This window comes from Eretmochelys imbricata, chromosome 24, assembly GCF_965152235.1.
Source record: "Eretmochelys imbricata isolate rEreImb1 chromosome 24, rEreImb1.hap1, whole genome shotgun sequence".
In the NCBI taxonomy this organism is placed as follows: domain Eukaryota; kingdom Metazoa; phylum Chordata; order Testudines; family Cheloniidae; genus Eretmochelys; species Eretmochelys imbricata.
Window position 1 is genome coordinate 11,118,443 of NC_135595.1, and position 71,305 is coordinate 11,189,747.

Sequence of the window (71,305 nt, forward strand, 5' to 3'; positions counted from 1 at the left end):
TTAAGGGGCAAAACAGAAGAGCCAGCAAGTGGCCTTGGAACAAAGCCAAGCTGGTGTTGAGCCGAGTGCCACACAGCGATGGGTGCACTGGGGTTGCAGAGATATCCCAGACAGGCTCAGGAACCCTTAGACAACCATCGCTTTGGGCACCTAACTCCCTTGGGCTCCTTTGTAATGCCCTTTCCTCATAGGTGCAGCCCTGGCCTTGTGTGATGTGGATTTTGAGTCAGTGTAGGATGCAATCACGCCGTTTTTGGTCTCCCTTGGCTCTGTGGCTGCTGGTAGCCCCCCCCAGATGGAGAGGTGAGGACATCCTGGACCAGGAAGAGTGGGCTGGATGTGCCTGCCTGGCCCAGCAGCCACTGGAGAGGTTTGGCCTTGGGCTGTAACTAGGGCTCCTAGGCACAACAGTAATACAAATAATCAATTCAGCACTGAGGTAGATGAACAGTGGAAACATCAGAGACAAATAGCCTGAGCCCCAGCTCTTCCCCTCTGCACCTCACGGCCCACCAGGGCAGCCTCGCCTGCAGGGCCACATGCCACGTCACACAGGAGTCCAGCTACAACCCCCAGCTCCAGCAAGTGGTAACACCAGCAGGGAAACTAACAGGGCGTAAACCCACCAAACACTCAAGGAGGACGGCACTGTGCCGCAGAGCTGGGCTCGGAGCAGCAGAACCAACAGGAGGATGTGCTTTCCCAGCCACTTTTAAACACAGCTTGCTTGTGGGTGAGTTCCTAGTTCAATAATAGACATGATAGCAACCGGGGAGGCCCCTGTGTTTCCAGGCATTCAAATGGCAGCATGTTACAGCCAACAGCCCCATGGCCCTCCCTGGGAGAGCCATATTGAAGTCCCTGCTTGGAATCAATCAGGCACATCCCAGCTGGGTGCTTCATCACAGGGCTATTCGAGGGGTCTCTTGTTTTCAGAAATGCCCTGGAACCATCCCACCGTGCGCCTGTTATATACAGACACGTTCCCACAAAAGCTACTGCCTCAGTGACTTGGCATTGAACTACCCCCCCCCCCCCAACACTTTTGGACAATTCGCATCCAGCTCTGCCTCTGAGCTGCCGTGTGACCAGGGCCATTTCACTTCACCCCTCTTGGCACCTCAGTGTCCTCTCCCACCTCTGGTCTTGTCCCTTTAGACCCCGAGCAATTTGAGGCAGGCGCTGGTTTCTTACTAAGTTTGTGCAAGGCCTGACAGTGGCTGGGGCCTCTACCTGCCATTCTGCCCCAAATAACTCAGACGAGGTTGGGGCTGTTTGCCAGCCCAGCCTGGGAGCTCTCAGTACACCAGCAGTCCCCCTCCGCATGTCTTAACATGGAACACTAACCCCCCTGCAGCCCCACAGGGGACATCTCCCCCCTTGCGATTGAAACCTGGCAGAACTGATGGCAATTTCTGCTCAACCACCAGCGCTGGCAGGGGCTTTGCAATGTGAGCAGCTGGGCACAGGGCCCTGCAGGAACCAGGAGCCCCCACACAAGGATCAATTCACACAGGCAGCCACTGGTTGGGGGAGCCCAGCTGGAGACCTTGTGCTGACTGGGGCAGGTTCTCAGCAGCTTGGGAAGACCAGGGCTCTGCCGGGCTCCCCAAACCCAAGATACCTGAATCCAGCAGCCACCTGAAAGGCTGGCCGTGGTCTGCTGAGCAGGCAGGGGACTCACAAATACAACAATTTGCTTAAAAACATTTTTTTTTAATAATAAAAAAGAAAATCAGTCGTGTGTGTCTTGCTCCACCTGACCCCTTAAGGCAGAGGGGCAGGGCAGGGGCCTTTCCACTCTTGTGTCCAAGCTTGGCCATGCAGTGGGGGACATGAAAAAACAAGTCACTGGTCCCCACCCCTAACACACAAAGCACATGCAGCCCCCAGCGAGCCTCAGGGCAGCTTTTTATGCGATGGAGTAACTGAGAGGGCAGCAGCATTTCAGGTGAGAAGAGGCCCTGCCCTGCCCCCTGTGACACAGGGGAATCCAAGGGGTGGAGGACCTGAGGACGCCATGGGTGCCAGGGCAGAGTGGCACGTGGAAGGCCAGGCCAGAGAAGAGACGTCTGGGTGTAGTTTCTCCCAGGATGGTCAGACAGCTCAGTCCAAACACCCCAACACAACTGCCTGCTCTGCAATGGGGTGGGGCTGCAGGAGCAGAGCAAGGGGGTGTTTGCACTGAGGGCCCCCACAGGGGTTGGGGGGTAGGCACAGCAGTGGTGTGCTCTGAGCCTCACCCATGCCCGCTCATGCCATGTCCTCCCCCCGGTGGCTGAGCAGATGAAGCTGCAGCCTGGGGAGATCGCTGAAGGTGGCATGGCACTGGTGGCAGGAGGGATGGTGCCTGCGGAGCCGCATGTGCTGTTTCAGTGACCTCTGGTACACAAAGCGCTTGGCACAGACCCCACAGATGTAGGGGCCCAGGGGGGGCCGGCCTCGCCTCCGCTTCTTGGGGGGCTGGCCTTGGCCTTGCTTCATGGGGGGTCGGCCTCGCCTCTTCCCCTGGGGGACAGGCTCCAGCTCCTCGTCCTCTTCGTCCCCGCTCTCCCCTGCCCAGTCCTCCCCAGAGCTTCCCCCGGGGTCGCTGCCCTCCCCTGCTCCCTGCTCCGTGTATGTCACCTGGGGCTGGGACTGCCGGAAGTTGTAGGGTTTGTGCCACGCTCCCTGCTCAGCCCAGAGCTCCTTGGAGGGGCCTGGCAGCTGTGGAGGGGCTGAAGGGGGTGGTGGGCCTGAGGGAGGGGGGGTCTGCAGGGGGGCTGATGGTGGGGGGGGCTGCAGGGGCTGGGATGGGGCTGCCACTGGCAGGGGCTGTGCCTCGTTCCCCTTCTCTGCTGCCGTCCTGCTGCTGGTGAGCTCACCGTGCTGTCCTCCTGCTGGCCCCTGAGCTTTGGCTGCAAAGCAAAGAGGAGACAGGTCAGGGAGGTGGCAGGTGGATGACCCTTCCTGGTCCAAATAACAGCCCCTCTGAATGGGCCGTGAGGGCCCAGCCCCCAAGGAGGAAGCATGCTCTGGCAGGGGAGAGGAGTTAGAGGATTCAGCCCCCGAACCCGATGGAAAGGGGGTCCCCGATGGAGGTGAGGGCCAAATTCTGATGTCCCAATCTGTGCACCCCCATGACTTCAGCAGGGAGTTCTGGGGCTGACCCCCAAACCTTTCGCCCTTAAAAGGCCCCCCTCACTGCCCTCCCCCCAACTCTAGGCAAGGAGAGCTACGGTAGAGCCTCCCTTGCTCAGAAAGGCATATGTGCTTGGGGCAATCCTCCATATTTCCAGTGCTTTCCCTGGGCCCCAAGTGACATGAATCCAGCCCCCCGAGGCAGGGAGGCAATCGGCTCGTTTTGTGGTTGGCACATCCCCCCTTTCCATGCTCAGCACAGGGCATGGCCCAGCCCTAGCCAGGAAGGCAGGGCAGCCATCTTGCTGGCACAAGCCACACCGAGCTTTTGTAACAAATGGGGCCACACGAGAATTGCTCTGGGGCCCGACCTCCCTGCAGTAGCTGACAGCGGAGGCTGGGAAGCAGGAGCCGACCTGCCCGACAGTGAAGCCTTGTGCCCTGGTGTCGGTATACGGTACCTGGGGCTGGGCGCAGCACTCGCATCCTTCCGGGCACGGGTCCTTGCAGAGTATGTGCGTGGGTACTCCCGGCTCTCGTGCCTGTGTCCCTGGGGGGCACGACCATCTGGGGTGGGATCTGAAGGATGATCTTGGTGCCCGGAGGCAAGGTTGCCGGGTTCAGTAGGATCAGACCGTTACTTATCACTCCTGTGACTGGGTCTGAGGGAGGAATGGTCAAGGGGACTGAGACAGGGGCCAGGGCCATCGGTGTAGTTGAGCTGTGGGGACTGAGACAGAGGCCAGGGCCTGAGACTGAGGTTGAGCTGTGGGGCCTCACTGCTACTTGGGCTGGGGGCCTGGCTGGGATGGAGCTTGGGGGCCTGGCGGCTATTGGGGCTGGGGGCCTGGCTGGGGCAGAGCCTTGGGGCCCAGTCGCTAGTGGGGCTGGGGGCCCAGCTTGGGGACAGCCTGGGGGCCCAGTTGCTAGTGGGGCCAGGGCTGTGGGCCTGGTTAGGGCGGAGCCTGGGGGCCCGGCCGCTAGTGGGGCTGAGGGCCTGGCCGGGGCAGAGCCTGGGGGGCCAGCTGGGGCAGGGCTTGGGGACCTGGCTGCTAGTGGGGCTGGGGGCCTGGCCAGGGTGGATCCTGCTGTCGAGACAGAGTCAGGGACTCTGACCATGAGTGACGCGGTCCCTGGACTCCTGGTGTTGTTTTGTGCCGGCCGGGAGGCCTGGGGCTGGGGCTGGGCCTGGGCCTGGGGCTGGGCCTGGGCCTGGGCCTGGACCCGGCAGAAGTGCCCTCCCGTGTACTGCACCCCACAGCGCGCGCAGGTCTGCGGCCCCCTGTGCAAGCTCTTGTGGAAGAGCAGCTTGAACTCGAGGGTGAAGACAGCGCCGCACTCGTCGCACACCAAGGCCTTGTGGCGACGCTGGTGCAGGCGCAGCAGCATGGGGCCGGCGAAGCTCTTGTCGCAGTCCTCGCAGCGCAGCAAGGGCTTGGGGGCCAGGGTCTGGGGCTGCCCCACGTGGCTGCGGATGTGCGCCAGCAGCTCTGCCTGCGACACAAAGCTGCGCTTGCAGTCCATGCAGGGGAAGGGCCGGATGCCCTCGTGGCGCCGCAGGTGCTCCTGCAGATCGGGGGCCGAGGCGAAGACCTTGGGGCACTTGGAGCAGCTGAAGGGGCGTTCCCGGCCCCCGCTGTGCACGCGCTGGTGCTTGGCCAGGTTGGAGGAGTCGGTGAAGGACTTGCCACAGGCGTGGCATGAGTACAGCGCCTCCCGCGTGTGGATCCGCAGGTGCTTCCGCATGTTGCTGCTGTTGGCGAACTTCTGGCCGCAGGTGGGGCATGGGTAGACACGCGGAGCCGTCCCTCCCTGGGGACCCCGCTTCCTCTGCCGCTGCGGAGGGGGCTCAGCATCTTCCTCCTCCCCCTCTGCTGAGCTCTCCTCCGTGGAGCCACCAGGGGAGTCTCCCTCCTCCTCCTCTGCTGAACGCTCCTCTGCAAGGCCCCTGGGTCTCAGGGAATAGCCCCCCTGGCTGTCCGGGACATCCTCCGAGGACTGGGCAGGGGAGGAGGGCGAGGAAGGTGGCACTGCTGGGCTGCCGGCCTGGCCCTTTACATCATCTGCAGAGAGAGGCACATGGTGAAATGTCCATCCTGGTGAGGCTGCATCTGGTGGAGCAGCTTACCTGGCGTCTCAGCCTCCCCCACCTCTTATGCTCTCAGCCCAGTTCAGCCATTCACCCAATTGCTCTTCAGCCCTACACCACTAACCCACGGCTGCCCTCCAGACCCTGCTCTCAGCGCCTCGGAGGGGAGCTTAGAACGCAGCCAAGCCCAGAGCTGGTCACTGGTGGATGAGTTAAACACAGGCCTCAACCCTGACAAATGCCGACAAGGGCGTCCTTGCGGGGACAGAACGAGGGCACTGTTCCCATGCCCCTGCGTTACCACCACCCCACTCCTGCCAGCTGGCCCAGCACAGCGCTCAGGCGCCCAGTGGGGATGGAGGACAACACCTGAAGCCCCAGAGCCAGACACTGCTGCTCCCCCAGACAGCTCGGAGCGTGGCTTTGCCTGAGATTGCACATGGGTCACAGAGGAACTGCTACTGAGGCCCTGTCCGAATCTCCATCCTGCTCCAGCTGGGAGGTTCTCAGATGGTGACACCTGGAGCAGAGCCACCCGCCCAGGGAAGATACGGGTGATCTCAGGACAAGGGTCTACACATGAGATGGGGTCTCAGCCACAGACCTAAACAATCAGACTGACCACTTGGTGCTTGAATCCCACCAGAGACAGCCAGACAGGAAAGGACCCACGAACTCTCCCCCGACTTTGGGAACCGAACCGATCTCCCAGTGCAGTTGACTCCCCGCAGAACACGTTTCTTCACTGGCCCCTCTCCCTCATTCTCCCACACGCTTCCTCACTCTGTTCACACTTACCGCCCCCTTGTATGCCTCCTCCTGTTGGGGGTGGGTGGTGGGCAGGGAGCCTGCTCAGCCTGGATCCCTGAACCGGGCGCTGGGTACAGCCTGCCACGCCCCTGCCCTCCCCACTTCCCCAGCATACAGCCTCGCCCTGTGCTGCCTCCTGACACATCCAGCTGTGGGCTCAGCATCAGGAAGCGCAGCCCCCAGGTGGATCCACCCCCAGCTCCCAAGTCCCTCCCCTCAGGGGTCCCTTCCCCTTCCCCACAGCTGTGGGTCTCACGCTCCTCTCCAAGGGGAGCTGGATTGGAGAGAACCAGCACTGCACATGTGCAGCCTCACTCAGCAGGGGCCGCCCCGGGGCTGGCCAGGTGGGGGAGTCCTCGCCACCAACCCCCACTGGTCACAGGGGTGGCAGGAGCCTAACCCCAGTTCTGCAGTAAGGCCCTTCCTGGCTCTGCCCAGAGAACAGCCTGGGATGCCCTGGCACTGGGCACGCAGCTCAGGACCCCGTTCTGTGCCAGTGCTCAGCCACAGTCCAGGCTCCACGCATGAGCACTCGTCTACGTGGGAAAGCGATACCGGTATAAGCCAGGTGTAAAGTGCAATGTAAAGTGACAGCTGCATCGGCGCCCCATACGGATCCCCCCTCCTGGGGGATGCTGCATCGGCACCCCATACGGATCCCCCCTCCTGGGGGATGCTGCATCGGCGCCCCATACGGATCCCCCCTCCTGGGGGATGCTGCATGAGCGCACCATATGCCCCCTCCCCACCCCCGGTGAATGCTGAACCAGCGTGCCATATGCCCCCCACCATTAACACTCATGCTGGGATAAGGGGGAGCGTTCAGCTTGTGTCGCTTTGGAAGGAGTTTAGCTAAAGCCCTCCAAAGTTACTTTTATCCTGGAGCCAGAGGGGCCACAAGGGGGTTTGCACCAGTCTAACTGCACTCATTTAAGCACAGCGGGGAAGCTTTTCCACACGGACATGCCCTGAGGGACCCCTGGGCTCCTTCAAGTGTGTGCTCCAGGGAGCTCCGGCCACCTGGCAGGTGAGATAAATCCTGCTCAATCCCATGGCGGTCTGGGGCCTCCCTGTCAGGGCTGGGAAGGGAACAAACAGAGACCCAGGCAAGTAACAGACTAGCTCCCTGATACTCTACAGCCTTGGGAGCAGATTCCTTCAGTACAGGCCTCACTTTGAGCCTAGGAGGAGTCCTGATGACCTCTGGGACTGACCATGTGCTTCGTTGCCTTGCTGAACTGGGGTCTTGCTGGCTGGCTGTCTAGGCTTTTCCCCTAGTGCTTCCCATACGGTCACAGCCTGGAAGCAGGAATATCTGTACCAGCTATGAAAACACAACCAGACACCTGAGCTTGTGGCATCAGCATTCGCTAATTCTGAGCGAGCAGCTGCATGAGAACTCACTGCATGGGCACCATAGCATCTGTTAGCGGTAAAGAGCTCTCCCCTTTGAGATCTGCCCTTGGCTATGGGAAAAAGACAGTTACCTTTTCCGTAACTGGTGTTCTTCGAGATGTGTTGCTCATGTCTATTCCACAATAGGTGTGCGTACTTGCCATGTGCACTGGTGCTGGAAGTTTTTCCCCAAGCAGTACTCGAAGGGGGGAGCACCCTCCCCCCCCGTGACCCCGGAGCAGTGCCTGCCTGGTGGGGTATAAGGGGGGGCTGCGCTTCCCCCACCCTCAGTTCCTTCTTGCCAGACAACTCTGACAGAGGGGAAGGAGGATGGGATGTGGAATAGACATGAGCAACACATCCTGAAGAACATCATAGAATCACAGAATATCAGGGTTGCAAGGGACCTCAGGAGGTCATCTATTCCAACCCCCTGCTTGAAGCAGGACCAATTCCCAATTTTTGCCCCAGATCCCTAAATGGCCCCCTCAAGGATTGAACTCACAACCCTGGGTTTAGCAGGCCAATGCTCAAACCACTGAGCTCTCCCTCCCCGCAAGAAAAGGTAACTGTTTTTTCTTCAAGTGATTGCTCATGTGTATTCCACAATAGGTGATTCCAAGCTATATCTGTTGGAGGTGGATAGGAGTTCACAAGTTCTTGGGATGGAGTACCGCCCTGCCGAACCCAGCATCATCCTTGGCCTGGGAGACGATTGCATAGTGTGAGGTGAATGTGTGAACCGAAGACCATGTGCCGGCCCTACAGATATCCTGGATGGGGACATGGGCCATGAAGGCAGCTGATAAGGCCTGCGTCCAAGTCAAGTCTGCCCTCACAACAGGCGGCGGGGGAACCCCTGCCAGCTCATAACAGGAACGGATGCACAAAGTGATCCACTTAGAAAGCCGCTGTGTGGAAATCGGCTGACTCTTCGCCTGCTCAGCCAAGGTAATGAACAGTTGTGAAGACTTTCTGAATAGCTTGGTCTGCTCGAGGTAGAAAGCCAGAGCTCATCTCACGTCCAGCATGTGGAGATGGCGTTCCTCACTAGTCACGTGAGGCTTGGGGCATAGGACTGGCAGAAAAATGTCCTGACCCATGTGGTTGGCAGAGACCACCTTCGGGAGGAACGCGGGGAGCTGGACCTTGACCTTATGAAAAACCGTATACGGTGTTTTGGGCCCTGAGCTCCGAGACCCGCCTGGCCGACGAGATAGCTACCAGGAAGGCCACCTTCCATGAGAGCCGAGACCAGGAACACGTGGCTAGTGGTTCAAACAGGGCCCCCGTGAGACGAGCCAGCACCAGGTTTAGGTCCCACTGTGGAACCAGGGGCTTGGAATATGGGTAGAGACGGTCCAAACCCTTAAGGAACCGGCTGGTCATACCATGGGAAAACACCATGTGCCCTTGCACCGGGGGATGAAAGGCCGATATGGCCGCCAAGTGTACCCTGACTGACGAGGGTGCCAGTCCCTGGGCCCTCAGGTGGAGGAGGTAATCAAGGATAAGCTGGACTGGGGCAGCTGTCAGGGAAACACCCTGGCCTGCCACCCACCTCAAAAACCGAGACCACTTCGCCACATAGGAGCGGCGAGTGGAGGGCCGTCTACTTTCGAGGAGGACGCGCTGAACCCGTTCCGAGCATGTCCTTTCCTCGCCACTGAGCAGCCACACCATGAGGTGAAGCGTTGCTAGGTTGGGATGTAGGTGGCGGCCCTGGTCCTGAAAGAGCAGATCCGGGTGGAGTGGCAACTGCCATGGCGGAGCTACCGCCAGCCCTGAGAGGGTCCCATACCAATGCTGCCGGGGCAACGAGGAGGACCCTGGCTTTGTCCGTCTTTATTTGCTCCAGGACCTTGCTGATCAGAGGGAACAGGGCGAAGGCGTAGAGGAGCTGGCCTCACCAGGACAGGGTAATGGCATCGGAGATAGTGCCCCTCCCTAGGCCCCCCCGGAGCAGAGCCAGGGGCATTGTCCATTCTGCTGGGTCACAAATAGGTCCACCTGGGGAGTACCCCACCTTCGGAAGAGCTGGTGAGCCAATTCCGGGTGTAGAGACCACTTGTGCAGAGAGGAAAAATCCCTGCTCAAGTGATCCACCCTCACATTCCTTGCCTGTTGATATAGAACATCGAGACCATGTTGTCCGTGAGGACCCTAACTACCTTGCCCTCCAGGTGTGAGCGGAAGGCCATACATGCCAGTCACACCGCCCTGACTTCCTTGAAGTTTATATGAAGGGGTAGGTCTTGTAGAGACCACAGGCCTTGGGTCTGAAAGTTCCTCACATGGACCCCCCAACCCAGGTCCAACGCGTCGGACACCAGCTCCAAAGATGGGGCCCTGACTCTGAATGGGACCCCTTGGAGCATGTTGGTTGGGACTGCCCACTACCACAGGGAGGTGATCACAGAGTTCAGCATGATGAGGACTTTGTCCATTCTGTCTGTGGCCTGGGAGAACCGCGAGGCCAGCCAGAGCTGGAGGGGCCTCATTCTGAGTCTGGCGTGACAGACCACATATGCGCATGCAGACATGTGACCCAGCAGTTGCAGGCAAGCCCTGGCTGTTGTCACTGGGAACCTTGTGACTGAGTCGATGAGCCCTTTCAGGGTCTTGAAACTGTCTGGTGGGAGAGAGGCCCTGGCTGATGTCGTGTCCAGTAGCGCCCCGATAAACTCTATGCATTGGACCGGGACTAACGTGGACTTGGTGCTGTTTATCAACAGGCCCAGGGCAGTACATGTGGACAGGAGGAGCACCACATGATCCCTCACCAGCGACCGGGAGATGCCTTTGACTAGCCAGTCGTCCAGATATGGGAATATTTGGACCCCCTGGTGTCTGAGGTTGGCTGCTCCCACTGCCATACACTTTGTAAAGACCCTAGGGGCAGCGGACAGACCAAACGGTAAGACCATGAATTGGTAGCGACTCCATCCCACCATGAAACGGAGGAAGCGTCTGTGCCCCTCAGATATGTGGATGTGGAAGCACGCGTCCTGTAGATCGAGGGCAGCGTACCAGTCCCCATGATCCAGGGAGGGGACGATGGAGGCCAGGGAAACCATGCGGAACTAGAGTTTCACCATGTAGTGGTTCAGGCCTCGCAGGTCCATGATGGGCCTGAGCCCCCCTTTGGCCTTCGAGATAAGGAAATACCGGGAGTAATACCCCTTGCCCAGGAACTCCTTGGGCACCGCCTCTATAGCTCCTAGGTCCAGGAGCCGCCCCACCTCCTGCAGAGCCTCACGCCATCTCCTCAGCCTGGAGGTGGAGCCTCGCTGCCACCATTTTTAGGAGGTCTTGGTGAGCCCAGTAGTCCTCCTGAGGGACGGAGGGAGGCGGGGCCGCAATCAGCTCCTCTGCACAGGGCGAAGCCAATGCAGTGCTTTGGGTGTCGTCTGGCACCAGAGGATCCACCACCTGGTCGGACTCTGGGCACGGTACCGAGGACACAGATCCCACCGACCTTTTTCTGGCTGTCTAAAAATGGACGCTGACAGTGCTTCCGAGGCCCCGGCCAGTGAGTGAGCCCCTATCGGGGGCTGTGTCGGAGGCCACAGTGCCCACTGGCCAGCCACGATGCTTGGTGCCGTTGCGCTTGCTGAGGCACTGGCGGGCCTGGCTAGCTAGCTTGGCGTGTAGATAGGCGGCTGCGAGGTGAGGCCGGGCTGGCGAATGATCCGCTGCTGCCTCTGGACCAGGAGAATCGGCGGTGCCGGGACCTACGTTGGCCACAGGACCGTGATCTCGACGCGGAGGAGCAGCACCGACGGTAGCAGCTGCTCTGTGAACGGCCTTGATGGGTGGACCCGCGTTAGTGAGATGCTGGCGATTGACGCCCAGGGCTACAGTGCCTTGGCGGGAACTTGGAACGGGAGTCCGAGCAGGAACGACATTGACGATCGTGCCGCAACCGACCGTGGTATCTCCTGTGAGACGAGGACCATTGGCAACATCCCCCACGGTCCTGTCGATATTCGCTCTGTAAAAACGAGCAGTGCCGGGAGTCCCAGTCAGACGGCACCCATCCGGACAGTCTGGCCAGCGTTGAGGGCGATCCACGTGGACTGAGCCCTGAACGGTCGCTGGGCAGTGATGGGTGTTGGGAACGTTCCCTCGACCGAGACTGGTACCGGGCCGGTGGCGACTACAGTGATCCCAGCGACGGCTTGCCCCTGGAGCGTGCGGCCAACATCAGTGGAACTCCATGCACCAGCATGGACATGACGTCCCTGGCTGCCTGGAGGGCTTTGGGTGTAGATGGCATCTGGACATCTGGAGAGGCCTGCTCCGAAGGGGCTGGGCTACTCCGCTCAGCGTGAGTCGGAGGCCTAAAGCCCGATGGGGCCTACCCTCTATCGCAGACTTCCCTCGGTGCCGTTGCGAAGAGGGAGTCTTTCCGGTCCTCTTGGCGTGCCCCGTGGACAGGGAGAGGTGCTGTCTGCATGATGGTACCGGACGCTGCGGTGCCGGGTACCGATTGAGTGGTGTGCGGGGGTCGGGGCCAGCGCTGACTCCATCAGGATGGCCCGGAGCCTAACGTCCCTTTCGTTTTTGGTCCGGGGCTTGAAAGACTTGCAGATTTTGCACCTTTCTCCCAAGCAGCGCAGACAATCTGCATGCGGGTCACTCCTCAGCATAGAGCGCCTACAAGAGCCGCATGACTTAAAGCCTGGGGCACGCCCCGGCCCGGGCTCAATGACTAACTAAACTAACTGAATTAGCTAGCTAACTACCTACAGGTACTACTGAACAAACGAAGAGTTCTGGGGATGAGCTGCAGCAAATCACAGAATCATAGAATATCAGGGTTAGAAGGGACCTCAGGAGGTCATCTAGTCCACCCCCCTGCTCAAAGCAGGACCAATCCACAACTAAATCATCCCAGCCAGGGCTTTGTCAAACATGACCGTAAAAACTTCTAAGGAAGGAGATTCCACCACCTCCCTAAGTAAAGCATTCCAGTGTTTCACCACCCTCCTAGTGACAAAGTTTTTCCTAATATCCAACCTAAACCTCCCCCACTGCAGCTTGAGACCATTACTGCTTGTTCTGTCATCTGCTACCACTGAGAACAGTCTAGAGCCATCCTCTTTGGAACCCCCTTTCAGGTAGTTGAAAGCAGCTATCAAATCCCACCTCATTCTTCTTTTCCGTAGACTAAACAATCCCGGTTCCCTCAGCCTCTCCTCATAAGTCATGTGTTCCAGTCCCCTAATAATTTTTGTTGCCCTCCACTGGGCGTTTTCAATTTTTCCACATTCTTCTTGTAGTGTGGGGCCCAAAACTGGACACAGTACTCCAGATGAGGCCTCACCAATGTCGAATAGAGGGGAACGATCACGTCCCTCAATCTGCTGGCAATGCCCCTACTTATACATCCCAAAATGCCATTGGCCTTCTTGGCAACAAGGGCACGCTGTTGACTCATATCCAGCTTCTCGTCCACTATAACCCCTAGGTCCTTTTCTGCAGAACTGCTGCTGAGCCATTCGGTCCGGAGTTTGTAGCGGTGCATGGGATTCTTCCTTGTTGTCCTTGTTGAAGCTCATCAGATTTCTTTTGGCTCAATCCTCTAATTTGTCTAGGGCCCTCTGTATCCTATCCCTACCCTCCAGAGTACCTACCTCTCCTCCCAGTTTAGTGTCATCTGCAAACTTGCTGAGAGTGCAATCCACACCATCCTCCAGATCGTTAATGAAGATATTGAACAAAACCGGCTCCAGGACAACCCTTGGGGCACTCCACTTGATACCAGCTGCCAACTAGACATGGAGCCATTGATCACTACCTGTTGAGCCCGACAATCTAGCCAGCTTTCTATCCACCTTATAGTCCATTCATCCAATCCATACTTCTTTAACTTGCTGGCAAGAATACTGTGGGAGACAGTGTCAAAAGCTTTGCTAAAGTCAAGGAACAACACGTCCACTGCTTTCCCCTCATCCACAGAGCCAGTTATCTCGTCATAGAAGGCAATTAGTTTAGTCAGGCATGACTTGCCCTTGGTGAATCCATGCTGACTGTTCCTGATCACTTTCCTCTCCTCTAAGTGCTTCAGAATTGATTCCTTGAGGACCTGCTCCATGATTTTTCCAGGGTCTGAGGTGAGGCTGACTGGCCTCTAGTTCCCAGGATCCTCCTCCTTCCCTGGAGCTCAGCAGTTCCAACACCCCTTCACTGGCGGCAAGAAGGAACTGAGGATGGGGAGAGTGCAGCCCCCCTTATACCGCTCTGGGCAGGCGCCGTGGGCGGGGGGGCGCTCTCCCCTAAGGGTATTGCTAGGGGAAAATCTTCCGGCACCGGTGCACATGGCGAGCATGTACACCTATTGTGGAATACACATGAGCAATCACTCGAAGAAGAACTGGAGGTCACAGTCACTGGGGTAATGCAGGAGAGAAGAATGGCACTATGGACAGGTTTGTCCAGTGCCTGCGTAAAGGGGCTGGGGCCACAATACCAAGCTCATCATCATCATCATCATCTGGGCTGAGGCCTATGGATACAACACACAATTACTACTCTCCAGTGACTAGGCCAGACCCTCCCTGTCCCTGTCCCCTGGGCCATCATTCACAGCAGCACAAAGCAGGAGAAACACGACCAGCTCCGAAAGGCAGCATTATACGCTCACGGACATAATGGACCCAGAGGGCCCCTGGGTTTGTTAAACATGTCTCACATATTCGTGATGGGACCTCTCCTGAGCCGACTAGCCCATGCATGGCACAGGGACCCCAGGAGCACAGGGCTGTGACAGCTGCTCACACCAGACTAAAAAAGCCAAACTTGAAAGCAGAGTAGCCCAGCAGTTCTCAGATGCCCGGCTATCCGCTGAGCAGGATTGCAGCAACCAGACACTTTCCAGCCAGACGCAGCTCACAAGGGAGCAATCTTGTAACAATGGATGCCATTAACAAAGCTATTTCCTTCAACACAGGCCTCATACAGGCCAAGCAACATGCAAGGTAGCACACAGCCCAGCACGGCAAATCACCCAGGAGAGAAACGCCACTGAATGGTCTGTGTAAATGCAGTGAGAACCACACAGGAAGCCAAAAGATGATGGTACAGTGTGTGCCAGAGAAGTTTGCCATTTGAATGCACTGGAGTGCAGAGGCTGTCAACACTCTCATCAATTCATCCCCAGCATGCGGGAAGTTAATGGGTATCATTTTCTAGTACCATGTTCAATCGCACCATTTTCAGGTCCCTATGCAAGTTCCAGCTGAGTGGGGACGTGCATTCGCCCAGGCTCACTCTAGATCAGACTGATCGGGTGGAGGTTTCCTGCCTAGTTCCTAGCTTCCAGGCAGAATTGGCAGGAGTGCTCAGCACTTGTCTAACTTAGCTCCCGCTGAAAGCTGGGGGCTCTGGGAAATCCCAGGCTGGGAGCACAATGCACGCTGGGCAGTCACCACAGCTGCACATCCAACTGCATGCCAAGAGCCAGGCAGAGGCATAAACGGAAGTTTACAGGCACGACCGTGGCAACTGCCTGCCTGATTCTGGCATCTGCATGTGTAGCGCAGACGCACGGTTCTGGCGTATGTTGCTGGAAATCAAGCCCTCTTGCTACATTCTGCTCAGTGGCTCTGCTCCCGAGGAGCTGATGCTGGGGCCAGCACAGCCTTGCTGCTATAGGGGTCTTTTCCTTTAACACTTAATGGCTGTTTTTTAAAAGCCTACGACAACAACGTCCCAAAACCCAGCCCAGCTCCACAGCTGCCTCCGTGGCCGATGCCGTTTCCTGTTCAAAGAAACCTAATTCAAGGGGCTCGGAGGCTTCCCCAGCAGTCAGCAGGGCTCCGAAATAATGGGCTCATCCGACACCGAGAATCGGCAGCGCCAACTAGCCCCAAAGGTTCCAAAAATCACAAGAGCGAGAAACAACAAAGCCACGAGGACTCTGGAGAGACGCTTAGTTCTCCACCGGCCCCGGGCAGAGCACGCGCGCACCACAGCACAGCCTACTGCTGCTGCTCTAACAACCTAAAAAGCCCTGGGCTTTATGGGTCCGGATGCTACAGGGATTTGGATTCCTGGTCCCCAGTTCCCGCTGGCTCAGTGGCCTGGTGTCCAGCCACGTACAAGAGAAAGCACCCCAACAACTCGCTCCTTGGCTGACAGGCTCCCAGAGCGGCCAAATGACCCTCTCTGTCCTAGTGCCAGAAGCTGGGGGAGCTGCAGAGGAGACAGCTCTTGTACCCTCAACAGCCAGTTTAGTGGGTGGGCCACAGGAAGCCGGTATTAGATGGACAGGGAGCTGATTTGCACCTGGGGAGGGGCATGCAGGAGCATGAGGGCGAAGGCTGGAGCAGGATCTCCGCAAAGGGGAGTGGAGGCTGCAGCCCAGAGGGGCCTGTGGAGGCCATGGCGGAGTGGGGAGAGGGAAAGGAGTGTTTGGGGTCCAGGTTGAGACAATCTGGCACGTACACCCAAGCGACACCTGCGAGACTGAAAGCATCCACCCTCCAGAGCCGTCTGCATGTTAAACGCCACAGGGCGCATGCTGCTGCCCGCGTTATCCCGATGGACGGCGGGGCAGAGCTGCCTCTGCAGCTGGAGCTCCCAAGTCCCCTCCCATTGGGCAGCGAGCTCCACACTTACCCAGCAGCGAATGAATGCTGCATCTGGCACGTGACACAAGGCTGGGCTTGGCCCTTGGCGGTCGCTCAGAAGCTAGCGAGCTGAGTGGTTAGCGAAATGTCAGGGTCTCCTGCGAGCAGGGCTGGGCAAGGGTTCCCTGAGACACAGGGCAGAGCTCCTCTGTATGAACCCCAAAGGCTGCTGTGCCCAACTCCCCTAACTTCAGGATCCCAGGCTCAAGGGGCTGCAGCAACTGCAGAGCACAGAGAGTGCCAGGCAGAGCATCACAGCCCCCAGATCACTCGGCTTCCCGCCTGCACCTCCCCTGCTGAGCCCCCTCCTCTCTCCCAGGCCCTTCAAGATCTGTGCACAACAGGCCACTGCTCTCCCCCCCCCCCCCCCCCCCAGGAAGGTGTTGCCTCAGGCCCCAACAGGGATCCCCATATGCACGTGCCAGCTGCAGAGCCCCAAAAGGGAGCTGGGTATGCCATGTACCTCCCTGAGTCTTCGCCCAGCCATCTCCCTCTACGAGGGACCCCCAGGTGCCCAGCTGCACTCAGGGCCCTTCTCACAGAGCTGGGCAGCACCGTGATGGCAGCAGATCAGACCAGGTCATCCCTCCTCCTGCCTTGCTTGTGCTGGCATGGCAGGAGCCCAATGGCCCCTTCTGAGCTGTGCCAGGTGGGCTGAGCAGGACTCAGGTCACCCCAGTGACATCCTCTCCCCCATCACCTGCTTCCAGAGCCTTGCTCTCCACCCTGTCTGCGTCGTAGGCAGGGTCCTCCCAGATGAACTCGTCGTCCAGGTCCATGGGGTCACCCTGGCACCATTTACCTGCGCAGAAAGCACACTGGGTGGGAATCTGGGGGTGTCTCATCAGGGCAGGAGCTCAGAGTGACACCTGGCCCTGCCAAAGCCACCGGGCAGGGAGATGCAGGGGAAAGGGCAAGCCACGCCCAGGTGGGTCTCTGGGATTAGGGGCACATCTCTGGAGCTTTCAGTGCCTGGCTCCTCTCCCCAACCCTGGCCTGGGACCCACCTTCACTCTGCTGGGCTCTGTGCGAGTAGGCAAGGATAGGAAGTGGCATGTTGGCCTCAGAGCTACTATACAGTCCTGAGCCAGACCAAAGTTGGGGAAGCACTGGGCTGGGAGAGGGACTGGGGCTGGGCAAGGGGAGAGGTAGGAGCCTTGGGGGTGTCTGAACAAAGCAGACGTTCCCTGTTATGCTAGGAGGTCCAGGGCTGGGGGAACTGGCTACTGGAGAGGGACTGGGCCAAGCAGCATCTAAACCCAGACTGGACAGAGCCCTGGGGACGGTCTGTAGGGAACCATCCTGCTGCTGCCGCAGGTGATCTGACAGGGATCACCCCCGCTCTAAGTTCCCTGGGCTGTGGAGCCGGACAGCCCACAGGGGTATGGGCACCATGCGCCGAGGGCACCTACTCTTCAGCAGCACGGAAGAGGCCGTGTCCTCCAACTCCTCATCCTCGGGCCTGAGCTCCCACTGCTGGATCAGCTCGTTGATCTCCGCATCCAGCTGCTGGGCCTGCTCGTCGAGGCTGCTGGTGCCGCCCTGGAGCTCCAGAGCCGCCCGGAGAGATGGTTCCTGGGCCACGCTGGAGGCCTGGCGCGGAGCTGCGGGAAGGAGGGGGTTAGAAGGAGATGGTCAGTGTGTTGCTTTGCTCAGCCCTATATGGGTCTGCCTTTTACCTCCCCATCACTGGCTCTGGGTAGGGACACCGCTCCCCTCTGGCTGCTGGATTTTGGCACTCCCCCTGTAATAAAGGGAGAGGCAGGGAGCTTCTGAGGTAAAATCTCCCCACGCATGGCCTGGGCCCCAGCTTGACTCCACGGCAAGGGTGCGAACAGTGCGCAAGGCCTTGTTCAGCCACCTGCACTGGGCAGGGCAGATCCCAGCCGGTGCCCAATGTTGGGAGCTTCATGCTCGGCGTGCGCATTGGGGTCTCTCGGGGGGTGGCCATTGCCCTGTACCCCGTAGCATGAGGTCACGTCTGACGATGCAGAGGAAAAGCGAAGCCTGAGCTGCCACAAGGCCGGGCAAAGCAGCAGACAGAGCCCCGGGAAATTCCCTTCTTTAAAGAAAGAAAACTGGTCCATTTAACAGGGCAGGCTGGGGTTTGCAGAGCCCCACAGAACTCATCACATCCCCCATGCCCGCCAGCACCGCAAGTAGTGACACGGGGCAGTTTGGGAAGCCTCCATTCTTGAGTTTTGCAGGGGAAGGGGGTTCTCACGGCCCCCCTCTGCCCCACGCTAGCAGGAAAGCAGGCCCCCTTCCCCTCACAATTTGTTATAGTGGAGACATTTTCTCTCTGGCATTCAACTACAACAAAACCCCTCCACTTCTCCTTCACACTGAAATCCCTCAGGGCTGACAGGCCCCCCCCCCAGGGGTACTCCAGGTCAGGCACAGCCAGAGCATCACCCAAAGAACACATGAGGCAGCAAAGGCAGCGTGGTCTGGTGGATCAGGGACCCCAGGTCTAATCCCGGGGAGAGCTCAGCCCTCTGTCCCATCTGGGGGGGGAGAGAACCTCAGGGCCAGTGTCCCTATGGGGAGCAGAGCCCCAAGCATAGCCTGTGGATTCTAAGGCCAGAGAGGTACATTGTAACCACCTAGTGCAGGGGTTCTCACAATGAAGTGTCTGGTGGCCGCTCTGACAATTTTTCCTAAAATATTTAATTTTAGGAAAAACAAATAAATATGCGCATACTCACGTCCAAATTATTATTTATTTATTTATATAGGAGTTTACTTTTATTGTTGAGTCTGCAAAAAAAATGAAGTAATGTGCAGTTGTCTCTGTTCTTTACTAGATGCAAACAGACCAGGAACACAAATAAGGTGCTTTGCATGTTTTGATTTTTTTGGTTGATTTTGTTTTTGTAAAAACAACGAGGAGTCCTTGTGGCACCTTAGAGACTAACAGATTTATTTGGGCATAAGCTTTCGTGGGCTAAAACCCACTTCATCAGATGCATGGAGCAGAAAATACAGGAGCAGGTATACGTACATGAAAAGATGGGAGTTGCCTTACCAAGTGTGAGGTCAGTCTAATGAGACAATTCAATTAAACAGCAGGATACCAAGGGAGGAAAAATAACTTTTGAAGTTGTAATGAGAGCGGACTATTTCAAACAGTTGACAAGAAGGTGTGAGTAACAGCAGGGGGAAATTAGGTGTAGGTTTTGTAATGACCCAACCACTCCCCGTCTTTATTCAGGCCTAATGTGATGGTGTCCAGTTTGCAAATTAATTCCAGTTCTGCAGTTTCACACTGGAGTCTCTTTTTGAAGTTTTTTTGTTGAAGAATTGCCACTTTTAAGTCTGTTATTGAGTGACCAGGGAGATTGTAGACGTGCTAGCTAGTAAATCTGCTACTCTGAAAAGTTATATTTGTATATTTGTTAATATCACTTTTCACAGTGGACTTACCCAGCCCTGGCAAGCTGAGGGACAAATTAAGTCCTACACAGGGAGGTGGGAAGGTGTCGGGGATGACCAGGGGCAATGGGGGGTGAGCCCAGGGCTAGAGCCTGAAGCCCTGCGGCTGGAGGCTGAAGTCTGCCGCCATACGCCAGAGCCTACTGCCTATCACCACAGGGCCGAAACCCAACCTCCACCACCCCTGGGAAGGTGGGAACTCACACTGGCCGCCTGCTCCTACAATGTTTGTGGCTCCAGAAGGGGGCAAGGACCAACCCCTGCAGGTGGCCCTGAGGAGGGGCAACTGCTTTGCCCCTCCCCCCATCACCACCCAGCAGGCTGTGGCCACAAGAAAAGCCCCTGGTGGCTGCATGTGGTCATGGTGGCTGCATTTGAGAAACACTGACCTAGTCTGATGTCCTGTGTCACAGGCCGGAGAATCTCACCAGGCAATTCCTGTGGCAGGCCCAGCAGCTGTGTTTGAGCCAGAGCACGTGTTTTAAGAGCCCCCCCAATCTCAATGTAAAGACTCCAAGTGCTGGGGAACGCACCACACTCCCAGATAAACTGTTCCAGTGGTCAACAGTCTGCACCTTATTTCTAGTCTGAATTTAGCTAGCTTCAGCTTCTAGCCGCTGCATCTTATTCTGCCTTTAAGAGCCCCTCAGGCAGAGAAGTACCCACGTTGGTTCTTGAAAACCACGATTAAGTCACCTCTGAACTTTCTCTTTGATAAACTAAATGGATCAAGTTTCGTTTGTCTCTCAGACAGGTTTTCCAATCCTTGAATTGTTCCTGTAGTGCTTTCCTCAACGCTTTCTAATTTGTTAGCATTCTTGTGGCTGCGTGGACACCAGAACGAAACCCAGCAACCAGTAATGGCCCCACTAACATATAACCTATACAGAGGCGATAGCATCTCTCTACTCCCACCTGCTAGCTCCCTTACACACCTGAGGATTGCGTTCACCCTGAGCTAGAGCATCGCCCTGCGAGCTCACATTCAGTTGGATTCCTTCTGCCATGACCCCTCAGTCCTTTCCAGTGTCCCACATTCCAGGACACAGTTCCCCATTTTATACATGACCCACACTCTGCAGGGCCTTGCATGGGGCAGTGTTAAAACACGAGCACCCTGTCCCCTTGCCAACTGGCCCAGATTGCTCTGTGGAAAGGATGTGTCATTATCCACAATGAATCAGTGGACAGGTGACAGACACAAATTTTCCCAGCTAAGATTTTATGCTTTCTTCCAGATTGTTGTTCAAGCTCCTGAACAGCACTGTCCCCATACCAAGCCCTGAAGGACCCTATTAGAAGAGATCTCACTGGAGGATGATTCCCCATTAATTTTGAGAGCGATCCTTAACCAGTTTTTAATCCATTTAATATGTGCGACATTGTTCACACTGTTCAAAAATCAACGGGGCCCTGATCTCAGCTGAGGCCTCTCGGCATACCGGAATACACAGAGCAGACTTTCCAGCTCCTGGAGCATTTCCCTCCCATTACCACACTAACAGCAGCTTTTGCTCCCCCCAACTTCAATGAGATCAGGATCGGGTCCTTAAATCCCTAACTGCAAGACCGTTTAATCCCCTTTGATCTGACAGTGCATTACTTTTCACAGCCGAAAGGTTCTGGGTTGATAAGGTTTAAGAAACGTAACTAGCTGCCCTTTGTTACTGTGCTAAAATTGGGTGCGGGGCTTGCACTGAGCAGGTAAGAACAGCCTGCATGGCAACTCCAACCCTAAGGCTCCGGGGATGCAGAAGGATGCACGTGCTGATACGAATGCAAGATCGGGGCCTAAGGATGACAAGACCTTCCCCTGGACCAGCAGCTTTGTTACAGCCTAGGGAAAAATTCCACTTTCAGCTCCACCAGTGTCCATGGAGCTGAACCTGTGTATGGGAGAGTGGAATGTGATGTTACTGTAGGCCCATTATTTTCAGAAGGGCTCAGCACACGGAGCACCGAACCCTTTTGAAACTCTGGACATAAGCATGGTGCAATGGGAGCTGCCGAGCCCTTCAGCAAACCCAGTCCCACGTGTTATTTAGAGGAGGAACCAAGCTGAGCTCTCTCCTGATGACTGCAGCTGATCCACATGGAGGCCCAGGGACACTGACGGGACTGAGTGAAGCTGCCCGATCACACTGGGCTGCCTTGGCATCTAAAACAGTCCATTTAAACTATGAACAAAGCCCCAGTGTTCCTGCTCCATGGAAGGATGGCTCCACATGCCTCAAACTTCCAGTGTGTAGGTGGGCACTGTCCTGCCCCCTGTTGGCAACACCCGTGGCTCCTCCTGCTAATCAATCAGAGTCCATTGCCAGGGCTGTAACAAACCGCAGGGTCCAGGGCTGGGGCACAACTGTTAGGAACAGTGAGTTTTAAAAAGGGGACATTGCTTTATTTTTAAGCATCCCTCCCTTGCTGCGACACTGCTGGGGGGCACTAAGGGCTCCATCCCGAACCCCTTGCTGAAGCCCTCAAGAGTGCAGGGGTGCTTGTGGGGAGTTGCTGTGTATGCGTGGGGTGGGGGGAGAGGGTCCTTGGCTGGCAGCGAACACCAGGCCCAGCTGCTGTTGCATCATATTAGTTTTAAACATTGTGAGTGTTACATACAAGCTTTCTGTGTGCCCCCCTTAACTCAGAGCCCTGTGAGATCAAGCCCTTCCGATCCAGCCCAGGCGCTCCACGTCAAAGTGCTAGAAGTGAGTTCTGCCCTGCTGCAATGGCGAAGGAAGCTGCAAGGGGTCTGCTGCAACCAGCAGGGGGTGGACACACCTGCCTGCAGGTAAGGAATTAAAAAGCCAGGATACACCCCACACCCACCCACTGAGGTTTTCGCAAGCAGGGCCTTGTCTTTCAAACCAGCAAAGTCCTCTCCAGCTGCAGCAGCTCACTGCAGCCCCATACTCACTGGGCTGGGGTCCATGCAGCGACGGACACACCATGCCAGTTCCTTGCACGTAGTCTGAGAGGGGAGAACACTCACCTAGGGCTGGGGTAGGAGCGTCACTCTACCTCCCATCTGATAACGGGGCACCCTTGCTGCTGCCCTGACTTCTGCGCTGCTGCCTGCAGAGCTGGACCTTCAGTGAGCAGCCACTGCTCTCCGGCCGCCCGGCTCGGAAGGCAGCAGCGCAGAAGTAAGGGCAGCAATACCAAGCCCCCTCCTGCAACTCCCTTTTGGGTCAGGACCCACCATGTGAGAAACGCTGGTCTCCCCCGTGACATCTGATCTTCTGTGTAATTTTACCCTCTACTATACCAATTTCGGGGGGGGGGGGAGAGGGGGGGAGCCAGATTTCACAGTCCATGTGTTTTTCATGGCTGTGAATTTGGCAGGGCCCTACCCATGTGCAAACCAAGGCCTGAGAGATGGGAGCGGGAGACACCCCTTTATGCCAGAAAAGAGCAGAGCCTTCCAATTACCCCCGCCCCCAGAAAGAGCAGTGGGAGGAGGGGCAGCAGCTCAGCCAATTGCTGGATGGGACCTGGCCCCACACATCAGGGCAGGCTGGATTCCAGCACTGGGGCTCAACCCCATCTTTGCTCATGTCCCCCCAGAGGGCAATAGGGTCAGAAGCCTGGTCCCCTCTGACAGCCCATTTCTGGACTATTCCCCCCATGGCTCCATACACACAGGGGTGGGGGTCTCCCTTACCTCCCCCCCAGACACCGCAGCCCCCCTGGACGGCAGCGTGAAGGGCGGATGGGGCTGGATTGAGTAGGCACCGCTCAGCTCCCCTGCCCTACCTCCCCAGGGCTGTTGCTGCCATGTAACGGGCGTGGCCAGGGAACCGCTTGCTGCTCCATCTGCTGGGGAGCCCAGCACAGCAACGCCCCAGCTGAGCCTGGGGGCAGCAGAGTCCTGTTGCATGTGTGAGACAAGACACGCTGGGGGCAGGGCAAGAGGGAGGGGTGCCCTGGCCCCCAGTATGGTGGAGAAGGAGCAAGGGCTTCAGCACTCACCAGCGTCTTTCATCTCAGGCCTTTGTCCAGATGGGGAAGTGGCAGGTGTTAACTCACACGTGTCACCTACAATGTGACAGGCCGTGAGCGCAAAAAATTTCCTCTTTGCAATTTTTGTGCGCACGGTGTTTCACCTTGTGCACGGGGTTTAGGATCTGAGGGCACGCACACACGTGCACAGCTTCGAGGGAACAGTGGTCACCTAGCACCTTCCATGTCTTGATCTGGAAGAGGCCACTGATTCAGCCTCAGCCCCAGGGAGGCAGGGAAAGATCACCACCCCCTTCCCCGACCTTTGGACAAACTTGATAAACTAAGGCACAGAGAGGGGCAGTGACTCACCCAAGGCCACACAGAGAGCCAGCAGCAGAGCTACAAATAAAACCCAGGAGTCCTGGCTCTCACACCCCACTCTGACCACAGCCCTGTCTCCATTTCAGGAGGGTCAGATCCTATTTTCCAAGCAATCCTTCCCCACTCTGCCCCTCTTACTTCAGGCTATTTCCACAGAGTTCAAAGGTGTGTCCTCTCTCTAAGAGGAGGTGTGTCCTCCAGCTTCCCAGCTCCCTGCGGGGGAGCTCATGGGTCTTTTTAACGCAGTGGTGGGTGGCAAGAATGCCCCTCCCCCTGCTCGGTCCCAGTGAGATGTCTCTCTAAAGCACCTTCCCTTGGGATGTACCCCAAAAAGTATCTTCTCCCCATGAAGGACATGCACCATCTCAAATACCCCCTCACCCAAACACTAGGCTCTCCAACCTGATTCCCCGGCTGCCAGGCCAGCTCCTGCCTCCCAGGCCTTTCAAACCCTCGCACTCCCCTCAGGAGGATTGTAATCCCATCCAGGAGTGCTCCTTGGCTTTCCAGCTGCCTGGGACAGAGAGGAAGGAAGCAGTTTGGACAGGAGCCACCAGAGACTTATCTCAGGAAGAGAAGCATGACCACTCCTGAACCTGCCATGGGCCACCACCTCCCTCCCACTGGGAACTGCATTTCCCTTATCAGCTGCCATCACTTCCTCCTAGTGACAATGAGGGTGGGGGTGTCTGCTCAGCTTCACCTGCCTCACTGGCAGCTTTCTCCCCACTCCTTCCCCCCCAAACCCAGAGCCCTTGGGGAAGGGCTGAAATTCAATATCCCTTTGGGTGGAGTGCCATTGTCCCTATGCTGGCTCACTCCCTGATAACCTGCAGGGATCCCATTGGCTCCAGCTAAGCAGGGTCAAGCCAGTTCAGGATTTAGAGGGGAAACTGAGGAACATCTCGTGCTGCATGTGGTCAAGCCCTAGCTAAGTCCATACCTAAAGCACGGTGTGGAGGTGAGACCTCTGCACGGCCTCTAATCAAGCTGAAACACTGGACTGACCGTGCAGCACACGCTGCAAGGGGACACGGTCACAGCACGGTTATAGCAAGGCTACAGCCTAGGCCTTCACCGGCGCTCTTGCGCCAATCCGCCAGCATGACGACTGGAGCAGGCGCTGTGCCGCCGTCAAGACATCAGAGCTCAATCCCGGGCACTTGTGCTCATTGAAGATCCCGGGGTACTTTTCATGAGAGTCAGGGCACTGCCAGGGGTCAGTGGAGGTGGGGTGTGAAGGCAACAGGGCTGCACTGTGCTAGGACTCCCATGGGTGCTAGAACAAGGGCGGGCGAGTCACAGAAGTACTCAGGGGAAGCCTAGCTCTAAGGCCAGACTCTCCCCTGGCCCCAGGAGGAAGCCGAGTGCATGGAGCCGACAGCCTGGGGAGGAAGCAGTTCTGCTCGCAGAGGAGGAGAGAAAGAGAGACGCAGCTGGACCTCAGCTAGGCCCAGGAAACCTGTTCCAAGGCACGCTCACCTGCTAGTGCTTTGGCTGCACTTGTTCTTTGTGGGGCTGCCTGGCAAGCTGCTGCAGCTCGACACTAAAGGGTGTTTAATTGCAGCACAGACATGCCCAGTGGCTGTCTACTGGGGCTATTAAACTACTACAGCCCAGCCGGCAGCGCTGTACGAGATTCACCAGCTCAGAGGCTCATGGGCCAAACACACAGGTGCTTTGTTTGGATTTAAACTTTTCTCCCCTTCCCACGCTCGAGCCAGCCCAAAGCAGATGAGGACTTGGAGTCTATTCCCAGATGTGCCATGGACCTGCTGCAAGCCCTGGGGCACAACCCCTCCCCCTCGGCCTCCATCTCGACCCTGCATCTCATCTTCAACCGTGAGCTAATCAGGGCAAGCGCTGTTTTCTTGTTTTAAGTACACACAGCATCTAGCAGAATGGGGCCTTGATCTCAGGTGGGGTCTCTGAGCTCTACAAATAAATAATAAACATCCCGCCATTGGGCTACTGCATGAGAACCTGAAGGCAGACACAGAGCAAAGACGAAAGGGAAACTGACCAGTTTGGTTTAATTGTTGACACTGAGAAAAATGCAACAAAGAATTTGCACAGCAGGATCACTGATGGGTTAGTCCTGTAATAAACTCCCTCCCTTTGAGCGCCTTGGGGTTCACTGGTACACAAGGAAGTGTTGTTTTAGGGGAACCCATCCCCATCCATGGGGGATCCCATGGAGGAGGGGAAGTGTGTATTGATCCCTTCTAACAGTAGTGATTCTCCTACCTGCGGGAGCAAGTGGGGGGCGGGCGGCTGTCCTGCTTCCCCAAGCCGACGAGACGCTCACCTCAGCGATCGGTTTGGTGACAGGCTCTCGCTGAGCACTCACAGGCAGCGGTACAACAGTAGGGAGTCCTGTGGGAAATTGAAACAGCAGCAGCTCTAAATCACATGCCTGCTTGTGAGGCATAACAGAGAATTTCACAGCGGCCGTGCCACCAGCATGGACTGAAAATTGATCAGAGTCACTTCGAAACAGACACAGCACACCATCCCATTGCAGACTCCGGGCCTGAGCCCCCCTGCTCTCAGGGAAGGGATAGCGGGTCACCACAAACCAGCGGGTAGGACCCTCCTCATGTCACCACATCAGCAAAGATCAAACATCCAGACGTGAAACTCTCCAAATTACACTGCGCTCTGCAAATTACATGGAAAAGGTCACCTCTCCTTAGTGTGCCGCGGCTACCACATTCTTTTTAAGTTGAGCTGTTTGCACACTAAGGAGCATCTCGGAGCACTGTGGCAGCATGCTGTAAATCAGTTTGCTCCCCATGGGATTAGCAATGAATTAATGAGGGCAAGGACAGTCTCCGGCCTGTGTTTGTGCAAGTGCCTAGTGCAATGGAGTGCTGGTTCCCAGGAGTGGCTCATTTCAGGTTGTTCTGTGCCAGGCCAGTTCAGACCCACCACGTCAAGCCCTATGTTCAGTCAAATAGGTTGGCAGAAAAGTTTGTAAAAATAGCCATAAATAGTAAAGACACTGATTTAAAAATAAATATCCCCTCCCCCAGGGACATGTCTACACTGGCCTGTGTCAGCTGACTCAGGCTTGCAGGGCTGTGAACCTACAGTGTAGACATTTGGGCTCAGGCTGGAGTCTGAGCTCTGGGACCCTGTGGGTCGGGAGGGTCCCAGAGTCCAGACTGCAGCTTGAGTATTAATCTCTACACCGCAATTTTACAGCCCCATAGCCTGAGCCCCACAAGCCTGACCCCCACAAGCCCGAGTCATCTGACACGGGCCAGCTGTCGGTGTTTAATTGCAGCGTAGACACACCCATTGGCTTCTCTACTGACACTGTTAAAACTGCTACAGCACTGCTTACAGCACTGTACAAGCCTCACAGGCCAAAGGACAAAAGCCTTCGTGCCAACACCTAGCAAATGACTTGGGCCAAAGACAGATCACCCTGAAGTAGTTGTTAAGTAAAGAGATACAAGCTGGAATCTGGAACCGGAGAAACAAGAGTGTCCAGCAATCTCAACTGCAAGTGGGAGAGGAGGTTAGATTTCAGACAGGTACCTGATACAGCATCAAGACCACACAAGGCCTGAGGTCAGCCCTACAGGAGGGACACAGAAGGCATCTAAGCACAACCAAAGAGGGCACCGGCTCTGTTTCTGTGGGCCATCCCAATTGTCCCAGTAGCACGACCTGCCCATCCAGTCACTGACAATGGCAATGCACCAGAAGCGGTCTGGGCTCCAGAGGCAGAGCTGTTTGGGGAATACTACATTAGCAGAAAGGCACGGTAGTCCAGACACAGCAGCAGCATCACCAGCCCTAAGCACTGAAAAATCATCAGTTGGGTTTAAAACCCACAAGATATTAAAAAAAACACGTATACATTTTGGGTTCTTTTTATTTGCCTTCTGGTTTCTGAGCCTAAAAGTTACACTGAGGTCACATTTTCAAACTTTCCCCTGCAATCATAATGGCTAGAAACTTGCTTTTTATAGACAAACCAAAGCAGAGATTCTTACATATTCATGTGACTCCAGGAGCTGGGGCTTAAAGACAGACCCTAAATAGTGTGACTCATGATAAAGTCACACAAGTTAGCAATGCTGCAGTCCCTACTGACAGATGTTCAATAATAGCAAAAATAATCCTCTCAGGACGGTACAAGAGCCAAGGACCAATGGATCCAGCTATGGAACGGCCTTCCCGAGCCATTAGCTGAGTCTAGACTCAGAGCAACTTTAGGGACACAGAGAACCTGGCCCTTGGACAAAGCCCGTTACTGGAGTGACATTCATAACCCTCCTGCCCCGCCCCCCCGAGAATAAAAACCAACAAATCCCACCATAAGACCAGCTTTTTACCTCAAAAGGGAGCAGAACCAAAGACTCCAAGGAATCCAGTTGCTAATGGATATTACATGGGAGGTGCCCACACGCTACATGGTGAGTGGCAATACAAGCCCTGACATTCCCTGATCCTGACCTGCCTGCCTACCTTCTCGATCCCCTTTGGGAGAGTTAATAGCTGACTGGACCCCTCTGTGTTTGGCTGAGGTTATGTTTTATTTGCATTTGATTTTCAAAGAAAAGGAAGATGCAAGAGGAAGCCCTAGAGTCAGTGACCCCTGACCCCTCTCATGTGACAATCTTTGTAACCCTGATCTAGATCCCTTCATGAGCCTCTTGACTGCTGGTGTTGGCGAGGCTTGGATTCAGGGTACTTCCATCCTGTTAGAATGGCACATCCTCTTTTATACAACAGCTTGTGCAATACTTCCTTAGACAATAGTTCAGGGCTATTTTTTCAAAAAGTCTATTAGTCTCCCTCCCGAAGTAAGGAGGGCTTTCTGTTTAAGGGGATAAGAAGATGGGGCTGTTGCACCCTTGGTTTTGCATTATTTATATATTTTATACTTTTCTGAGTCAGTTGTTACAGAATTAAAACCCAGACAAGTTATGTGATAAACAGGTACTCAGCGTTTAAAACGTGGCTAACGTTTTTCCCTATGATTTGAGTGCATGAGCCGCAGACTTGCGCTGCCTCTATGGTCCAACACAGATCACAGACAAAGATCTGGTCAAGCTGGTCTTCACTAGACAGCCACAAACAAGGTGAAAGAAAACCGCCATGGTTTCTTGCTGGCCATAATGTAAATGCTGAGATTCAGTGCAGAATTAATGAGGGCCAAGGCAATGAACCAGCCAGCCTTGTATAAAATGGCACACTTTTACTTTGCAGGCTACATCTGTGAGCACCAGAACAAACAACGGAGGCCAACAGGTGATGAATCCACCAGTTACAATCAGAAATATCCTACACCATGCCATAGATCTCTGAGTTATTAGTATGTAAATATCCACGCAAAGCATAACAATTGTTGCCAAAATGGTTATAAAGACACTTATGGAATAAAGAGGCAAACCCTGTTGAACAGTCTGGTAAGTTGTTGATACATTTTCCGTTGAGGGTTTCTAACAGTACCAGGGAAACTGAGATAAGCCGACATGGTCTGATAAGAAAACCTTGTACTTCTTATTTGCCTCATAAGGCCTCCTTTTAACCACAATCAAATGTCTCTCAATGACTAGGTCTAAAACAAACATATAGCCTTTCCTAATAAACCAGACTGTGTAAGACAGTCTTGGAGTTTTCCTTCCAGACATAAGAATGTTACTCAGTCCTGGTCTACACTAGGACTTTAGGTCGAATTTAGCAGCGTTAAATCGATGTAAACCTGCACCCATCCACACGATGAAGCCCTTTTTTTTTGACTTAAAGGGCTCTTAAAATTGATTTCCTTACTTCACCCTTGACAAGTGGATTAGTGCTTAAATCGGCCTTGCCGGGTCGAATTTGGGGTACTGTGGACACAATTCAACAGTATTGGCCTCCGGGAGCTATCCCGGAGTGCTCCATTGTGACTGCTCTGGACAGCACTCTCAACTCAGATGCACTGGTCAGGTAGACAGGAAAAGAACTGCGAACTTTTGAATCTCATTTCCTGTTTGGCCAGCGTGGCAAGCTGCAGGTGACCAGGCAGAGCTCATCAGCAGAGGTGACCATGATGGAGTCCCAGAATCGCAAAAGAGCTCCAGCATGGACTGAATGGGAGGTACAGGATATGATCGCTGTATGGGGAGAGGAATCCGTGCTATCAGAACTCCGTTCTAGTTTTTGAAATGCCAAAACCTTTGTCAAAAATCTCCCAGGGCATGATGGACAGAGGCCATAACAGGGACCCGAAGCAGTGCTGCATGAAACTTAAGGAGCTGAGGCAAGCCTACCAGAAAACCAGAGAGGCGAATGGCCGCTCCGGGTCAGAGCCCCAAACATGCTGCTTCTATGACGAGCTGCATGCCGTTTTAGGTGGTTCAGCCACCACTACCCCAGCCATGTTGTTTGACTCCTTCAATGGAGATGGAGGCAACACAGAAGCAGGTTTTGGGGACAAAGAAGATGATGATGAGGTTGTAGATCGCTCACAGCAAGCAAGCGGAGAAACCGGTTTTCCTGACAGCCAGGAACTGTTTCTCACCCTGGACCTGGAGCCAGTACCCCCTGAACCCACCCAAGGCTGCCTCCTGGACCCGGCAGGTGGAGAAGGGACCTCTGGTGAGTGTACCTTTTAAAATAATATATATGGTTTAAAAGCAAGCATGTGAAAGGAATTATTTGCCCTGGCATTCGCGGCTCTCCTGGATGTACTCCCAAAGCCTTTGCAAAAGATTTCTGGGGAGGGCAGCCTTATTGTGTCCTCCATGGTAGGACGCTTTACCACTCCAGGCCAGTAACATGCTCAGGAATCATTGTACAACAAAGCATTGCAGTGTATGTTTGCTGGCGTTCAAACAACATCTGTTCTTTATCTCTCTATGTTATCCTTAGGAGAGTGAGATATCATTCATGGTCACCTGGTTGAAATAGGGTGCTTTTCTTCAGGGGACACTCAGAGGTGCCCGTTCCTACTGGGCTGTTTGCCTGTGGCTGAACAGAAATGTTCCCCGCTGTTAGCCATGGGGAGGGGGTAGCCATGGGGAGGGGGGAGGCAAAATGCAACCTTGTAACGAAAGCACATGTGCTATGTATGTAATGTTAGCAGCAAGGTTTACTCTGAAAGAGCGTAGCCACTGTTTTATAAAATGTGTCTTTTTAAATACCGCTGTCCCTTTTTTTCCCCTCCACCAGCTGCATGTGTTTCAATGATCACAGGATCTTCTCCTTCCCAGAGGCTAGTGAAGATTAGAAAGAAAAAAAAAAACGCACTCACGATGAAATGTTCTCTGAGCTCATGCTGTCCTCCCACACTGACAGAGCACAGACGAATGCATGGAGGCAAATAATGTCAGAGTGCAGGAAAGCACAAAATGACCGGGAGGAGAGGTGGTGGGCTGAAGACAGGGCTGAAGCTCAAATGTGGTGGCAGCGTGATGAGAGGAGGCAGGATTCAATGCTGAGGCTGCTGGAGGATCAAATCAGTATGTTCCAGTGTATGGTTGAGCTGCAGCAAAGGCAGCTGGAGCACAGACTGCCACTACAGCCCCTGTGTAACCAACCGCCCTCCTCCACAAGTTCCGTAGCCTCCACACCCAGACGCCCAAGAACGCGGTGGGGGGGGCCACCGGCCAACCAGCCACTCCACCCCAGAGGATTGCCCAAGCAACAGAAGGGTTTCATCAAGGAGAAACAAACAAAACTTTCACACCGTAGCCTGGCCAGTCATGAAACTGGTTTTCAAAGCTTCTCTGATGCACACCGTGCCCTCCTGTGCTCTTCAAACCGCCCTGGTGTCTGGCTGCGCATAACCAGCAGCCAGGCGATTTGCCTCAACCTCCCACCCCACCATAAACGTCTCCCCCTTATTCTCACAGACATTGTGGAGCGCACAGCAAGCAGTAATAACAGTGGGAATATTGGTTTCGCTGAGGTCTAAGCGAGTCAGTAAACTGCGCCAGCGCGCCTTTAACATCCAAAAGCACATTCTACCACCATTCTGCACTTGCTCAGCCTGTAGTTGAACAGCTCCTGACTACTGTCCAGGCTGCCTGTGTACGGCTTCATGAGCCATGGCATTAAGGGGTAGGCTGGGTCCCCAAGGATAACTATAGGCATTTCGACAGGTTTCAGAGTAACAGCCGTGTTAGTCTGTATTCGCAAAAAGAAAAGGAGTACTTGTGGCACCTTAGAGACTAACCAATTTATTTGAGCATGAGCTTTCGTGAGCTACAGCTCACTTCATCGGATGCATACCGTGGAACATCCTCAACAGTTATTTTCTGGTCTGGGAATAAAGTCCCTTCCTGCAGCTTTTGAAACAGACCAGAGTTCCTGAAGATGCGAGTATCATGTACTTTTCCCGGCCATCCCACGTTGATGTCCGTGAAATGTCCCTTGTGATCCACCAGAGCTTGCAGCACTATTGAAAAGTACCCCTTGCGGTTTATGTACTCGCCGGTTTGGTGCTCCGGTGCCAAGATAGGGAGATGGGTTCCGTCTATGGTCCCACCACAGTTAGGGAATCCCATTGCAGCAAAGTCATCCACTATGACCTGCACATTTCCCAGGGTCACTACCCTTGATATCAGCAGATCTTTGATTGCGTTGGCTACTTGCATCACAGCAGCCCCCACAGTAGATTTGCCCACTCCAAATTGATTCCCAACTGACCGGTAGCTGTCTGGCGTTGCAAGCTTCCACAGGGCTATCGCCACTCGCTTCTCAACTGTGAGGGCTGCTCTCATCTTGATATTCATGTGCTTCAGGGCAGGGGAAAGCAAGTCACAAAGTTCCATGAAAGTGCCCTTACGCATGCGAAAGTTTCGCAGCCACTGGGAATCCGTCCCAGACCTGCAACACTATGCGGTCCCACCAGTCTGTGCTTGTTTCCCGAGGCCAGAATCTGCGTTCCACAGCATGAACCTGCCCCATTAGCACCATGATGCATGCATCGGCAGGGTCCATGCTTTGAGAGAAATCTGTGTCCATGTCCTGATCACTCACGTGACCGCGCTGACGTCGCCTCCTCGCCCGGTATCGCTCTGCCAGGTTCTGGTGCTGCATATACTGCTGGATAATGCGTGTGGTGTTTAATGTGCTTCTAATTGCCAAAGTGAGCTGAGCGGCCTCCATGCTTGCCTTGGTATGGCGTCCGCACAGAAAAAAGGCGCGGAACGATTGTCTGCCATTGCTCTGACGGAGGGAGGAGCGACTGATGACATGGCTTACAGGGAATTAAAATCAACAAAGGGGGTGGCTTTACATCAATGAGTATTTCAGGCAGGACTTCACGGAGGATTCCAATAAGAAATGGTGCACCTAAGTAATTGTTCTTATTGGAACAAGCAGGTTGGTCTGGCCTCTGATTGATACATGGCTAGATTTACCTCGCTGCACCTTCTCTGTGAGTGACTGCAGTGTGACCTGGAGGAATGAGTCCCCTAGACGGGGAAGGGGGGGAAGCAAATGAGTACAAAACAAATCTGGTCTATTTCTTGTTTTGATCCACTCCATCTACCTTTTACATCTTTGGCTGGCAGCAGACGGTGCAGAAGGACTGCAAGCCATCCACATCTCATAGCTGCTCGGCAGAAAATGGTGCAGTAGGACTGCTAGCCATCCTCATCTCTTGCCTGCCTGGCAGAAGATGGTACAGTAGGACTGCTAGCAATCCGTATCGCCTGCCTGCTCACCATAAGATGGTTCAATAGGACTGACTGCAGGACTAAAGAGAATGACCTGGTCAAGTCACTCCAAATTTAGTCCCTGCACCCATGTCTGCCCAGGCTCTCCTGATCGACCTCACAGAGGCGACCAGGAGCACCTCGGACATGACGATGACGGCTACCAGTCCTACTGTACCTTCTGCTGCCACAAGGCAATGGGTTGATGCTGCTGTGTAGCAATGCAGTACCACATCTGCCAGCACCCAGGAGACATAGGGTGACAGTTACCTGAGCAGGCTCCATGCTTGCTGAGGTATGGCATCTGCACAGGTAACTCAAGAAAAAAGGCGCGAAACGATTGTCTGCTGCTGCTTTCATGGAGGGAGGGAGGGAACAGGGGCCTGACGATATGTACCCAGAACCACCCGTGACAATGTTTTAGCCCCATCAGGCATTGGGATCTCAACCCAGAATTCCAATGGGCGGCGGAGACTGCGGGAACTGTGGGATAGCTACCCACAGTGCAACACTCCGGAAGTCGACGCTTGCCTCGATACTGTGGAAGCACTCCGCCGAGTTAATGCACTTAGAGCATTTTCTGTGGGTGGACACACACTCGAATATATAAAAACGATTTCTAAAAAACGACTTCTATAAATTCAACCTAATTTTGTAGTGTAGACATACCCTCAGTAAACTGTGCCAAGTAACAGATCACAGAGAGTTAGACTGCCAACCAAAAAGTACGTACAGTTGTGCAATTTGTTATTTTTCCATAGGGCAACCAACACCATCAAGCTCTCCAGGACTACGAAACTACATATGAACAGACATGCAACATTTGTTCAGTCCATGCAATCAGTTGCTTTTTCTCCTAGAATATGTTTCCTTGAGGGCTGAAATTGGACTCTTCCATCTTCAATCAATAGGTCTGAAAAGCTCATTCTCTTTCATACAACAGCAACAGCTTCTTAGCCAGTAATTTACAGCCAATTGTTTAAGAGTCTATTGGCCTCCCACCCCACATAAGAGGGATTTCTGTCTGGGTCATAGCAGGATATGGAGAGGCGGTTCCTGTCAAAAGGGAAGTAGGTTGCATAGGACCCCATGTACTTGTGCGTGTGTTAGAAATATAGGCAGTAGGGCATCTGGGCCAACACAAAATAGCCCTGAACCATTCATCTCCCCCCTTTTCTATATACCTCCTCAAATCATGCCCTCTTCCTTAAAAGCTGTGCCTTTTAATTTCCCCCCAGGCCCTCTGCAGTAGGCTTTTAGTCATCCTAACACGCGTTTTCAGTAATTGCCCAGGGCTCTCATCTACTGTCTTGTATTATTTAACTGTCTAAAGCATCTAGGGTTAAGGTGTTATATAAAAAAAGAAAAATAATTCTTTAGGGCCCCTTAAATGTGATGCTAGACAAAAACAAAACAACATAGTTGTTGCTAGGGTATTATTTAAGGTGTAGGATGTGTCTCTGCTGCAAAATAATGATTTAGTTATGGAAATGAAGTAAACTTAATTTCCTGTTCTTGGCATCTCTTTAAGCTGTAACAGATACATTCAATTTAAAAAACATGTTTACATTATTTTTTAAATTTGTGATAGAAAATTGAAATAAAATATTTAAAAGCTAATTTTATTTAATTTTAATCCTGTGATTAAGAATTCTTTTGCTGCAAACACTAAATTCTTTTAGAAGACAGGAGGTGGCGGCTTGAGGGGATCGGGTTCTTCAGATAGGCCATGTCTCAATTATTAAGTAGAAGGAAAAAATGGCCCAAATAAAGGCTTTGCTTCTCCACAGTTGACAAATGCTAGCCCTGTATAAACTGTCATTATTTCATTAGACCGCTACAAAATACAGGTTTGTGAGTGAGTGTGTGTGCGCGTGAGAGCACACTACAAAGCTGCTTCACTTACATTTATCAATGTTCTGTTTTCTCGTGTTATCTTTAAAAGCACATGTGACAGCTACAAAGCATTTATCAGTGCCCACTGTTTCCACGTTAAACATTTGAAGTTTATTTGTTAAACATAATTGCATCAAGTAAAGTTTTAAAAATCTAAATTCTGTTAAAGTCAGGAAGAAATAATAAAAAGTGGTAAAAAGAGTTAGGACCTCTTTGACAAAAATTAGTTCAAACTAGCCTCTCTTTTAAGTTAGGCCGCATGTGTGTTTTGTATAACGTAATGCTGAAGGGAATCTAAAGCTCTCCTGACAGTTTACAAGTAATAAGTTTTTAGAACAATATAGGTTTGTCTGGAATTGCTTTTGAATGCTGGGCAATTCATTTAGGCAAAACTTTAAAAAGCAAGCTAATGCTATTTTTTTGAAGAATGGGATTTCTACAAAATATCCCTAAGACAAAAACTTGAGCGTGAGTGCTACAAAGCATTTTTCATGTTAAACTTACAAGTTTATTTGTTAAAACTGTACGTGGTGTGATGATGCTTAAGAGAATTTAAACTTTTTAAGAAGTTAGGAAGAAATCGCATCATCCTCTTTGGTAAAAAGCATGATCACTTCTTTCACATTAATTAGTTTAAACTAGCATTCGGAACATGCTAGGTGGAACTAGATGGGATTCCTGATCTGGCACAAGCTGTCGGAGCAGGGGAGTTTAGGGAGCCACATGGAGTTGGCATTTACAGACATGCACAGCTAATTAGCAGCACTTCCTCCCCCCCCCCGATGTTGTACAACATCACCCCAAAAAACACGGAGACCCAAACCCACTTGTCAAGTTGACAGCAAAGACCTCAGAAAGGAAAGGGTGAGAAGACAGCCAGGACTGCTGTCTGACTCTGCCATAGGCTGCATTCGTCTCCTTAAGAAAACATCCCCCAGCAACCCCTGCAGCAGAATCCTCCCTAGCAGGGCTCTAATCCTGGTGCTGATCAGTCCCTGGGGGGAAGCCCTGTTTTGCATTTCCTCTGAGGCCAGCCCTTGCTTTATCTTTATGGCTAAGGGGCTCCCCTGCTGGGAGGGAGACGATGACAGAGATCAGGAATAGTTAAGGGAGTAAGCTGCTGATGAAGCCGGATCTGTCAAACCAGATGGAGAGGGGAAGGAGACCGAGCGGGGAGAAGAGACTGCCATTCTCTAAACAGGACCAGCCAAGGAACACACAAGTTGGGCAGTGCCCTTTGTTTGTTTCTTTAGGGTGGATGTTAAAGAAATGATCCCAGTATCCCCCTCCTGCACTAGAACTGTAGGGCTCATCTAGAAGGCTCTCTAGAGTTGCTAATTTTGTTTGGAGGTATTCCTGGAGGTTTCATCACATGACAATCTCTAATTAATCTGTAATTCCTGGAGACTCAGGACAATCCTGGAGGGTTGGCAACCCTTATTGGGAGTGATGAGCATTATATGCTTTGCATGTGTATTCTGTTTTGGTGATTGTTAATAAATAGAGGTTAAGGATATTACTCCCAATAAGGCAGATGAAATTTTCCTGCTGGCCAGTCAGGATCGTGTCACAGCTGGGAGGAGGCTGAGCTGTGTCAGGGCCGAGGCAGAGCTCTGAGGCACACAGGAGAGACGTCAGCCTGCCCAGCCTCACCCGAGTTCTCCCCAGCTCCCATGTCAGCATGTCCCCAAACAGGAACAAACAACTGCCCCGGCAAGCATTGGCTTCTCAGCCTCCCTCCCCACACCCGTCCCACCTGAGGTTGCTCTCAGAGGAGAGGCCATGCACTGACTGAGCTGCAGGACTGAGGGGGGTGGCCATGGGGAGGGGAAGTAGCACCGGCCCAGTCTGGGGGGAGAGAGATCTCTCCTGCAGCCAGACACACGTTCTGCCACGCAGCAACACTGTCCACCCTACTGTCTCCCCCCGACCCCATGACAGAGGGCCTGTAGGGCCAAACCTGAGTGGGCACACCAGCCAGTGGGGCAGCAAACACTGCTCCTCCTCACCACTGCCATGGAGCCACTCCTGTCCCAGGAGCGTACCACCCTGGCCCCATGCCGCAGGGCGAAGCGGGTAAGAGGCACAGGGATTGGGCATGACACTGAGCCAGCCAGGCAGGGAGGTGGCAGCTGAGCATGGCCCAGACTCAGTGGACAACAGCTGCAGCAGGGATGGACGGTGTACACCACGAGAAAGTTCTTAGTGCCTCTGCCAGGGCTCACTCCAGTAGCTCTGCAGTGAGGCCCGAGGCCCACTCTCCATGGTCCCACATGCTGGGCAGTTGTTTTCCTTGGGATAAAAGTAGTTCGGACCCCTTGTTACCTGCTCCTGGGCTGGGAGCACCCAGATGGGCTGTGATAGCCCAATGTGCGCCATGCGCAGGTGGTGATTTTTTACCGTTGGAGCAAGATGATGGAGGGGATGCGGTCACTGGCACCTCGGCAGGGGGAGGGGCTGGATTTGGCAGACTCGCCCATCTCTTGTCAAAGGCTTTGTGCGGGGCCCTCCCCACATTGGGATTGGGGCAGCCGATTCCTTTCACCAGGGAATTCAGCTTCTCCAGGAAGGAGCCTGGGGCAAACTGGCCTGTTGGCAGAGAGATGAGGAGAATCATGCAAGGTGTCACGTCATCACTGGCTTCTGCTTCTACACTGGCACAGAGAACCGCCACCCCCACTTCCCCTCCTATCACCCCACCCCCTCGCGCCCTGACCCCTTCCTGCTCACCACCATAGCTCCTCCCCTGTCTCAATCACTCCAGAAGCCAATCTAACATAATGTTGGAGAATGTGGCATGGCTCACTAGGGACACGCTGCCCTGGCTGGAAGAAAGCTTAGGAGAAACTGAGGCAGAGAGCGGAGAAGTGACTTGTCCACAGTCACACAATGGGTCTGCGCAGGGTCAGTCCTAGAACTCAGATGCCCAACTCCCTGCTCTATCCACTAGGACATGCTGCTCTTCCATGCTTTGTTCTCAAAAGATAAAGGGCATTACCTTCATTTGGCGGGCTGACGGCCTCCATTGTCCCGTCTCGGGCGCTCTGCAGATGACTGGATGGTTGGTTTCTGACCACGGAGCTCGAAGCTGTAACAGCAAAATGTTACTCTGAGGGAGGCTGCTTCCCAGCAATAGGCAATACGCCCAGCTCCAGAATGCAGGAACCACTATGGAGCATGGCTGAGGTTTCCAATGGCCTCCAGGTCCCATTGTATTCTCAGGGATGCTGCTTTGTTTTCCTTATAACGCTCTTCTGTCTGCCCTTGTGCCACAGAAGCCAGCCCCAAGCAGACTCTGAACAGGCAGGACCCTAGGCCCGTGTGTCGTCTGGAACCAGCCCTGGAGGTCTCTCCTTAGGGCTCTGGGGCTCGGAGCCAGCATGGAAGCACTGCTGTGGAATGGAGCTCCTTGCTCATTAACCTCATTACATAAACACCTGACAAGTCAGTAGCAAACCTGACCCTGCTCTAGGGTTGCCAGGTGCCTGGTTTTGGACCTAGCAGCATCCAGTCAGTTGTACTTACCGGACACCAAAAGTCCAGTTACCCCAGGGGAAGGCATTGGGTCGTCAGCTCACAAAGTCCCAGAAGAACTCCACCCTAAGGCCCAGCAGGGAGGGTTTTCCCCTCTCAACCCCCAGCCGGCCTCAACTTTTCTGACTACAAACGTGGTCCCTGCAGAGAGCCCTGGTGGAAGCTTGTTCCACTGCCCAGGCCCTGCCCAAAGAACACACCACCACCAGCTGCCTATTCAGTCAAGGAGAGTCCAGCTCCAGCCAGGGGCAGCAAGTTGTATGGGCCCATGGTACCTGGGCTCCAGCAAATTCAGGGCCCGGAGGGCCTGGCTCCACCAAGGTTTGGGACCCCAGCACCCCCTCCTGCACCCCAACCCACTGTCCCAGCCCACAGCCCGCACCCAGCGCCCAAACTACCTCACAGAGCCTGCATCACAAACCCCCTCCTGCACCCCAACCCCTGGCCCCAGCCCAAAGCCTGCACCCAAACGCCATCCCAGAGCCCACACCCCATCTGCACTCCAACCCCTTCCAGCATCCAAACTCCTTCCCAGAGCCTTAGGCAGGTGTGTGGGGGAGACTTGGACCCGTTCTGGGCACCTCCACAAGTTATACAAACCTGCCACCCCTGCCTCCAGCATCTCCCCAGGCAGCAGGGAGAGGCAAGTCCAGGTGATTTAGCCTGACTCTGTTACAGAATTCTGTGCCAAGTCTGCTAAAGGAGACCATTCATGGGGTGGGTCAATCTGTATTAGTGGGTCAGAACTGCCTGGATTCAAGCTGCCTTTCGACGGCAGCACATGCTGGGCCTGGGCCCTCTTTGCACCGGTAGCCCTGCTGCGAGCTGTGGCAAAGCATCTGGAAGACTGCAGACCAGATATTCATCTCCCCCTTGGTATGTTGCAGCCCAGCCCCAGAGGCCAAGCAATAAACAGGGAAGATGGAGACAGCCTGGGATTTGCTGGCAGTTTTGTTTGCAAGCTTTCAGGTCTTTAACGGATTGTCTATATGGCGAGATCAACTGGCACTCCAAAGCAGAGCAATTATTCTGGAACAAAGTCATTTATTTCTATGCAGCGTCCATGCAGAGAGCTATTCTTAGAGCACGGTAGTGGATCAGCAATCGTTACCCTGCTATAGCTAAGCCGTGAGGTTGCTCTGACCTGTGTAGGTAAGGCCTAACCCTCCAAGATAACGTTCAAGGTTGAGTCAGAGATCTGCAAAGGTGCCCACATGGAAACCAGGGCGGTCTCTTGGCCTGGGAACACTGCAGATCCTCTGCTCTGTTCTTTCCCCAACGCCGCATCCACGCCGCATCCACTCCCCCCCACTCCCCCTCCAGCCAGCGTAATCAGCAGAGTGGTTGGGGGAGGACATAGGATGCATGCACTGGGCCTGGTTCTCAGTTACTCCATTCTGCACTTGGGGCAGGGCTGGAGGAGGATCATGGGCTTTAGACAACCTTTGCGCTTCTTTATTCTGGGACTATGCAGTGGCCGGCCCTACTTCTAGCGTAAGTGAGATCAGTCACTGCAGTGTGGTATGCTCCAGCCATGCCCTGATCCACCGGTTATAATAACTGGGCCTACACATTTATCCTGTGAGCTCAACTATGAGAAGTGAGTGGAAGGTCATGGAATGTCCCAATAACCTAGAACAAATATTGATGGGAAAAGATAAGAACGGGAGACAAACTGGAATAGTCCGCACAAAAGGCCTCCTAATATAACTCAAGGACTTTGTTAAGATCATGCCTGGTGAATAAGAGCAGTATGAGACCGAAAATCAGTTAACCCACATTGGTGTTGGAAATTAGGTTTAATTGGCAGACAAAACAACAAGGGGATGGGCTATTCCACCCAACACTCCCTGGCTATGGCAATGAGCCTCAGCATCACAGCTGCCACCTCCACCATTGCGTAAGATCCCGAACCTTCGCCCATCCTGGTCCTGAGAGATGTCCTGACCAGACCAGACCAGAGAGCGGGACCCAGATGACATCACCATCTCTACTGGTTCCAGCTGAATCTCAAGCACCCCCTGCGATGTGAGACTTTGTTTTCCTTGCTCAAACGTGTCCTTTTCCAGCTGTACCTTATTTCTTCACTTTCCTCTCTCCCTCTCCTTTTTCCTCGTGTTTACTATGAGCTGGCCAAGACTGCATATTTTGCAACAGTGCTTTAAGCCTGTGACCAGAAAGAGGCAGCTCAAAGCAATGCCCTAAACAGCTTGATGCCGGTACAAGTTTGCCAGATCTTGGAGTGGCTCATAAGACCCTGGGGCTCGGCCTGTGTTTTTCCAGCAGCGAGGCTACAAGTGAGCATCAACTCCAGAGACTGAAGCTACAGTTTCTAACTTAGTTGTTCTTTTCTTCCACCTTGTGTGTGCATTTGTCTGGTTTTATCTTCTAGGAAACAGGACTGGACTTTAAACAGCTCTAGCCCATCCCTTTCCCCCAAAAATGACACTTATCACAAGGTGGTTTTTCCTTCTAAAGTCACTCTCCAGCTAAAGGGAACAAGGGATGCTTTAAAAAGAAAGCCTTATTTAAACATTTCAAAGCTATAGGACTCAGCAGGATGAAGTTTCTGTACCAAAACCCACATCTTGTTCAATTCTGGACAGTGACTGGGTTGTGTTAGCACCTTTGACTCTCGGGGCCCCTTTTATCCATCTAAATTAAATACTCTTTCCTCCCACCCACCCCACACACAGGATGCTGAGAGTAGGGCAGGTTCAGGTTCAGAAACCTTCTGCCAGCTCCATAAAATCATAGAATAACAGAGTTGGAAGGAACCTCTGGAGGCCATCTAGTCCAATCCCCTGCCCAGAGCAGGACCAATCCCAACTAAATCATCCCAGCCAGGGCTTTGTCAAGCCTGACCTTAAAAACTTCTAAGGAAGGGGATTCCACCACCTCCCTAGGTAACGCATTCCAGTGTTTCACCACCCTCCTAGTGAAAAAGTTTTTCCTAATATCCAACCTAAACTCCCCCATTGCAACTTGAGACCATTACTCCTTGTTCTGTCATCTGCTATCACTGAGAATAGTCTAGATCCATCCTCTTTGGATCCACCTTTCAGGTAGTTACAAGCAGCTATCAAATCCCCCCTCATTCTTCTCTTCCGTAGACTAAACAATCCCAGTTCCCTCAGCCTCTCCTCATAAGTCATGTGTTCCAGTCCCCTAATCATTTTTGTTGCCCTTCGCTGTACTCTCTCCAATTTTTCCACATCCTTTTTGTAGTATGGGGCCCAAAACTGGACACAGTACTCCAGATGAGGCCTCACCAATGTCGAATAGAGGGGAACAATCACATCCCTCGATCTGCTGGCAATGCCCCTACTTATACACCCCAAAATGCCATTGGCCTTCTTGGCAACAAGGGCACTCTGTCGACTCATATCCAGCTTCTCATCCACTGTCACCCCCAGGTCCTTCTCTGCAGAACTGCTGCCCAGCCATTCGGTCCCTAGTGTGTAGTGGTGCATTGGATTCTTCCGTCCTAAGTGCAGGACTCTGCACTTGTCCTTGTTAAACCTCATCAGATTTCTTTTGGCCCAATCCTCCAATTTGTCTAGGTCCCTCTGTATCCTATCCCTACCCTCCAGCGTATCTACCACTCCTCCCAGTTTAGTGTCATCTACAAACTTGCTGAGGGTGCAATCCATACCATCCTCCAGATCATTAATGTGCAGAGCAGCTGCACAAGGGGATTCTCAGCAGACCACTTCCACTCACTTTTATGGTGCTAGAATAGCAGAAAGGGGCCTTGGCATAACAGAATCAGGTCCCCCAAATCTTGGGTGCTTAGTCAGGACTCTCCAGGTTTGCTTTCACCGGCCATGCCCTATAGACCAAGGCACAAGAGACTCAGGGCTTTTTTCTACCAGGGATGCAGGTTTGTCCTTTTTATAAAACTTTAAAATATTGTTTTTAGAAGTTAATTTTAAAAATGTTTAACTCTATCTTGGGCCTTATCTAAGGGAGAAAGTTGCACTAGGTTAGTTTACAGTGTGATTATAAACCAGTACAAAAGGCAATGTGAATGGTTTAAACCAGGCTTATTTTGCTTTGGCTTAAATCAATTTGGAATCAAACAGGGGTGTTTTTGTAGTGGGGTCCTACAGGGATCTGTTCTTGGCCCTACACTATTTAACATTTTTATCTACGACCAGGAAGAGAATATAAAATCATCCCCAGTAAAGTTTGCAGAGGCACAAAGACTGGGGCGAGCAGTAAAGAAGGAAGAGGACACTGATACAGAGCCACTTTGGTAAGCTGGGCACAAACAGTGTACATTTTAATATGGCCAAATGTAAATGTATACACCTAGGAACAAAGGCTATAGTAATGCTTATAGGAGGGGGGCCTCTATCCTAGGAAGCAGTGACCCTGAAAACAACTTGGGGGTCATGGTAGAGAACCGCAGAACATGAGCTCCCAGGGTGACCAAAAGGACCAAGGCAATGTTTGGAAGCACAAACAAGAGAATCTTCAGTGGGAGTAGAGAGGTTATTTTACCTCTGAATTTGGCACTGGTGACACCACTGCTGGAATCCTCTGTCTAGTTCTGGAGCCCACAATTCAACAAGGCTGTTGATAAATTGGAGACGGTTCAGAAAAGAGCCATGAGAATGATTAAAGGATTGGAAAATATGCCTGGTCTTTTAGCGATATGCTCAAGGAGCTCAATCTATTTAGCCTAACAAAGAGAGGGTTAAGGAGGTGACTTGATCACAATCTGTAATTACCTACACGGGGAACAAATGTTTGATCAATCTAACAGACAAAGTTAACACAATCCAATGGCTGGAAGTTGAAGCTAGACCAATTCTGACTTGAAATAAGGTGAAAAATTCTAAATGAGGATGATCAGCCTTCCAAACAATTTACCAAGAGTTGTGGGGGATTCTGCATCACTGGCAAGTTTTAAAACAAGACTGGATGTTTTTCCAGAAGATCTGCTCTAGTTCAAATAGGAATTAAATTCAGGGAAGACCTACGCCCTGTGTTATACAGGAGACAAGACTAGATGATCACAGTGATCCCTTCCAGCCAGTTAGAATCTATTAAATGAGCTGCTTTATCAGAAATCAGAACATCCACACCCATTAGCTAGTTTAAAATTACACCTTAAATTGAATAGATGCTGCTTTCTCATGCGGACAAGGCCTAATATAGCATCAGCCAGCTCCATGGAAGGCTCACAGCCATGGAAACTTATCTCCAGACAACTACCAGCAAACAAGTATGATGCCCTGCCGAGAGTCTTCCCCAGAAACTGATTTTGGTGGAGGGGGGGGCAACTTTAACCATGATTCCAGGAGCTACTTTGGCACATGAAAACTTTTTTAGCAGATAACTTAGAAATTAGCTGACAGAAGCACTGTATCTAATTTCTATATAGAGAAAGCTCTCTCTCTCTATAACACCAGTTAAAGCCATATTTTAAATTTATATGTAAATTTAGAACAATCGGGACATAATCCAGCCAGATATTCTCAATCCCAAACCATACAAATGAGTCAAACCAATGGCCCATTTAGCCCAGTATCCTGTCTGACAGTCAATGGCAGATGCTTCAGAGAAAATGAACAGAACAGGGAATCATCAAATGATCCATCCCCTGTTGTCCACTCCCAGCTTCTGGCAAAGAGAGGCTAAGGGACACTGTCACAGTCAGAACATGGGGTTGCAACCCTGACCATCCTGGCTAACAGCCACTTTTGGACCTCTCCTCCATGAATTTATCTAATCCTTTTTTTAACCCTATTATAGTTTTGGTCTTCACAACATCCCCTGGCAACGCGTTCCACAGGTTGACAGTGCGTTATGGGAAGAAACACTTCCTCTTGTTTGTTTTAAACCTGCTCCCTGTTAATTTCATTGGGTGACCCTGGTTCTTGCATTATGTATAAATAACATTTCCTTATTCACTTTCTCCACAGCAGTCAACATTTTAGAGACCTCTATCATATCCCCCCTTAGTTGTCTCTTTTCCAAGCTGACCTGTACTCCAAACTGTATCACAAAATCTCTATGGATAGTAATTCCACGTGCGAATAATAATATAGCAGTAGGGACATACTACCAACTGCCTGACCAGGATGGCGATAATGACTGCAAAATGCTCAGAGAGATGAGAGAAGCTATAAAAATAAAAACCTTAATACTAATGGGGGATTTCAACTATCCCCATATTGACTGGGTTCATGTCACCTCAGGATGGGATGCAGAGATAAAGTTTCTTGACACCTTAAATGACTGATTCTGGGAGCAGCTAGACCTGGAACCCACCAGAGGAGAGGCAAGTCTTGATTAAGTCCTAAATGGAGCAAGGATTTGGTCCAAGAAATGAATATAGCTGGACAGCTTGGTAACAGTTACCATAACTTAATTAAATTTAACATCCCTGTAGTGGGGAAAACACCATAGCAGCCCAACACTGTAGCATTTAATTTCAGAAAGGGGGACTACACAAAAATGAGGAAGTTAAACAGAAATTAAAAAGTACAGCACCAAAAGTGAAATCCCTGCAACCTGCATGGAAACTTTTTAAAGACACCATAATAGAGACTCAACTTAAACGTATACCCCAGATTAAAAAACATAGTAAGAGAACCAAAAAAAGTGCCACCATCGCTAAACAAAGTAAAAGAAGCAGTGAGAGACAAAAAGGCATCCTTTGAAAAGTAGAAGTTAAATCCTAGCATGGAAAAATAGAAAAGAGCATAAACTCTGGCAAGTGAAGTATAAAAATATGATCATTAGGAAGGCCAAAAAGAATTTGAAGAACAGCTAGCCAAAGACTCCAAAAGTAATAACAAAAAGCTTTTAAGTACATCAGAAGCAAAAACCCTGCTAAACAACCAGTGGACGATCGAGATGCTAAAGGAGCACTCAAGGATGATAAGGCCATTGTGGAGAAACTAAATGAATTCTTTGCATCGCTCTTCACAGCTGAGGATGTGAGGGAGATTCCCAAATCTGAGCCATTCTTTTAGGTGACAAATATGAGGAACTTTCCCAGATTGAGGTGTCATTAGAGGTGGTTTTGGAACAAATTGATAAATTAAACAGTAATAAGTCACCAGGAGCTGATGATATTCACCCAAGAGTTCTGAAGGAACTCAAATGTGAAATTGCAAAACTATTAACTGTGGTTTGTAACCTATCATTTAAATCAGCTTCTGTACCAAGTGACAGGAGGATAGCTAATGTGATGCCAAATTTTAAAAAGGGCTCCAGAGGTGATCCTGTCAATTATAGGCCAAAAAGCTTGACTTCAGTACCAGGCAAACTGGTTGAAACTATAATAAAGAACGGAATTGTCAGACATATAGATGAACATAATTTGTTGGGGGAAGAGTCAGCATGGTTTTTGTAAAGGGAAATCATGCCTCACCAATCTACTAGAATTCTCCGAGGGGGTCAACAAGCATGTGGACAAGGGGGATCTGATGGATATAGTGTACTTAAATGTTCAGAAAGCCTTTGACAAGGTCCCTCACCAAAGGCTCTTAAGCAAAGTAAGCTGCCTTGGGATAAGAGGGAGGGTCCTCTCATGGACTGGTTAAAAGACAGGAAACAAAGGGAAGGAATAAATGGTCAGTTTTCAGAATGGAGAGAGGTAAATAGTAGTGTCCCTCAGGAGTCTGTACTGGGACCAGTCCTATTCAACATATTCATAAATGATCTGGAAAAGGGGGTAAACAGCGAAGTGGCAAAATTTGCAGATGATACAAAAACTACTCAAGATAGTTAAGTCCAAAGCAGACTGCGAAGAGCTACAAAGGGGTCTCACAAAACGGGGTGATTGGACAATCAAATTGAAGATGAAATTCAATGTTGATAAATGCAAAGTAATGCACATTGGAAAACATAACCCCAACTGCACATATAAAATCATGGGGTCTAAACTAGCTATTACCACTCAAGAGAGAGATCTTGGAGTCATTGTGGACAGTTCTCTGAAAACATCCACTCAATGTGCAGCAGCAGTCAAAAAAGCTAACAATGTTAGGAACCTTTAGGAAAGGGATAGATAATACAACAGAAAATATCATAATGCCTCTTTATAAATTCATGGTACACCCACATCTTGAATATTGTGGGCTCATCTGGTTGCTCCATCTCAAAAAAGATATATTAAAAATGGAAAAGGTACAAAGAAGGGCAACAAAATTGTTTAGAAGCATTTGTGTTTTCTGATTAAGAATCAGAGCTATGTACAATGACTTCCTCTGATTTCCATCAAGAGCAACTGAAATGTCTAACTGACTGTTACTCTGAAAATAAAACAGATCAGCTTTGTGGGAGAGTTAAGGAGATCAGCACTCAACAGGTCTCTTCTCCCAGAAACTGCTCTCTCCTGCCTCTCAGCTGGGTGACAAGGAGCTATTTACCCTCATGAAGTGCTTTGAGAGCCGTTTGTACCTCTGCTGGGCGCACAGGCTCTCAGCCACCCAGCTGCAGGGGGCACTTGGGAACCTCATCAGTCTCACCCTGTGCAGGGGTGCAGAGCAATGCTGACAGCTCTCCGGCTCCAGGACATCGAGCAGCTGCGGCCCACACAGCCGGGGAATTTACATTTCCTGGAGCCCAGGGGGGAGCTGTTGATCCAACTCCCGGGGGCCAGCCCTGTCAGCCACCAGCAACTTCTTACTCAGACCCCAGCTACCGGCTGCGGATTCCTCTGAGCGCAGAGCAACAGTTAGTTTTCCTGTTTGCACTCCACTGTGGTTGGAAACGGAGGGGGAGAAGCCCCCCGCCCACCTGACCTCCCTAAATGGTACCCCAGGCTGTTCCAATCTACAGGTGTGTGTTGGAAAACGACTACATTGGCAACAGACCAGCGGGGAGTGGGTGGGAATGGGGGAGTTCAGGTAGGAAAAGCCAGTTCCCTGAAGGGATCACTTCAAACCTACTTGTTACCATAGGTGCTGGAACTAGGGGTGCTGCTGCACGCTCTGGCTTGAAGTGGTTTCCATCATATACAGGGTTTACAGTTTGTTCAATGGCTCTCAGCACCCTCCCCTGTAAAAACTATTCCAGCACCTCTGTTTGTTACCATTTGGATACTAATGACATGAAGCCATGTCTATACAGGGACAGGAAAGTTAAGGCACATCAACTTCAGATGTGAAGTCAAAGCACAAAAGTTAAAACTGAGTCACATCCTCGTGGCGGTTTGTCTCTCTCATCCTGAAGTTAAGCGCCGAGGAGGAGAATTAAGTTAGAATCATAGAATCGTAGAATATCAGGGTTGGAAGGGACCCCTGAAGGTCATCTAGTCCAACCCCCTGCTTGAAGCAGGACCAATTCCCAGTTAAATCATCCCAGCCAGGGCTTTGTCAAGCCTGACCTTAAAAACTTCCAAGGAAGGAGATTCCACCACCTCCCTAGGCAACGCATTCCAGTGTTTCACCACCCTCTTAGTGAAAAAGTTTTTCCTAATATCCAATCTAAACCTCCCCCACTGCAACTTGAGACCATTACTCCTCGTTCTGTCATCTGCTACCATTGAGAACAGTCTAGAGCCATCCTCTTTGGAACCCCCTTTCAGGTAGTTGAAAGCAGCTATCAAATCCCCCCTCATTCTTCTCTTCTGCAGGGTAAACAATCCCAGCTCCCTCAGCCTCTCCTCATAAGTCATGTGTTCTAGACCCCTAATCATTTTTGTTGCCCTTCGCTGGACTCTCTCCAATTTATCCACATCCTTCTTGTAGTGTGGGGCCCAAAACTGGACACAGTACTCCAGATGAGGCCTCACCAATGTCGAATAGAGGGGGATGATCACGTCCCTCAATCTGCTGGCAATGCCCCTACTTATGCATCCCAAAATGCCATTGGCCTTCTTGGCAACAAGGGCACACTGCTGACTCATATCCAGCTTCTCGTCCACTGTCACCCCTAGGTCCTTTTCCGCAGAACTGCTGCCTAGCCATTCGGTCCCTAGTCTGTAGCGGTGCATTGGATTCTTCCGTCCTAAGTGCAGGACCCTGCACTTATCCTTATTGAACCTCATCAGATTTCTTTTGGCCCAATCCTCCAATTTGTCTAGGTCCTTCTGTATCCTATCCCTCCCCTCCAGCGTATCTACCACACCTCCCAGTTTAGTATCGTCCGCAAATTTGCTGAGAGTGCAATCCACACCATCCTCCAGATCATTTATGAAGATATTGAACAAAACCGGCCCCAGGACTGACCCCTGGGGCACTCCACTTGACACCGGCTGCCAACTAGACATGGAGCCATTGATCACTACCCGTTGAGCCCGACAATCTAGCCAGCTTTCTACCCACCCTATAGTGCATTCATCCAGCCCATACTTCCTTAACTTGCTGACAAGAATACTGTGGGAGACCGTGTCAAAAGCTTTGCTAAAGTCAAGAAACAATACATCCACTGCTTTCCCTTCATCCACAGAACCAGTAATCTCATGATAAAAGGCGATTAGATTAGTCAGGCATGACCTTCCCTTGGTGAATCCATGCTGGCTGTTCCTGATCACTTTCCTCTCATGCAAGTACTTCAAGATTGATTCTTTGAGGACCTGCTCCATGATTTTTCCAGGGACTGAGGTGAGGCTGACTGGCCTGTAGTTCCCAGGATCCTCCTTCTTCCCTTTTTTAAAGATTGGCACTACATTAGCCTTTTTCCAGTCATCCGGGACTTCCCCGGTTCGCCACGAGTTTTCAAAGATAATGGCCAATGGCTCTGCAATCACAGCCGCCAATTCCTTCAGCACTCTCGGATGCAACTCGTCCGGCCCCATGGACTTGTGCATGTCCAGCTTTTCTAAATAGTTCTAAAAAGTTATGGCAAACTAAGGCCACTTAACTCCTGCTTTCTCTCAGGAGTAAACATGCTTTAATTTAAGGATTGTCCACATGGTGCTGCAGTGCATAAATGATAGCGCACAGTAACATGTTATGCTCTAACTGCCACCGGTAGACTCTGCTGGCACTGACTAAATGTGCTGTGTAGTCCCATTTCGAGAAGGACTATGTTAATGCATGGTGGATGCCTTTTAGTTCACGCCAGCCAGGTCTACATGGGGCAGTCAGAACTCTACAGGTCAGCATGGGCTACAATTCATGGCCCCTGGTGCCAGGTAGACAAGTCCCACTCACACTGACTTCACCCTTCGAGTGACTGGCCTTAACTTTCCAAGCGTCCAAGCCCTATGCAAGGCAGCCTCAGAAAAGCAGCTAAACCTTCCCCTGCAACTCCCCTAATCTCACAAACATCAGGGCTAGCTTGGTTCACAGGATGGAGACCTGTACGAACATCCTACATGTATATGTACGTAACACCTTCAACCCAGGTACCATGAACATAAGCTGATATGCAAACTTTGAGCGGAGATCACTTATCCACCATGACAATCCAGCCACTGCTGGGGTGGAACGTGGCAGCTCTTGAGTTTATCATCATTATGCAGTCCAGAGAACACAATCGTTTACAACAGGAAGACAGAGAGAACAGGAGATAAAACCACAACAGCAGAACACAGCATGGCTACGTTCACATTAGCCAGTTGTCTGACTAGAAATACCCAGCACAATGGGACCCCAACCGGGGCATTTCAGCACTAAAATTTACTAGCAGTAAATGTTCTACCATATGAACTTGGAATGAGAGGATCCCACTTTATCAATCTCACATCAAGACGTCTTGGCCCACCAGGCTTTGTTACTTAAAAATTAGAATCGGAGGCGAGGTTAAATGAGACAGGCAGTAGATCTCTAAACATGAATTTTGCTGTTTTTTTAAACATAACACATTAATGTTATTACTGCTAATTTTCAAAGGAACATCTCCGTGCCCAAGGGCAGTGTTTTTCAAAGTACTGGCTATGTAAGGCACTGAGTCGCCTTGCTCAGCACCCAGGGACCCTAGCGGCTCTGGTCAGCACCGCCGACTGGGACATAAGAAGTCCCATCAGCGGTGCTGCCTGGCTAAGGCAGGCTAGTGCCTACCTGTTCCGACACCACGCTGCACCCCGGAAGCGGCCAGCAGCGGGTCCAGCTTCTAGGCAGGGAGGCGACGTGGCTCTGCTGTGTGGAGATGCTTGCACGCCTCTGCCTAGGAGCCGAGCCTGCTGTTGGCCGCTTCTGGGGCACAGTGTGGTCCATGGTGCCAGGACAGGCAAAAAGCCTGCCTCTGCACCCCAGCTGCGCTACTGAACGGGAGCTGCCAGGGTAAATCCGTGCCCCAACCTTGTGCCCCCCCCAAACACAGAACCTGTTCCTGCGCCCCAAACCCCTTATCCCCGGCCCCACCCCAGAGCCTGCACCTCCAGCCCAGAGCCCTGACCCCCTTCTGCACCCAACCCCCCGCCCTAGCCCTAACCCCCCCCCAAACCCAGAACCCCTTCCTGCACCCTAAACCCCTCATCCTCATCCCCACCCCAGAGCCTGCACCCCCAGCCCAGACCCCCTCCTGCAACCCAACCCCAGCCCTCCCAAATCCAGAACCCCTTCCTGCACCCCAATACCCTCATCTACATCCCCACCCCACAGCCTGCACCCCCAGTCCAGAGCCCTGACCCACTCCTTCACCCCAACCCCCTGCCCCAGCCCAGAGCGCCCCCCGCAAACCCCTCATCCCCAGCTCCATTGGGTCGCGGACTTCAACAACTTTCTTAAACTGGGTCCCCTGAAAAAAAAGTTTGAAAACCACCGAGCTAGTGTGAATGAGGCTCCAGTGTCTACCCCTGCCCACTGCAGCGGGAGCAGAGCTTACTGCCATCTGGGGCAAACACTGCCCCCACCCACACCGGGCAGGCAAGGGGCATTCTCCCCTTTTGTCCACACCAGCGGGAAGGAAAGGTCTCCCTCGCCTCTCTCCAGCTGCGGCCCAGATGTGTTTCTTACCCAGTCACCTCCGGAGAGACTCTCAGGGCTTGTCTACACGAGGTGGAGGTACAGCCAGGGCAGGAATGACCGCAGCGCTCGCAGCCCCTTCGCTGGGGGGGGGGCCCTGACAGCTGGGTCCCCCCGCCCCAGCTCTAGTGGCCGCTCTCCCGCCCAGGCGCCCCGCAGCCGCACGTGTCTCTCCGCGCCCCCACCAGGCGGGAAGGCTCCGGCTGCGTGGCCCGGGGCGGGGGCGCCGGAGCGGGACACTCACCCCACGCGGCAGCCGCTCTCCCGGGCAGGGTCACAAAGCGCGGCGCGCCTCGCCCGATCCGAATCTGCCGCGGGCAGAGCCGCGCAGGCGCAGTAACAGCTGCCGAAGCGGCGGCCCGGACCTTCCCCACCCCCTGCTCAGCTACCAGCTGTGGCTGCTCCACGTGGGACGGGACGGAAGGGGGCGGGGCCTCTGGAATTGGCAGCTGGGGGTACCGTACAGAGGGCGGGGGGAGTTTGGGGTACAGAAAAGGAGGGTGGGGGCACCGCACAGAGCTGGGGGAGAGTTTGGGGTACAGAGGAGGGGTTGGGGGCAGCCTGGAGAGTGCTGGGAAAGTTTGGGGTACAGAGGAGGAGGGTGGGGGAGAATTTGGGGTACAGAGGAGGAGAGTGGGGGCACCGCACAGAGCGGGGGGAGAGTTTGGGGTACAGAGGAGGGGTTGGGGGCAGCCTGGAGAGTGCTGGGAAAGTTTGGGGTACAGAGGAGGAGGTGGGGGAGAGTTTGGGGTACAGAGGAGGGGTTGGGGGCACCGCACAGAGCGGGGGGAGAGTTTGGGGTACAGAGGAGGGGTTGGGGGCAGCCTGGAGAGTGCTGGGAAAGTTTGGGGTACAGAGGAGGAGAGTGGGGGAGAGTTTGGGGTACAGAGGAGGAGAGTGGGGGCACCGCACAGAGCGGGGGGAGAGTTTGGGGTACAGAGGAGGAGAGTGGGGGCACTGCACAGAGCTGGGGGAGAGTTTGGGGTACAGAGGAGGGGTTGGGGGCAGCCTGGAGAGTGCTGGGAAAGTTTGGGGTACAGAGGAGGAGGGTGGGGGAGAGTTTGGGGTACAGAGGAGGAGAGTGGGGGCACCGCACAGAGCGGGGGGAGAGTTTGGGGTACAGAGGAGGGGTTGGGGGCAGCCTGGAGCGTGCTGGGAGAGTTTGGGGTACAGAGGAGGAGGGTGGGAGACAGTTTGGGGTACAGAGGAGGAGAGTGGGGGCACCGCACAGAGCGGGGGGAGAGGGTGGGATACAGAGGAGGAGGTTGGGGACAGCCTGGAGAGTGCTGGGAAAGTTTGGGGTACAGAAGAGGAGAGTGGGGGCACCGCACAGAGCGGTGGGGAGTTTGGGGTACAGAGGAGGGGTTGGGGGCAGCCTGGAGAGTGCTGGGAAAGTTTGGGGTACAGAAGAGGAGAGTGGGGGCACCGCACAGAGCGGTGGGGAGTTTGGGATACAGAGGAGGGGTTGGGGGCAGCCTGGAGAGTGCTGGGAGAGTTTGGGGTACAGAGGAGGAGGGTGGGGGAAAGTTTGGGGTACAGAGGAGGAGGGTGGGGGCACCGCACAGAGCGATGGGGAGTTTGGGGTACAGAGGAGCGGTTGGGGGCAGCCTGGAGAGTGCTGGGAGAGTTTGGGATACAGAGGAGGAGGGTGGGGGCACAGCATGGAGAGTGGATGAATAATTTGGGGGTACAGCACAGAAAGTGCTGGGAGAGAGGAGGAGGAACATGGCACAGGCTCAGAATGGTTCATCTCTGCTGCTCTCAGTCTGTGCTTGCTCCAAGTCCCAGGCCTGTCAGCTGCTCCCAAGCATCCTCAGCGGGTCTGACTTAAAGCCCAGTGACCATAATGTGAATCTCCACTATTTCAACTATCCTTGCAACAAAGCCCGTTGCCAACTGTGCCCACATATCTATTCAGGGGACACCATCACAGGGCCTAATAACATCAGCCACACTATCAGAGGCTCGTTTACCTGCACATCCACCAATGTGATATATGCCATCATGTGCCAGCAATGCCCCTCTGCCATTTACATTGGTCAAACTGGACAGTCTCTACGTAAAAGAATAAATGGACACAAATCAGATGTCAAGAATTATAACATTCATAAACCAGTCGGAGAACACTTCAATCTCTCTGGTCACGCAATCACAGACATGAAGGTCGCTATCTTACAGCAAAAAAACTTCAAATCCAGACTCCAGCAAGAAACTGCTGAATTAGAATTCATTTGCAAATTGGATACTATTAATTTAGGCTTAAATAGAGACTGGGAGTGGCTAAGTCATTATGCAAGGTAGCCTATTTCCCCTTGTTTTTTCCTACTCCCCCCCCCCCCAGACGTTCTGGTTAAACTTGGATTTAAACTTGGAGAGTGGTCAGTTTGGATGAGCTATTGCCAGCAGGAGAGTGAGTTTGTGTGTGTGTGTGTGTTCCGGGGTGTGGTGAGAAAGCCTGGATTTGTGCTGGAAATGGCCCACCTTGATTATCATGCACATTGTAGGGAGAGTGGTCACTTTGGATGAGCTATTACCAGCAGGAGAGTGAGTTTGTGGGGGTGGGGGGGCGGAGGGTGAGAAAACCTGGATTTGTGCTGGAAATGGCCCACCTTGATTATCATGCACATTGTAGGGAGAGTGGTCACTTTGGATAAGCTATTACCAGCAGGAGAGTGAGTTTGTATGTGGGGGGGTGGAGGGTGAGAAAACCTGGATTTGTGCTGGAAATGGCCCAACTTGATGATTACTTTAGATAAGCTATTACCAGCAGGACAGTGGGGTGGGAGGAGGTATTGTTTCATGGTCTCTGTGTGTATATAATGTCTTCTGCAGTTTCCACAGTATGCATCCGATGAAGTGAGCTGTAGCTTATGAAAGCTCATGCTCAAATAAATTGGTTAGTCTCTAAGGGGCCACAAGTACTCCTTTTCTTTTTGCGAATACAGACTAACACGGCTGTTACTCTGAAAACTATTTCACTGATCAGTTAAAAACCCGCAAACCCCCTTGCACCAGCTAGAAGGGCCTATTCTAACCGTCTAGTCATGGAATCATAGAATATCAGGGTTGGAAGGGACCTCAGGAGGTCATCTAGTCCAACCCCCTGCTCAAAGCAGGACTAATCCCCAAGGTTTGCCCCGATCCCTAAATGGCCCCCTCAAGGATTGAACTCACAACCCTGGGTTTAGCAGGCCAATGCTCAAACCACTGAGCTATCCCTCCCCCCTCAGGGGGAGGGGAAGGGTGTCTCAAACACGTGGTCTGCGGAGCTTTTTCCTGTGGCCTGCCATAGCTCCCCTCACCCTCCGCCCCTCTGAGTGTGCTGTGTCCCGCTCCTCGCCTACCTCCCAGTGCTTCCCGTCACCAACCAGCTGTTTAGGACTTTCCAGGAGAGAGGGGAGGAGGCAGAGAAGAGGCGGGGCTGGGCGGGGATTTGGGCAAGGGTTTGGAATAGGGGCAGGGAGGGGGTGGAGTTGGGGTGTGGACTTTGGGGAAGGGGTTGGAATGGGGGTGGGAAGAGGTGGGGCAGGGGTGGGGCCTCACAGAAGGGGTGGAGTGGGGGTGGGGGCGGGGGCGGGGCTTTTGTATCTTTGTATGAAAAGGCGTCAGTGATGCAGCCCTTGGGGCAATGTACTAGTCCTCATGTGGCCCTCGTGGTGATTTGAGTTTGAGATCCCTGAGTCTGATGACTTGCATAGCTCAGGCAGAGAACCTGACGCAGGCCCATAGCATGTAACTAAAGAAGAGTATATTCTAGAAAGAAAGAATCCAGTTGTGGTTTAAAGGCTGAAAGTGATGGAGAATTTCCCAGATGAATCCCAGAGAATTACCCTACTGTTGTGTAAAGCCTCCGCTCAATCCAGCAGAATGTGATTGTAAGATTTCAGAGTAGCAGCCGTGTTAATCTGTATCCGCAAAAAGAAAAGGAGTACTTGTGACACCTTAGAGCCTCAGTGAGCTGTTGCTCACGAAAGCTTATGCTCAAATAAATTTGTTAGTTTCTAAGGAGCCACAAGTCCTCCTTTTCTTTTTATTGTAAGATTTGTAACTTTTCAGTCATTGCTAGTCAAACGTTGTAACTTTTAATCATTGTTAGCATAGCCTTTTAAATTTTGTAACTTTTGCAAGTTTTGTAACCTTTTTAGTTACCACTTGTATAACCCGCAAGCTTTGCAATATTCCATTACGGGGATCAGGAAGAGTGTGAACAAGGGAGTGTGTGTGGGAGATAAGGGAGTGTGAACAAGGGCGTGTATGTGGGACTGGGTGGAGAGGAACTGCAAGGAGAAAAGAGCCAGGAGCCAGGTGTTGTTATGCAGACAAAACTACACAGGATCGTTTTAGGGGACAAGACAAGATGTCATGTTTATTATAACACAATTTGATTTATGACCAATAACTAATATCTAATACCTTTGTATACACACCCACACCAAATGTTCTGCAGCTGCTGTATTGTTAACAGTCCTGAAAGTAGCTTGGGTTCGTTGCTTGTGGTGGCTAACTGGCCAGGAAAGCTGGGCATGAGGAAGGGCTGTGTCTCTGTTGGGCATGCACCCAGGCCCTTCCATGTTGGCAGCAGAATGTTACCCTCCAAAGTCTTCCATCTCATCCATCCTTTTTGTAGGCTTTAGTTTGAATCCAGAGTCTATAGGTCTTGCTGTGTCACGCTGCCTCTGGGTCTAGTGTGATCACCCGTCAATTGCAGTCATGACTTTCAGCCTGGGACCTGGCTTTGATGTTTCTTCAGTTGTACTTTTGTTCTTTTCTTTTGAGGGTGGACTCCTCTTACTTTGTCAGGGCTGTTGTCTGCATCTTCAGGGGTTGGTGTTTACACTTTATTTTATCAGGACGGGCTGGGGTTGGAGGTTGATTCCATCATCCACACATCCCTCATTCACACATCTAAACTACACTAATAAGATTACAGCAGGGTTTTGAAAAATGGGGTGAGCATTTTAAAATGGAGTTTGAGTTACAATATGGACAAGTGTAAGGAATAGCAAACAGTGAACAGAAGTTACAATGTTGAAGCAGTGCAAGTTTCAGCGATTTAAGCAGCAATTGGATTGGAAGTGAAACTCAATTAGCCAGTCATTGGGGTAACCGGTTTTATGAATAAATGTTGTTGTTTCATTCATAAAACTTTGCTTATGAAGTTATATTAATAAACTGAACAATTAAAAACAATTTCATTGATCAGTTCTACTGTGTGTCTGATGTAATCTGCCCTGAGAAGGCAATCATGGGGTGCTGTAAAGAAAAGAAGAACCTGGTATGCGTGAAAGGAATGAGGTCTGGGAATGCTTCTTGGTGTGGACACAGAAGGAAAACTCAGTGTACGTTGTTAGAGGGCTTATTCCTTCACCCACTTACTTCCCTGGTCCTTCTCGCATGAACAGAGAGCAACAATACCCGAAGTCCAAAGGTGCAAACAATTCGATGTTTATTGGGGTGAACTTCCAGCAAGCATGATTCCAGTTTCCTTCCTTAGTGTCCTCCTTCCCAGCTCTGACACCACAGAGCCTTAGACCTGTGTCCCTGTTCCCATTCCTACCCTTAGCCAAACATAATTCCAACTTCCTTACTCCCATTCCCTGTTCCCATTTCCCCCTTTAGCAAAACATGATTCCAATTTTCTTACCCCCATTCCTGTTCCCATCTCCCCCTTTAGCAAAACATGATTCCAATTTTCTTACCCCCATTCCCATCTCACACACCCACATGCCCACCCACACCCAGTCACTTCCTCATTGACTACAGATTATATAGTAAAACTTGAGTTCTGCTTAGCTATACCTTAACCAATCATTTTCCTGAAATTTAACTAACCAATCCTAACATATTGTAACATGATTATGTAACCAATTATATCCCACCACCTTAATTAGTTTACACCCAGCAAAATTAATTATACAGCAGACAGGAACAATCACAGAACCAGACAGAGATTATACAGACAAACAATAGCAAAGTGGGAACTACAATGACAAGACAACACAGAAGTGAGGATTTCACATCCCAGCTATTGATAAGTGAGTTCTTGGCAGACAGGATGCTATCAAACTAAGTTTCCTTTTACATTTTCTAGGCACTTCCCTTTCTCTGGAGGTGATAGGAATACAATCCTGTCCTGATAGTGCCTAACAGCCCAATAGCACCTTATTTCAATGTGACTAGTTTGGAATGTGAGGAGGTGACCGGTCGCTTCCCAGCTTATGGCTGCCTCTGCTGCTTAGCCAAAGGCCTTAGCCTAAGAACAGGGCCTCAGACTGTCACAGTAAGAGAAGGCCCTTACACCAGCAGATAGTGATTTTGATTCTTTCTTTTATACCTCTATAATTAGCCAAGTGATAAGAATACACCTAAATTCTTAAAGTACAGGCCTTTGCAGACAGGCCTGAATATCTATATCCTAACATACGTGACAGGAGCCGCCCAGTTCCAATAAAAGGAAGAAAGCATGCTCACAAGTTCTTCTTCTTGACCTGCTCACCGTCCCAGATCTTCGGCTTCTCAGCTTCCTATGCTGTCTCCAGTAGCTCTCCGCTTGCGTGACTGTGTGGGTGCATGAGGGTATGAATGCATTGAATGTGTGCGTGCATAAATAAGCTCCATCCCTTTTCTGTTTGATCCAATAGCAGCATTTAATAAAACCAATATACGTGTAACCCTGGGTTGGTTTCTAGTGAAATTGAGGTAGCACCTAAGTAATTGTTAAAAATTTGCACCTTATTTCCAGCTTGAACTTTGCTGACTGCAGCTCCTAACTAGTGCGCTTTGTTATGCGTGTGTAGGTTCTGCTATAGGTTGGGTTAAACCTTGAAACTGGTGAGTGTGGCAGCTGCCCTTCATTGCAGGTTGATTGTTAAGGAACAGTTAAGCTTTTTTATGGACGCAGATAGCTGAAACAATAGCGTCTCCACTGAAAACACAGGTACATGCAAGGCACATGTGGGTGGGGGGATTTGACTGGATATAGTTTGGTGGAGGTGTGCATGTCTGTCTCCGTGTGAGAGAAGCACAAGAGAGGCCAGAGAAGCGGAGAGAAGGAAGCACCCAACAACACAGAAGCACTGTGAGAGTGGGCTTTTGAGCTGAGTGTTGGCTAGAAAGGGGCTTGGAGCTGTGAGCAAACACTATGAGATAGTCTACACTGGCAACATTAAAGTGCTGCCGTGCTTGTGTAGTCATGGCACATGTGGCTTATGTAGTCACGGCACATAAGGAGTGGCTCCCAGTGCTGGTGCACTGTCTACACTGGCGGCTTACAGTGCTGAAACTTGCTGTGCTCAGAGGAGTGTTTTTTCACACCCCTGAGCGAGAAAGTTGCAGTGCTGTAAAATGCCAGTGTAGACAAGGCCTTAGTTGCTATGTTCAAGGAAACAGAACTCTGCACATTCTTTATAAATGAACAGGATTGCATCAACGATTCTTGGCTCCATCGTCAATTCCTGCCCCTCACTGAGACAACCAGTGTGACCTTGGATCTCAGCTCACCACACTGATCAAATAGGGGTGAGAGTACTTATAGACCATGATTAAATCACATCTTAACCTCTTTGGTAAGCTAAATATGCTGAGGTCCCTCTAGGCCAGTGGTTCTCAACCTATCATTGTGGGCTGCAGGTTGAGAACCACAGTACCCTGCCCCCCAAAATCCCCCTACAGACCCCTGTGCCCAACACTTTGGCCCACCACAGACCCCTCCACAGAGTGGGGCCAGGAGCAGCCCCCAGACGTGGGGCCATGGGGCAGCCCCTACCCCCCAACCCTGTCACACAGCAGCCCTGACCCTGGACCCTGCTGGGTGGGGTCAGGCAGCAGGGCAGCCCGGACCCTGCCAAGCAGGGAAGTGCGGCCCTGAGCCCGGACCTGGGTGGCAAGGCATTGCAGCCCTGAGCCCGGACAGCAGGGAGGGCAGGACAGGGCAGCCTGGCAGCCCCAACCCTGGACTCCACCATGTGGGGCAGGGCAGTCAGAGCCCTGCACTGTGCTGCACCAGGCAGTGGGGCAGTCCATGGGCCCAGCAGCCTTTAGTACACAGCTAAGCCACAGCTGTGTGCAAATTGGGCCACATGCGGCCCACGGGTTGAGTACCACTGCTCGAGCCCTAGTTCAGCAAGTACTTATGCACTTGCCTGACTTTGAGTACAAGAATAACCCTATTGACTTCCCTAGGGCTGACATGCTTAGAGTTAGGCACTTTCTTAATACCTTGCTGTACTGGGGAGTCTGATTCTGGCCTGGGGTAGCAGGGATTGCATGCAGATTCTCAGTCTTGCTCCACTTCCATCATGGGGCCCTGTCAACTTAAAAATCACTTAAACACGCATCTCACCTGCTCTTTTTACAAGCATTATCAAAGGCCTTGGTGCTGCAAGCATTGGCCCTCTTGTAAGTCAATGTCCCACTGACATAAGGATTGCTGGGAGAACAGTGGTATTTGTCCCCTCCCCAGCTGGAAGAGCATAACTCCAATGGATTCCAATGGTGTAAACCAGCATAATGCCATTCCACTCCTTAGAGCTTGGTCAGTTTATATCAGCTGTCTGGCTGTTTCCAGCTATGACATGCCAAATCAGTGTTTTCCCCAGGAATTGAAATTAGGGGTGTGTGTTCAAATTTACGGGGGGGGGAGAGGGAGGTCCGGGCTGATGAGGGGTGAGACTGTGAGGGTGAAGGTGGGCTGTATGGCACCATAGTAAAAACTGAAAAATGTTTCATGACCATTTTATTAGATTTTTAAATCATCGCACAAATTAAAGTTGGCTACTCAAGCCTTCTATGAAGCACTACATCTACATCCTTCCTGGTTTCTTGTTATAATTTTGCACAGCTCTGTTAATGAACTTCTTGAATGCAATGCATTTATCTTTGGTGGCTTCTCATGTGTCCAGTACTTCCATTCCTTCAACTGATATGATCATTACTTCATTCACGTGATCAGGCAGAAGGCAAGTTCTTTCAGAACACAAAATTCTATTCAATGATGAAAAAGAACGCTCAACTGTAGCTGTTGTGACTGGGAGTAGCAAGAGATGAATTCCTACTTCTTTCAGCCCAGGAAACATAACATAAAGATCGGGTCGAGCCACTAGTGATGATAAAAAAGAAGTTGATGTCAAATCTTTCATTCGTCGTATGATATTCCACTCTGTGTTCAAATTCTCTGTTCTGTCCTGAGCACATGGCAGCCCCATTGCTGGTCGTGCCTCACTCCACTCAACTGTCGGCGTTTTATAGGACAGGGATCTGTAAAAGCTACCTAGAGGTTGAGTAGAATCTAGAAGTCACTGTTGTAGATTTTTAAGAATCAAGTCTGTGTACTTTTTCAGTTCTTAACTTCTTGTCCTCTTCACTTAAGGATTCAATATAAATGCCTTCATTAGTCAACTTCTGGACTGAAGTCTTGTGTTTCTTCCAGTACTTTTTCAATGGATAGCTCTCTGAGTGATCCAAATGTGGCTTCTGGACAAGCTTTCCTGGACAGAGATCTACTACTGTTGTAGCAGATGCCTGGATGGCATTGTTTAATGACCCAAGTGGTTTCAACAGTAGACTTACAAGGGAGAGAATGACAATAGTCTTCTCAGAATGTATTAGCAAAAGTAGCCTCGACCAGCCTCACTCCTTGGATCCATCCCATCTTGGTAGATACTTTCCAAAGCCAGTAATAATGGCTGGAGTAATTTTAAGACAACAGCCAAGGATTGCTCATGAGAAAGCCAGAGGGCTTTCCCAGGTTAGACTAATTTGAACTTCAGTCCCAGTGTATCTTCTATATTTTCCAAGATATTCAGTCTTTTTGGACTCTTGCTGAAAAAAGAATATAATGAAGACATTAAATTTAGAGAAGTTTGCAGCTCCATCAAATGCACAAGCAGCCATCTGTTTGGGGTCCAACTGACAAGCATAACTCTTCTAAGATGTGGGTTGTCACAGATGCAGCCAATCTGTCTTCTGTAACTTGAACATCTAGAAATGAATCTACTGGCCTACCACTGACATCAAGATAACGTACACAATGACTTAATACTTGATGACCATTTGCACTGGTGCATTCATCAGCCATGTATGCAAATTTTTTTGAATGTGGTGAGAGAGTTCTTCACTTTTTCAGGTGTTGAGTCTTTCATTGTTGCACCACAGGCATCTAGCCCATCTGTTGAGTTTCTTGCAGAAAGATAGTGAGCATTTGCTGATCTTGTTTGGAACCAGTGTTCAACTTCAGGATGAACAAGTGACCATGCACTTAACATTGGCCTCCAGTTTGCAGTATGTGGTATCTCTTGCCTAAATAGAAAGTATGATGCCACGGCCATGTTTGTTCGCATAAACTGTGTTGTGTCTCCAGCATTCTTAACAGCCTCATTAACACTCACCAGTTGGTCAGTGTAGACTCAGAATTCAGAGGTGCTTTCACATGAGTTCACCTCCCAGGTCGGGGGCAAGAAGGCACCTTGCTCATTCCTCCAGCTGCTCACTGTTCGCTCTGGCCATGGCCACTGTTGTTCGTTGTGCCACTGTTGGCTCCATCACTCTGTTGCCAATGGCCCTGCCCCATCACCTTCTGCTGCCACCTGCCACTGTGACCTCTGCGAGTTGGTCTCTTGAGGTTCCACCCAGCTCTCAGTAATTCAGCTGAGCTCTCAAAAGTGGGGGAACCTCTCTGCTAGAGCAGACTGGGCCATCTCTTCCACAGAAACACTGTCCCACAGCAGGTCTATGCACTTAGACCTGATTCTCAGTGATTTCAGCTGTAGTGATCACTTAACAGAACAAAAGACTATCTTTGGAGCCTAATCAGCTCTGTCTTTAAACGGTGGAGAGGGGCAGGTCAAACAGTACTTGTGACTCAGGCAGACCATCAAGCAAAACACCTGTCCCCACCCTCTCTCTTGATGCCCTCAATCGGCAGAGGCTAAGTACAGTTCTACTGCCCTTTACTCAGACAATAAGAATAACAACATTTCTTTACCCCCCTCATTCAAGTGATTTGTAACCCAACCCCATGCAAAATCTATCTCTTGGGCAACACAGCTCTGTTTGCTGGATACCTGGGTAGATTAAGTGTGAATGTAAATACAATCTGGTCCGGAAGCCTTTCTGCCCAGCTCATCACTAGCTGTCAGGGAGAGCTCATTTAGACTTTGCTTACAAATCATAATTTGAAATTATTAGGTTGGCCAACATCACCAAAATGAATGCACTGACATGGTCATAAAAACAACAGCTGTATAAGGAAGCTAGTCTATGTTCATACTTTTCAAATCTATTATACTTTTTCAGATACACGTATTTTATCATACACTGTATATGCTTTTAAAATGTTTTTAAAACATATGTTTCAATTTCAATTCAAATTTCCAGACAACCACTAAATTGACAACTCTGCATGTAACAAGTTCACAAAACTCGGGGGGAGGGGTGTCAGGGAAATTCAGGGTGGGTAAACACCCCCATGGGGAGGTGTAGGGAAATCCCTGTGCCAAATGCATGTAGTCTGGCACCAGTCTTCTCTTGAAGCCTTTGTTGCATGCAGAACTGGGCTGGGAACCTGGAGGGCAAATCCTCACTCAGCCTTTCTCCAGAAAGCCTCCCTGCAGGGTTTCCCTGCAGTGCCCCCAGCAGAGCTCTGGGACCCCTGAATGGGTTTGGCAACTTTCCCCGTCCCTGGAGTCTTCTCATGCTCAGGAGACATTGATTGCAACACAGCAAAGAAAACTCTGCAGAAATATTAGTCTCTGTTGCATTACTCAGTATTTGGTAGCCATTTCTCCAGGAGATACAGCCGTTAGCTCCCTTCAAGCTCGGTTTTGCCACCACTCCTCTGCTTCTAGGTGACAGCTTGGGCCCCATTTTACAGAGGGGAAATCAGAGACCCCCAGAAGGAAAGGACTTTCCTGGAGTCACCCAGTGGTTTGGAACAAACAGTCACCCCCAGGAATCTTGGCCCTGGCAGAGCCACTGCCTGCTGCAGCCAGTGTGTTGTACTTTCAGCTGTAGACGTCCTCCAGTGTCACACTGAAGTTTCAGAGTGGTAGCCGTGTTAGTCTGTACCAGCAAAAACAACGAGGAGTCCTTGTGGCACCTTAGCCCTGGTCTACACTAGGAGTTGAGGTCGAATTTAGCAGCGTTAAATCGATTTAGCTCTGCACCCGTCCACACGACGAAGCCCTTTTTTTCGACTTAAAGGGCTCTTAAAATCGATTTCCTTACTCCACCCCCGACAAGGGGATTAGCACTGAAATAGGCCTTGCTGGGTCGAATTTGGGGTACTGTGGATACAATTAGACAGTATTGGCCTCTGTGAGCTATCCCAGAGTGCTCCATTGTGACTGGAAAAGGCCCACAAACTTTTGAATTTCAATTTCCTGTTTGGCCAGCATGGCAAGCTGCAGGTGACCATGCAGAGCTCATCAGCAGAGGTGACCATGATGGAGTCCCAGAATTGCAAAAGTCCCAGAATTGCAAAAGCATGGACTGAACCGGAGGTACGGGATCTGATCGCTGTATGGGGAGAGGAATCCGTGCTATCAGAACTCCGTTCCAGTTTTTGAAATGCCAAAACCTTTGTCAAAATCTCCCAGGGCATGAAGGACAGAGGCCATACAGGGACCCAAAGCAGTGCCGGGTGAAACTTAAGGAGCTGAGGCAAGCCTACCAGAAAACCAGAGAGGTGAACGGCCGCTCCGGGTCAGAGCCCAAAACATGCCGCTTCTATGATGAGCTGCATGCCATTTTAGGGGGTTCAGCCACCACTACTCCAGCTGTGTTGTTTGACTCCTTCAATGGAGAGGGAGGCAACACAGAAGCAGGTTTTTGGGACGAGGAAGATGATGATGATGAGGTTGTAGATAGCTCACAGCAAGCAAGCGGAGAAACCAGTTTTCCCGACAGCCAGGAACGGTTTCTCACCTGGAGCCAGTACACCCCGAACCCACCCAAGACTGCCTCCCGGACCCACCAGGCAGAGAAGGGACCTCTGGTGAGTGTATCTTTTAAAATCATGGTTTAAAAGCAAGCATGTGAAAGGAATAATTTGCCCTGGCATTCGCGGCTCTCCTGGATGTATTCCCAAAGCCTTTGCAAAAGGTTTCTGGAGAGAGCAGCCTTATTCCATCCACCAGGGTAGGACACTTTACCGCTCCAGGCCAGTAGCACGTACTCGGGAATCATTGTAGAACAAAGCATTGCAGTGTATGTTTGCTGGTGTTCAAACAACATCCGTTCTGTATCTCTCTGTGTTATCCTCAGGAGAGTGATATCATTCACGGTCACCTGGTTGAAATCGGGTGCTTTTCTTAAGGGGGCATTCAGAGGTGCCCGTTCCTGCTGGGCTGTTTGCCTGTGGCTGAACAGAAATGTTCCCTGCTGTTAGCCATGGGGAGGGAGGAGGGGGGAGGGGTTAGCCATGCGCTGTGGGGAGGCAAAATGCGACCTTGTAACGAAAGCACATGTGCTATGTATGTAATGTTAACAGCAAGGTTTACCATGAAAGAGTGTACCCATTGTTCTATAAAATGTGTCTTTTTAAATACCACTGTCTCTTCTTTTTTCTCCACCAGCTGCATGTGTTTCAAGGATCACAGGATCTTCTCCTTCCCAGAGGCTAGCGAAGATTAGAAGGCGAAAAAAATGCACTCGTGATGAAATGTTCTCTGACCTCATGCTGTCCGCCCACACTGACAGAGCACAGATGAATGCGTGGAGGCAGACAATGTCAGAATGCAGGAAAGCACAAAATGACTGGGAGGAGAGGTGGCAGGCTGAAGAGAGTAAGTGGAGGGCCGAAGAGAGAGCTGAAGCTGAAAGGTGGTGGCAGCGTGATGAGAGGAGGCAGGATTCAGTGCTGAGGCTGCTGGAGGATCAAACCAATATGCTCCAGCGTATGGCTGAGCTGCAGGAAAGGCAGCAGGAGCACAGACTGCCGCTACAGCCCCTGTCTAACCAACCGCCCTCCTCCCCAAGTTCCATAGCCTCCTCATCCAGACACCCAAGAACGTGATGGGGGGCCTCTGGCCACCCAGCCACTCCACCCCAGAGGATTGCCCAAGCAACAGAAGGCTGGCATTCAATAAGTTTTAAAGTTTTAAACTTTTAAAGTGCTGTGTGGCCTTGTCCTTCCCTCCTCCACCACCTCTCCTGGTGCTTCTCTCCTTCACCACCCCTCCTGGGATACCTTGGTAGTTATCCCCCTATTTCTGTGATGAATTAATAAAGAATGCATGAATGTGAAGCAACAATGACTTTATTGCCTCTGTAAGCGGTGATCGAAGGGAGGAGGGGAGGGTGGTTAGCTTACAAGTAGTAGAGAGAACCAAGGGGTGGGGGGTTTCATCAAGGAGAAACAAACAGAACCTTCACACTGTAGCCTGTCCAGTCATGAAACTGGTTTTCAAAGCTTCTCTGATGCGCACCGTGCCCTCCTGTGCTCTTCTAACCACCCTGGTGTCTGGCTGCACGTAACCAGGAGCCAGGCGATTTGCCTCAACCTCCCACCCTGCCATAAACATCTCCCCCTTACTCTCACAGATATTGTGGAGCGCACAGCAAGCAGTAATAACAGTGGGAATATTGGTTTTGCTGAGGTCTAACCGAGTCAGTAAACTGCGCCAGCACGCTTTTAAACGTCCAAATGCACATTCTACCACCATTCTGCACTTGCTCAGCCTGTAGTTGAACAGCTCCTGACTACTGTCCAGGCTGCCTGTGTACGGCTTCATGAGCCATGGCATTAAGGGGTAGGCTGGGTCCCCCAAGGATAGCTATAGGCATTTCAACATCCCCAATGGTTATTTTCTGGTCTGGGAATAAAGTCCCTTCCTGCAGCTTTTGAAACAGACCAGAGTTCCTGAAGATGCGAGCGTCATGTACCTTTCCCGGCCATCCCACATTGATGTTGGTGAAACGTCCCTTGTGATCCACCAGTGTTTGCAGCACTATTGAAAAGTACCCCTTGCGGTTTATGTACTCGCCGGCTTGGTGCTCCGGTGCCAAGATAGGGAGATGGGTTCCGTCTATGGCCCCACCACAGTTAGGGAATCCCATTGCAGCAAAGTCATCCACTATGACCTGCACATTTCTCAGAGTCACTACCCTTGATATCAGCAGATCTTTGATTGCGTTGGCTACTTGCATCACAGCAGCCCCCACAGTAGATTTGCCCACTCCAAATTGATTCCCAACTGACCGGTAGCTGTCTGGCGTTGCAAGCTTCCACAGGGCTATTGCCAATTGCTTCTCAACTGTGAAGGCTGCTCTCATCTTGGTATTCTTGCACCTCAGGGCAGGGGAAAGCAAGTCACAAAGTTCCATGAAAGTGCCCTTACACATGCGAAAGTTTCGCAGCCACTGGGAATCGTCCCAGACCTGCAACACTATGCAGTCCCACCAGTCTGTGCTTGTTTCCCGAGCCCAGAATCGGCATTCCACAGCATGAACCTGCCCCATTAGCATCATGATGCATGCATTGGCAGGGCCCATGCTTTGAGAGAAGTCTGTGTCCATGTCCTCATCACTCTCGCCATCGCACTGACGTCGCCTACTTGCATGGTTTCGCTTTGCCAGGTTCTGGTGCTGCATATACTGCTGGATAATGCGTGTGGTGTTTAATGTGCTCCTAATTGCCAAAATGATCTGAGCGGGCTCCATGCTTGCCGTGGTATAGTGTCTGCACAGAAAAAAGGCGTGGAACGATTGTCTGCCATTGCCCTGACGGAGGGAGGGGCGACTAATGACATGGCTTACAGGGTTGGCTTACAGGGAATTAAAATCAACAAAGGGGGTGGCTTTGCGACAAACTGAATGGCCCCCTCAAGGATAGAATTCAAAACGTCAAGGATAGAACTCAACTGGGTTTAGCAGGCTGTTGATTTCATGGAGGGAGGGAGGAGAAAATGAAAACAAAACAAATCTGGTCTATTTCTTGTTTTGAGCCACTTCATCTATCTTTATACATCTTGCTGGCAGCAGACTGTGCAGTACGACCGCTAGCCATTGTCATCTCCTGGGTGCTCGGCAGAAGACGGTGCAGTATGACTGCTGGCCATCATCTTCTGCTGGCTGCTCATTAAAAGACAGTGCACTGCTGGTAGGTCTCAATCTCCATGGGATGAAACTTAAAAGGGAAATGACCTGCCTGAGTCACTCCCATGTTTGCCCAGGCGCCCAGTTAAAAGAGCACCCAGGACTACGTTGACGACAGCTACCAGTCATACTGCACTGTCTGCTGCCAAAAGGCAATAAACTGTTGCTGTGTAGCAATGCAGTACCATGTCTGCCAGCATCCAGGAGACATACGGTGACAGTTAGCTGAGCGGGCTCCACACTTGCCGTGGTATGGCGTCTGCACAGGTAATTCAAGAAAAAAGGCGCAAAACGATTGTCTGCCCTTGCTTTCACGGAGGGAGGGAGGGAATGGGGGCCTGACGATATGTACCCAGAACCACCCGCGACAATGTTTTAGCCCCATCAAGAACTGGGATTTTTACCCAGAATTCAAATGGGCGGCGGAGACTGCGGGAACTGTGGGATAGCTACCCACAGTGCAACACTCCGGAAGTCGACAGTTGCCTCGGTACTGTGGACACACTCCACCGACTACATGCACTTAAAGAAAAGGAGTCCTTGTGGCACCTTAGAGACTAACCAATTTATTTGAGCATGAGCTTTCGTGAGCTACAGCTCACTTCATCAGATGCATACCGTGGAAACTGCAGCAGACTTTATATATACACAGAGAATATGAAACAATACCTCCTCCCACCCCACTGTCCTGCTGGTAATAGCTTATCTAAAGTGAGCATCAGGTTAGGCCATGCACTTAGAGCATTTGTGGACACACACAATCGACTGTATAAAAACGCTTTCTACAAAACTGACTTCTATAAATTCGACCTAATTTCGTATTGTAGACATACCCTTAGAGACTAACAAATTTATTTGGGCATAATGATGGGCAAGATCCCCTGGGAGAAAAACATGAGGGGGAAAGGAGTCCAGGAGAGCTGGCTGTATTTTAAAGAATCCTTATTGAGGTTACAGGGACAAACTATCCCGATGTGTAGAAAGAATAGTAAATATGGCAGGCGACCAGCTTGGCTTAACAGTGAAATCCTTGCTGATCTTAAACACAAAAAAGAGGCTTACAAGAAGTGGAAGATTGGACAAATGACCAGGGATGAGTATATAAATATTGCTTGGGCATGTAGGAATGAAATCAGGAAGGCTAAATCACACCTGGAGTTGCAGCTAGCGAGGGATGTTAAGAGTAACAAGAAGGGTTTCTTCAGGTATGTTGGCAATATGAAGAAAGCCAAGGAAAGTGTAGGCCCCTTACTGAATGAGGGAGGCAACCTAGTGACAGAGGATGTGGAAAAAGCTAATGTACTCAATGCTTTTTTTGCCTCTGTCTTCACGAACAACGTCAGCTCCCAGACTACTGCACTGGGCAGCACAGCATGGGGAGGAGGTGGCCAGCCCTCTGTGAAGGAAGAAGTGGTTCGGGACTATTTAGAAAAACTGGACGTGCACAAGTCCATGGGGCCGGATGCATTGCATCCGAGAGTGCTAAAGGAATTGGCGGATGTGATTGCAGAGCCATTGGGCATTATCTTTGAAAACTCATGGTGATCGGGGGAAGTCCCGGAAGACTGGAAAAAGGCTAATGTAGTCCCCATCTTTAAAAAAGGGAAGAAGGAGGATCCTGGGAACTACAGGCCGGTCAGCCTTACCTCAATTCCCGGACAAGTCATGGAGCATGTCTTCAAGGAATCAATTCTGAAGCACTTAGACGAGAGGAAAGTGATCAGGAACAGTCAGCATGGATTCACCAAGGGAAGGTCATGCCTGACTAATCTAATTGCCTTCTATGATGAGATAACTGGTTCTGTGGATGAAGGCAAAGCAGTGGACGTGTTATTCCTCAACTTTAGCAAAGCTTTTGACACGGTCTCTCACAGTATTCTTGTCAGCAAGTTAAAGAAGTATGGGCTGGATGGATGCACTACAAGGTGGGTAGAAAGTTGGCTAGATTGTCGGGCTAAATGGGTAGTGATCAATGGCTCCATGTCTAGCTGGCAGCCGGTATCTAGCGGAGTGCCCGAAGGGTTGGTCCTGGGGCCGGTTTTGTTCAATATCTTCATTAATGATCTGGAGGATGGTGTGGATTGCACCCTCAGAAAGTTTATGGATGAGACTAAACTGGGAGGAGAGGTAGATAAGCTGGATGGTAGGGATAGGATACAGAGGGACCTAGACAAATTGGAGGATTGGGCCAAAAGAAACCTGATGAGGTTCAACAAGGACAAGTGCAGAGTCCTGCACTTAGGACGGAAGAATCCCATGCACCACTACAGACTAGGGACCGAATGCCTCGGCAGCAGTTCTGCAGAGAAGGACCTAGGGGTGACAGTGGACAAGAAGCTGGATATGAGTCCACAGTGTGCCCTTGTTGCCAAGAAGGCCAATGGCATTTTGGGGTGTATAAGTAGGGGCATTACCAGCAGATCGAGGGACGTGATCGTTCCCCTCTATTCGACATTGGTGAGGCCTCATCTGGAGTACTGTGTCCAGTTTTGGGCCCCACACTACAAGAAGGATGTGGAGAAATTGGAGAGAGTCCAGTGAAGGGTAATAAAAATGATTAGGGGTCTGGAACATATGACTTATGAGGAGAGGCTGAGGGAACTGGGCTTGTTTAGTCTACGGAAGAGAAGAATGAGGGGGGATTTGATAGCTGCTTGTAACTACCTGAAAGGTGGATCCAAAGAGGATGGATCTAGACTATTCTCAGTGATAGCAGATGACAGGACAAGGAGTAAAGGTCTCAAGTTGCAGTGGGGGAGATTTAGGTTGGATATTAGTAAAAAACTTTTTCACTGGGAGGGTGGTGAAACACTGGAATGCGTTACCTAGGGAGGTGGTGGAATCCCCTTCCTTAGAAGTTTTTAAGGTCAGGCTTGACAAAGCCCTGGCTGGGATGATTTAGTTGGGATTGGTCCTGCTCTGGGCAGGGGGTTGGACTAGATGGCCTCCAGAGGTCCCTTCCAACTCTGTTATTCTATGATTCTATGATAAGCTTTCGTGAGCTAAAACCCACTTCATCAGTGTCTACTTCAGGGCAGATTGTCAGAAAAACAGGGCAGACACCTCAAGCTGGTGGTGTGTTCTATAATTAGATTTCACCAAACCAGTAACAAATGTGAACTCCTGGATCACTCTACCAGTCTTACCACAGAGTCACAAACAGTCCCCTTAGACTCTCCAGTCTTTCTTGCCACCCAGACAAACTAGGCTTTGTGATAAAGGGTCACTTAAAGCAAAAATCACACCACATCAGGTTACTCCCATTCCCAAGAAACCAGTCACTTACCCCAGATCAATTGGTACTCTAGATCTTACCAAAGACAAGGCAAGGCAGGTAGCTAATTCTATAGTAAATTAAGTAAAGGTTTATTAGCTAAGAAAAGAAAATGAGAAAGTTATTGAAAGGTTAAAGCTGGTAAAACTATGCACAGGTGAGTT

General features: G+C 51.5%; 1 protein-coding gene and 1 pseudogene across 1 annotated transcript; both read right to left on the reverse strand.

Annotated features, from left to right (window-relative positions):
* Positions 1 to 1,746: 1,746 nt before the first annotated feature.
* Positions 1,747 to 37,983, reverse strand: LOC144279930 (uncharacterized). The gene is made up of 6 exons (XM_077841632.1): positions 37,767 to 37,983; positions 26,053 to 26,181; positions 17,463 to 17,654; positions 16,751 to 16,852; positions 3,582 to 5,183; positions 1,747 to 2,897 (listed from the first exon to the last, which is right to left on the reverse strand). The coding sequence occupies exons 1-6, from the start codon at positions 37,981 to 37,983 to the stop codon at positions 2,254 to 2,256; spliced, it is 2,886 nt and encodes a 961-aa protein (XP_077697758.1). The 3' UTR covers positions 1,747 to 2,253.
* Positions 28,836 to 34,396, reverse strand: LOC144279558 (sphingosine 1-phosphate receptor 3-like; annotated as a pseudogene).
* Positions 37,984 to 71,305: the final 33,322 nt, after the last annotated feature.

Coding starts and splice junctions, on each gene's coding strand:
- LOC144279930 (XM_077841632.1), bottom strand. CDS start 37,983: ATGATTCTCCTCATCTCTCTGCCAACAGGCCAGTTTGCCCCAGGCTCC. Junction 16,853..17,462: donor CTCTTCCGTGCTGCTGAAGA/GTAGGTGCCCTC, acceptor CTTTCTGCGCAG/GTAAATGGTGCCAGGGTGAC. Junction 2,898..3,581: donor AGTGCTGCGCCCAGCCCCAG/GTACCGTATACC, acceptor TTTGCTTTGCAG/CCAAAGCTCAGGGGCCAGCA.